Genomic DNA, 72,089 nt, shown 5'->3' on the forward strand with positions numbered 1-72,089 from the left:
CAAACCAAGTCTTACTCAACTTTGAATTGTCCAAGGCACCTTCCTTCCCTGTGCTTCCTTCCTCAGTAGCTGTTTTCTAACTTCAATGTGCAGTTTTAAAATATTGAGCATCACAGACAAGCAGGCTAATTTCCAGTGGCCCGAGAGTCGAGTTCCTTCACCTTATCAGAACCTCGCAGAAAAGTTCTTAGATACAGATATGCGAAGGTTAAGCACTTTTATCTTAGAGTGGGTGGATGTTTTACGTGCAAAATTAGACTATGACATGAGATTTTTACAAAGCCTTTCATTTCTGCTTAGCTCTGTTGCCTGACTGCACAATCCGAAATTAGAATTTGCTGCCTTTGTGTGCATCCCAGGCTGTCATTTTCATGACAATTATTCACTGTTTCATTTTTTTTTAAGATCCATCCACTCTACATTACTGGAGTTGGTTCTATTTCCATTTCTATCCGTCTGAGCAACACCATTTGGAAATAACCACAAATTTGAATACTCAGGTAGATAAGAAAACACTCGCCTATATTTTACCTCTTCTCATTAAATGAATACCGTGTGGGTAGCATATAGAGTAACAGGAAACTATGAAGCCATAATCGGATGCACTTTTGTGGATAATTCAGATCACTATTTCTCCCTACCTTACCTCAGTTCCTCATAAAATAGCACTTGGCCTACTGCAATTGTTTCCTTTCTCCTGACATTCCATGGTTACGCTACTCTACTATGTCATACACACTGTCACCATAAAACCATCTACAATGCAGGTCTGATGTATCTTCCAAGTCACCTGGGAGTGCCATGAGATCAGGTAGCATCTCGGAGTGTGTTCACCATTATAGCCTGAGGACCTAGCACCAGGCCTGGTGCAAAGTAGGTATCTAACTAACCTATGCTAAGTAAAGAGTGGACTGTATAAGTAAATACAACTCTTCTATCCATTGAAACCCCTCAGTAAATTCCATTTATGTTTAAATCTTATTCAGATATCATCTTAATTTTTGGGTCTTCCCAGATGCCAAATAGTTTCATTGCCACATATATATCATTTCATATTATTTATTAATTCACTGATGGATGGGTGGATGTATGGATGGATGAATAGATGGATGCATGGATGGATGAACAGATAGATGGACTGCTGTGGCTGCTTTTGCTCTGTGAATATAAACTCACTGAGAACAGACCATCATTGCCTTGGCCACAGTGAACACAATGCCTAGCTCATGGTAGGTGCTCAATAACATTTACCAAATAAAACTACCTCAAAGTTTCTACATATTTATTTTGTGTGTGAGAGAGTGGGAGGGTCAGATGCAGAGAGACAGGGAGAGAGAGAATCCCAAGGATGCTCCACGTCCGGCACAGAGCCCAATGCGGGACTCGATCTCATGAACTATGAGATCGTGACCGGAGCCAAAATCAAGAGTCGGACACCCAACCAACTGAGCCACACAGACGTCCCTACATATTGAAAGTATTAACTCAGTGTATTCAGGGGCTAAAATATTTTTTAAATTGCTTCAACTCTCTATTTTACTCTGTATGAATATATGTAGCTTAGCAATCACAAGTATCCTTGTTTCTCAAACTCAAATCCCTATCATGGTGAAAGAGTCACCTTTATGTCACCAACAGACAGCACCCCCTTTGCAAAATTCTTCACCAATACCATCTCCTTAAAATCCTTCCAGCAAACCTAGAAAGTGGTAGTAATTATGCCCATTTCACAGATGGAGAAATGGACCCTAAGAGAGGTTTCAATGTCTGTGCAGGTTGACACAGGTAACTAGATGAGGAGCAGAGGCAAGATTATATTCCAATTGGTCTGGTGCAGTCCCCAGTCTTTACCATAATAAGGCTATCGTGTTCTGATAAATGAAGGAATGCATGGGGACAATGGTGATCTTCGAGATGAAACACACACACCAAAAAAATATGCATCAGTAGTATTTTTCTATTACAAATAGAAGGACTGCCACATCTCTGTGGCATGAGTATGGCCAGCTCCCCTCACATCTGGAACAACCTGCTTCCTTCCTGCCTGCACTGATGCTGGTGACATTCCCATTTAAGAAGCTGGCCCCTGCACTGCTCCATTCCATACTCCTTCCAGAAGGGAAAGGGCCGTGCCTTAGGACCCGCTGTAATTGGAAAGCTAGATGGCTTATTGTTTGAGAGCCGGGTGTCCAGAGTCAGATTGCTGAGATAAAAGTCCATCTCTGTTACCTTGACCGAGCCATGTATTTGACACTCTGGATCTATGGTTTCCTTATCGGTCAAACAGAACGGCAACCGTATCTAAGTCAAAAGATTATTATGAAGACTACATGTATTCAGACACGGGAGTGCATAGCAGAGTGCCAAGAATTACTTTTTTTTTAGGACATAAGACCTCACTGGTACCATCTATCTGTGTAGAGTTCTACTTCATTTTTCTCTGAAGCCATTTGCATGAATTGATAACATTTGTCAACAATATCCATTTGGAATCTTCTTGGCTACAGATGAAAGAAGATGGAATCAGACAATTACCTGTGAGAGAGAGGGCCTCTGTTGACAGATCCTCAAATTTATCACTCATCGCAGGCCATGTGTGCCCTGGCAACCATCTCCCTCCCCAGTGCTGCGCACCCGGAATTAAAGCAATGAACATGATAAACGGAAGCTGAGTGTGTTTGTATAATGACGAAAAGATCCAAATGAGCCTTTGTCTCTTATTAAAAGCAGCAGATTTTGCCCCAGAGTATTAAAAGTTTTAATCCAACATTCTGTTTGCCTGCAGGCAAGGCATTCTGTTAGGTAAAATAAAAACACAACATCTCAAGTTCGGCTCAGAATGTGATAAATCAAGATTTTAAACAAAAAATGACAAATGTTCTTTTTCATAAAAGTAATTTTGAAGCCCAACTCTGTAATTGGCTTCAGATATCTTATTTCCTCATGTACACTTCCTAAGAAACTTGAGGGTGTTTGTCTCATTACTAATTAGCTCTAAATGCAAAGCTCAGTTTTCCTTTAATAAAATACAGACTTGTCTGTCTTGGGTGAATGGGACTACGTGAGCTTGATGATTTCGTATTTACAAAAAACCACCGTGGAGAAAATTCAACTTGTTTATTCTCAATTAAAATTAATAGGATGAATCTTCAAATCTTTTTCCCAAAATTCTTTCGTGAAAATTCAAAATCTCCCACATGGCCGGTCCGTTGAGACGGCTGAGATAAAGCACAGAGATATAACCACTGGCATTGAAATGCCAACTGATAACCCCCCAAACGCCCCCATTTCCCTCTGGAATACATCATACATTCACCTTTGATTACAGACATTTCTGAAGCCTCTGGGATTGATAAAACACAGTAAAGAAGCCCTCCTGGTAATTACCTGATGGAAGGACCTGGGAAAATATCCAGCCTCCCCATTATTAATCACTTAGAACTCCCTCCCACTTCCCCTGTACCGAGGTAGCCATGCTCCCTATCATAAACAGCATCTTCAAACCCAGTAGTAGGGACAGTTGCCCTCACTCCTGGACACTTTGTTTGAGGGTCATTTCCACAATGAAATGAAGAGACTAATACAAAGCCTGGATCATTAAAGCAAATAATATGTGGGCATCAGAAGACAGGATCTTTTCCAGTTTAACATCAGCCTATGTATGGCTGTGGATAGGAATCTTCCTGTCCTAGGTGACAATATCGTGGGACTATTGAGGAACCATGAAACTTCCAGTCTTTGTACACTGTGTGCCTTCAAAACTCACCAGAGTTTTGCCAATTTAAATTGGATATCTGAATCCTTAACACATCAGTAACTTTTGGGGACTGGACTGATGAAAACTCACAGGGAAACAATTTTTCCCCTCTAAGGCTTTTCCCAGGCTTATTATAATTTTCACTTCATTCTAAGCCATGCAGGTGCATTGTAAAAAGTAATCACGTTGTAAAAAAGAAAATAACTACTGTTATTTCTTTTAGTTCTTTGTTCCTTCTTTTTTTCCTTCCTTCCTTCCATTCTCCCTTCTCTCTTTAATAATTTGTCTCTGCATCCCAGGATCAGAGTTCAAAAACTATGACCCTGGGCAAGTTACATGCCTCTATTGCAGACAGTACCTATCTCAGCATTATTGTGCAGACTTCATAAGTTACCAAGACTAAATTTTAGAAATAATGCCCAGCAAATAGGAAGGACTTGGTGTTACTATATACTAACAATTTTATATAATTCAATCACACCATCTGTGGTACTGTTATTTAACTGGCTCCGAACAGGATATCATTAATACTTTCCAACTTGAATTAATATACACCTACAACATGTCAAATGTGTGAATGGTACTCCATCACTCACACACACACACACACACACACCCCTCCACTCATTTAATTCCCTGTTTTTACATATTTAGTTGATCTCAACTTTTCAAAATGTAGAGCTTTCTAATTATTCTCTAACAAGATATCATAAGAGATCTGACTGATTCAGGTTTTCTTCTACATCTCAGTCCGTCTCTCCTTTTCTCCTGTATCAAACAGTTTGTATTAATGGAGACTAATGGACTCAGAAATAAAAATGATGGCACTTTAAAGGTTGACCAGGTGACCAAAGCTTAGAGTGAGACTAGGTCCTTGAGAAATTACAATACATTTAAAGTTAAATTATATTGCATGAGTTCTCCCTCATGCTGGCATGCAGTCTTGGTCAAATCACTAAAGATCTGTTTCCCAATCTATTCAACAAAGACAATACAGACATAAATGAAATGAAAAGTCATGTAAACAAGCACTTTATAAACTATTAAATGGGGGGCATATATGAGCTACTGCTATTGTATGAACATACAATGTATTGTTTTATGTTTTGCAAAGTTCAGGTAGAAGATTAGTTTTTATCTTAATATTTGGGATGTTCTTCTTTAAAATATTCTTTATAAGGAAAAGGATGTTTGCCACGTATATAACGAAGTACATATTTTAAATATACTAGGAGTTTCTATAAACAATAATAGAGACACCAACAATCTGATAGAAAAGTTAGGCAAAGGATATGATCAAGCATTCATAGGCAATGAGGTTCAAACAGCTTCTAAACATGAAAAGCAACTCTACCTTTTCAGTAAAAGGAATCAAAATGAAGCTTCCCCAAACTATGACTTTTCATTGATAAACCTGACCTAAAACTTTAAACCCTGATAATATATTAGGTGTAGGTATCCAGAGTATGAGAAAGGGGATTTTCATACATCGATGACAGATGTATAAAATGGGTACAATTTCTTTGGGGAACCATAGCTATTAAAGTTTTAATATAAATGTAACTTTTGAACCAGTGTTTCAAGTTCTGGGCTTTATCACGGAGAAAATATGGTTATAAGAGGAAAATATTATAACAGCCTCATGGCCCACCAGTAGATGTTTGGTTCAATAAGACATGGAACATTCTTTCTTGTAGTATCACCCAGCCATTACACAAATGAGATCACACCAGGAAAATGAAAACCAAAACCACAGTGAAAAACAACTACGTGTTCACCAGAATTGCTAGAATGTAAAAAGACCGATAATACCAAATGCTGGCAATGATGTGGGACAACTAGAACTCTTTAAGTATTACTGGTGAGAGTACGTTCTTTACTCTATATGGAATGCACTCCACACCATTTTTGAAGACTGCTTGGCTATATCTATCACAGCAAGACATAATGTCTAGTCCACTCCTAGGTATAAACCCAAGGGAAAGTAGTGCCTGTGTCTACCAAAAGATATGTACAAGAATGTTTCTGACAGCTGTATTCATAATACCACAAAACCAGAAGCCCAGACAACCATACATAGAATGGACAGACTGTGGTATATTCTTACAACAGAACACCACACGGAAATAAGGCACCTTGATGCAACAAGACGAGGGACAAAAGGAGAGTAAATGATGCCAGGGACGATCAGGTATATGGTGATGGTTCAGTTTATCTGAGTTTCAAAACCAGGCTCATGTATGAAGGCAGTGGAAGTCAGAATAGTAGCTGCCTCTCATTACACCATGTCATTAATTGCAAAGGTTCTAATTCAATTTTCCAAAATCAACTCCTAAAATCATACTAGTGTTTGTGCAAAAGAAGACGGATCAGTTCTTGGCTACTTCAGCACAGCATTGTGGGAATGCCTGGTAGATGTGTAAGTGTTGACTTTTACATCTGCCTCCCTGGTAAAATTTCAACATTGTGAATCTCCTGCTGTCATTAGTAGCAGCATTTGGTTCATGTCTTAATGAACCAAACATCTACTGGTGGGCCATGAGGCAGTGTCTCTAATCCATGTGAAGCAGGACTGGAAAATAAGTTTTAAAGGAAGTAATCTGAGCACACAAAACAGAAGCCTATTGGAGTAGTCTCTTTCCCTGAGATTGAAGAAAGAAACTCAGTGACCCAAGGAAAATCTAAATCCGTAAGAATAAAGTGGAAGGGTAAAAATCTACCTTCTCAGAGTTGGAAAAAACAGGCTAAGCGTTTAGAACTAAAAGTACATCAGAAGGATTTGTGGATCTCACTAAAAATACCTATTCCTGTGTTTCACTCCAGAAAACCTGGAATAAAATATCCTGGGTGAATCCACGATGTATGTACATGTGCATGTGTGAGTTTGTCCATTTGAACGCAAGTTGTCACCATTTCAATTCCCACCTGGAGAAATATTCCAGTGGTTCCAACGTGGTCAGTGGAACACTGATGTTCTTGGCTTGAGCACCACTGGTTTAGATTTTTCCCTCTGTTTATATGCACCTGCATCGTCATACCAGGAAACAACCAGTGTGAGGAGAAGTGAAAACATGTTTTGATTCCTGGATATTTCTTAAAATGCTGAAAAGCAAACTGCGTTCTCTCAGAAGATACAAGAGGTAGTGGGGAAGCTAGGAAATATCAGAGCCCTAGAGCCCAAGACTTTGGCTTGAAACTGGACCCAGTCAACCAATAGCTACGTGTTCATGACTCTGTTTGCCCATCTGGAAAATGGAAACAATGTTGAAGATACAGAAATAATGTTGGTTCATAAAGTATCTAGCATCTGATAAGTGCTCGAAAAGTCAGGTAGTATTATTACACGTTTACACAGTGTACCCACATGTGCTAGGCATTTTTGTCCAAATAATTCAAGAGGGGACTAGGATTTCAGTTGGTTTCAGGTGGGAATTTTCACGTCAAAAATGGTACATTATATCTCTTGTAATTTCCTGTACATAGCCTTCAAATCTCCATTTTACTCTGCTTGCCTTTTACTGGAAAATGAGTTCTAAAGGGAAGCCTCGTAATAGATTGAGCTATATTCCTCATGAGTGATTGAGCCCATGACTTTGTCCCCAGTGCCAGCACAGCCTAGCACAAAGAAAAGGCTCAATAAATATTGTTGAAAGTACAAATAAACAAAATGATCCATCAAGACATTACAAGTATCTTCAGTTAATAGGATATATAAGCCGCTTTATTTTCCCTTAGAAGTGTGAAGAAAAAAAACAAAGCAACTTTTTTTCAAGGACAGTTAGGAAGGTCAGGTTATTAGTATGTAAGGTTAGAGAAGAACATAGTAGAGTGTCTTAGGTCACATCTAATTACACAGTCGAGTTTATGAACACTGTCACGTTGTGCGTCCTCTCTCAAAAGAATGATGACATAAAGTACAGCCAATTTGAAGCTCTTTGTCATAAGATTTATCCGTTGCAAACCCGAAGATAAAAAACCTTCAGTAAAAGCATCTAATAAATATTCCATAAACAGAACTCTCGTCGCTGAATTAAATATTTAATAGTGTCTATTGTCTGGAAAAAATACCTTGGAAGGCAATAAAATTAAGCAAATGGATACAATTTCAGGTCAGTTAATCAGCAAGATGAACTGAGTTGCACAAAGCCACACTCTCCAAGTTAGGAAGGATGTGAGGATGAAGTCACATGTGACATTTAGCTTATGTCACAGGCTCCGATTCCCTCACAAACATACCTGTAGGAAGAGGAAGGGAAACCCCTGAGGTAAGTGACAAAGAGAAGATTCATGTTTCAGTTTGTGGCATTCTCTACAAATCTCTTATTATCCAGAGACCCTCAAAGCAAACATCTCAGGAGAGTGAGAAATCTACTTCCTAAGATGCAATGGAGTCTCGTGCCATCATCACCAACACTTGTATTTCCTTTGACCCCAGGGCAGGATGACTCTGGTCAGACCACAAGCACTGTTGCCTTTGGAAACACATCCAAGATGGCCGCCACAGTGACCATGCTCACATTCTGGTCCATTCTGTCAACAGCCAACGCGGATTACAAATAAGGTCTTCAGACCTCAGTGACAAAGTAGACAGACAAGATGTCTCTACTCTTGTAGACACTACATCCTAGTGAGGGAAAAATAAACAATGTAATGTCAGACATGAAAAGTGCTCTGAGTCAAATGCACCAGGGCAATATAGTAGGGAAAGGGGAGGGTAGGAGAGCAGGAAATTCAGAAGCTAATTGAGATCAGGTTTTCTGGAGCTCCTCCTTTCCCTGAGGAGCCCTACGGAGGTGATTGCTACGCTAGGAATTGAATGACAAGAAGAGCCAGGAAGCTGAGGGAAGATCTGGGAGAAGGGTGTTGACACACACAGAGTACAGAAGGAATCAGCTCCTTGGGCTGGAGCAGGCTTGTCATGCAATTCCAGGGATCAGCAAACTTTCTCTGCAGAGGCAAAAAGTAAACATTTTGGCTTTGCGTGCAACGCACCTTTGGTGCAACAAGTCAACTCTGCCATTGCAGTTCAAAAGCAACCATAGGCAATACGTAAATGAAGGGGCTTGGCTGTGTGCCATTAAAACTCTATTTATAAAAACTGGCAGCTGGCCCTATTTGGCCCTCCGACGGTAATTTGCCAACCTCCATTCTGCTCCGAATGATGACATGTTATTCATACTTCTCTCCTAAAAGTTCCAATCATAAGTGTCCACTTGTCTAACAATTTACTAGGCTCCAAATCCCCACTTTTCCAAACTCCACTGAAATATTCATTTTAACTCAGTCTCATTATTAATGCTTCCCTTTTTGCACTGACACCAGAAACTAAGATTTTATGCCGTACATTAATAGTAAAAACCACTTTTATTTATATGCAAAATGCCACCATCCATGGATAATTAATATAGCAATAATTTAAAGCCACTATACTGCATTATGCATTATAAAACAGGAATAAAGTAATCTATAGTGATGTTACAGCTCAGGAGAAAAAAACAACTACATGGCTACAGTTTCCTAAATGATATTTTTGCCTTTTATAGGCAATTCACTGATTCACATTTTAATTGTCCTATAAATCAGTCTATTTCCTTTCTTAGCTCCCCCTCACATATTTTCCCTTTAGGAGATAGGTGTGGTCACCAGAGAAAAGTACAAATGGATGCTTGGAGATCAGCAAAAGCAGACACACACACACACACACACACACACACACACACACACTAGTTATAACATTCTTCAATATATTGGCAGTCTGTCTGAAAGATAAAGTATTTACTCACTGAAATTTATCTACTCTATGTCTCCACCTGGATTTTAGAAATTTTACATCGTTGTTACCATCACCTTTCTTAGGACAGAACTGTCAAACTGAGCACTGTCATGATTATTATCTATTTGTTTTGCCATCTTAGACTGTAAGCACCTTGTGAGCAGAGAAGTTTGTCTGATTTGTTTCGGTATCAGTCACAGGGCACCTGGGCACAGAACACACCTTGCTCACAGCTCAAGAAATATCTGGTCAATTTAATTGTTTGCAATGAAGGAAACAGAGAGCTTAGGCACTGGAGAATAAAATCTAGATAGAGAAGGCGAAGAGACTCTGCTGGTAGATGTGCAACAGACATTTTTAACCCTCTGCTGAGCCATCCATGGATGGTATTCAGGAGAGGTCTCTGGGCAAAAGACTCCCGAGCCGGACGCATCTTGGATCTTTGGAACATTTCCCCGTGTATTAATTGTTAAATTCAAACTGCAAGACCAGTGCCCTGACATACACTAATTCATTCAGATTCCAAAGTAACCACTGAGGTAAATATTCTCATTAAATAAACAATATTATTACTACTAATTTCACTGCTGCTACAATCACTATCACTACGACTCTCAATTTAAGTAATTTGTGTAAGATCATAGCTATTTAGTGGAGACGGAAATTTATTCTATTCCCAATCAAATAGAGCAGCATATTGACTTGTCAAATTGCTACTAAAGTTAGAGCCACCCTGAACACGATGACATTTATGATGGCAAAACTCTTTCCATTTCTTATCATTAATTATTTAATTCTGTCCCCTACTCGATCTATCTCCCGGCGGGGGGGGGGGGGGGGGGGGGGGAGGGGGGGGGAATACCGAGTTTTCCATGGAATATTCTTTGCTTAACTTATTGAAAAATAATATGTGAACTAGTTAAAGATATAAAGTTAATGAAATAAGTATGTAAAGTTTTACCCAGGTTCCCTTATTATGGTTGGACTGGCACATTTCTAAAGGAACTGGCAACATTTTGTACAGTTGCAGAATCCTGTTGTCCCCCACCAATGCCCATTCCCCTTCTTCCATTTTAGAGGAACCTCTAATTTTTTAGCTGGGCATATGACAATCCATCATTTAAAACACACACATTTTTTATGTTTTTGTTTTCGTTTTTGTTTTGGTAGATAACTTTGACCATGTGAGCAAGCTATTGATAAATGAGATGTATCCCTGAGCGACCTTCAGGGAATTTTTCCTAAATGATAGCTGATATTCATCCTTTGTCCCTTCTCTTTTCTGCTCTTTTTCTGGGTGAAATGTAGATACAATGGAAAAAGCTCTAATCTCAGTTTTGTACCTAAAAATGATGAGCTTCCCCCTAAAAATGACGAAGGCCTGGACTTGCCCCCCTCAGGATTCAGGTAAGCAGAAGTATGACACCAGCCTTTAAATGACTACCTTTTGACTCATCTGTGAGAGTCGAAAACTTCTGTTTTGTTTAGTCCACTATTATTCTGGGTCTCCCACTCATGGACAAAACGCATCCTAAATAATACAAATCCTCTACAGGTTTTAACTGATCGTTATTCCAACTGCAGATTTTTGGGGATTTTTTTTGTTTTTTTTTTTAATTTTTTTTTTAACGTTTATTTATTTTTGAGACAGAATATTTTGAGACAGAGCATGAACGGGGGAGGGTCAGAGAGAGGGAGACACAGAATCCGAAGCAGGCTCCAGGCTCTGAGCTGTCAGCACAGAGCCCGACTCGGGGCTTGAACTCCCGGACAAAGAGATCATGACCTGAGCCGAAGTCGGCCGCTTAACCGACTGAGCCACCCAGGCGCCCCATCCAACTGCAGATTTTTGTATGTGAGATGGTGTTTAAGAAAGATAAAAAAAATTATGTCATGATGTCCTACCCACATCAAATATATTCAACTGATATGTCTGTACAAACACTGCTACGGGACGTAAAAGTTTTAAAACAATAGCTATACAGCCTCGTGGTGAATTATTGAAGGTGTACAAATTTAATTAGAACTTGAAAAATTAATTGAGTCCTCTAAATTAATTTCCCTCTGATACTAGCTACAATTTATAATTACGATCATAGAAATTCAAGGATATTTGAGGAGACAACGCCACAAAAAATTAAAACATTCAAGTTATTATAAATTATATTATTCTTATTTACTAAGTTTCCAAGTAAAATAAATGAAATAATCCCAAACATCACTTTTTTTAAAATCTCTTTTAAGTTCGTTTATTTTGAGAGACAGAAAGAGAGAGAGAGAGCCTGAGTGGGGTCGGGGCAGAGAGAGAGGGAGAGACAATTCCAAGCAGGCTCCGAGCTGACACAGCACAGAGCCTGATGCAAGGCTTGAATTCACAAACTGTGAGATCATCACCTAAGCCAAAATCAAGAGTCAGATTAACTAACCTAGCCACCCAGGCGCCCCTCTCCAGACTTCAAATTAAAGCTCTCGGGGGGTTAAACATAATGACAAATCAGAGAGTTATTTGTGAGTTGAAAGGGTATCCTTCGGAGGATTCCCTAAATTCTCCTCAATTCCTCTGTGAGCCACTGGTCGGTCTTGACCTGGAGTTTGCTTTTGCCTTAAGGCATGAGGGTTCTCAGGGGCTCAGAGGACCAGGTGAGAGAGCGAGCAGGACTCCATGGATGCTCCCCAGCTCCTCAGAGAACCACAGCCATATGGCCACCACCACCTTTTCACCCTTCATGCCCTATCACTTTTCATTGCACCCCAGCCTCTATGATCTCCTGCCTCAAACTCTCCAGGTTTATTCATGCTTCACGGCCTTGGTATTTGTGGTATCCTTTGCCTGGAATGCTCTTTCCCCAGATCTTTGCCTGACGAGTTCCTTCATATCATTTAGGACTCAACTCAAATGGTGATCCCCCAACCACGCCTCCCTGGACTTTCCTAAATTAGTGCTATTTCTTGACCTCCATTGCTCTTTGGGCCATTTTGCCCTGTTTTGTTTTTGTTTTTTTGTTATAGTGCACCTAACCTGCAGTATTTTTTTTTTTCTTAAAACCTGTTTATGGCTCATCTGCATTCTCCCATTTGCCCATGTCTGCCTGATTCATGTAATATTCTCAGGCAGGATACTTGGCATAAGTAAGTCCTCAATTATTATTTGTAGAATGAATAATCCTACTATCATTTCACCTATAAACGTCATCTATATAATCTTTACGTGAATTATAAAGCACAGGTAGACTAAATACAGCTCACCTTTTTATCTCAGGGATCCTGCTAAGGCTGTCTTGAGGTACCACTGTGATCGCTAACTTGGCTCTGTCTTTCTACACAACTTTACTATTTAATTGTGGTCTTTCTTCTGCATCCCAGGGACTTATCTATATTCTTGCATAATGTTTCTGTTGCTGGCAACCGGAGAACCTTCAGTGATCCATCACTGACAGAAAGCTGAGGGTTTCTGAGCCAAGCAAGCGAGTGTCTGAGCCACTCCTCTGAGTCAAGTCTCCAGAAAGAATCTGGGACTGTCTTCATTTCGAAAGGCCACAGCTGAAATTTGGGCAGCTACAAATTGTAATGATTCATTTGCAGACTAAAGAGCAGTATAGTCCCATGGCAACTTCCAAGATCTCTGACTCTAATACTGAAACTACAAACAAAACAATGTAAAAGGTGCCACGTGCACTCATTAATATTGAAATGGAGCTTCATCTTGCATGCTTGTCTAATTTATTTGGCCTGAAAGCTTTTAACTTTTAAACTGAATCCAAGTGTGAACGCTTGCAATTTAGTGCCTCTTTTAAAACTTATCTGTTCAGAATGCATGAATATTCCGCCAGCGGAAGGGATAATAGAAAAGTAAATTAATTATATTTTAACTTTCCAATCTCATTTTCACTTTGCAGGAACTGTGCAGGATAACTATTAACCTTTCATTTTAAATGAAAAATTTAAAGAATTACCATGAGGTAATTTCAAACTACAACAAAAAGCGACCACATATCATGGATCCCTTCTTGCCAAAAATATCATCCTGGAAATGTAGACGGACTTAGCATCATCCAGAGATACTTTTAATAGCCTCTTTCAATTTTGTTCACAAGTATTTGAGCAAGGGTGCTCATAAAATACGCAGTGATCAAAGGAGAGGAGTACCAAAAGTAAAGCTTGGTTGAATCAACTTTCAGTTTTTTCCAGTTAATGTTGAACAGAATTACAGTAATACTGTCTGATCTCAGAATCCCTTCACAAGAAGATAGATATAGATTTACTTCTTGTTTTTAAAAAGTATGTAACAGAAAGTTTATTTGTAAGACAACTGTTTGGAATTTATTTTTTTATTGAAGTGTAGCTGCCACACAATATTATATTCGTTTCAGGTACACAACATAGTGGTTCAGCATTTAGAGACATTGTGATCACTTGATGAGCCCAGCTACCACCTGTCACCACACAAAGTTGTTACAAGAGTATTAACTATATTCCCTATACTGTACATTGTATCCTCTGTCTTATCTATCTTATAACTGAAAGTTTAAACCTTTCAATCCCCTTCCCCTATGTTCCCATCCTCCACTCCCTTTCCCTCTAGCAACCATCAGATCATTCTCTGTATCTATGAATCTGTTTCTGGTTTGGTTTTGTTGGTTCATTGGTTCTTGTATTTAGATCCCTCATGTAACTGAAAAATTATGGGATTTGCCTTCCTCTCACTTATTTCACTTACTATTACACCCTCTCGGTTCATCCATGCTGTCACAAATGATATCATTCTTCTAATGGCTTATTAATAGTACATATATATGACGATATTGATATATATATCACCTCCTTTTTATCTGTTCACCTATTGATGGGCATGTAAGTTGCTTCCATATCTTGGTTATTGTAAATAATGCTGCAATGAACATGGGGCATATATATCATTTCAAAGTAACGTATTCATTGCCTTCACATAAATACCCACGAGTGGCATTGCTGGACTGTAGTTCTATTTTTAATTTTTTGAGAAGCCTCCATACTGTTTTTCCACAGGAGATGCACCATTCCCTGAGGGTCCCCTTTTCTCCAAATCCTCACCAACACTTGTTATTTCTTGTCTTTTTGAGAATAGCCACTCTGACGGATGTGAACTGGTATCTCATTGCGGTTTTCATTTGCATTTCTCTGATGACTAGTGATGCTGAGCAATTTTTCAGTGTCTGTTAGCCACCTGCTTCTTCTATTTAAAGCTACTTGCTACTTTTTGACTCCAAAGAACTAAAGATTTTTGGACCCAGTTCAGTTTCAAACCTACAAATTTGAATACCTCCGATTTATGCACCGCAAGGATCAGATCATGCCATTTTCCAGCTTAAAACCCTTCAAAGATTCCTTTTGTCTGGGGGATAAAGCTTATAATCTTCACCAAGTCTGATAAAATAGCATTCTCTTTCTGGCTGTCTACTCACTGCTTCCCAATCTTCACTCCAGGCATAGTCAAGTCATGGACATTCCCCATGCTGTCCTATGGACACCTGGCTGTTTTGCTCTATTTCCCTTTCATGCTACATTGGTAGAGAGTCAGGCCTCCTCTTCCACTTGCATTGTTGACTTTCCTTTCGCCTTAGGTCCCAGAATGGATTCACAGAGCGTGTCTTGATTTAAAATCTGGGTGTTTCGTTGATCACAGAATTTTTCGTATACATTTTTGTTTCTTTAAATGTTGCATTAAAATAATATTTCTCATGGTAATTGTATTTTTTGGAGCATCCTTACATTTTGGTCCCAAAGAGAATGAGGCACTCTTGACCTGCCTGCCCCGCACACACCTCAGATGTTTCCCCTACACCCAGCCCAAAATAGAATCACGAGTCTCCCTCACTCTCCAGGAGTGTCTGGGGACTTAGGAGCCACTGCCCTCTAGGAAAGGAGAACTGAGTTTTTAGTCAATGGTAAGATAATTCAGACCTATATAGCATTTGCCATAAGCACATTTCTAAGTATATTAACACAGTTTTGCCTCGAAACAACTCAGTAAGGTATATCCTCAACAGTGAAGCCTGGAGAAACACAGAAAATAAGTGGTTAGCTCAATATCACACAGCTTTTAGATTTGAACTTGGAGATTCTGGCATCAGAATTCATACTCATCCCAATACTGTCTCAATAACCCCAGCTTCTTTTTCAATAGACAATTAAACTCTCACAGAAAAGAAAAAGGACAAAGGTTGGGAGGTATGGCAATAAAAACTGGGGAGAGAAAGCATCAAAAGACTTGGGTAGATGAGACCCGATTTAAAGGTCTGGGATTGAAGTCCAAGATCTTCTCCCAAGGGAGGGGAGTGGGGTCAGAAAGCACTACTCGAGAAGGGGTAAGTTACATCCAAAGGCTGTGCTAGAACGCTCATGAGCTCCATTAGAGCAAGAACCACCCATCACAGGCACTCAGACATGGCCCAGTTCATGCTGGTATTGGCTTAGATTGGAGACACATGGCCAGCACCAGATTCACCCTGTCTTCAGTCAATATCAACATGACCACCCCATGGGTACTCCCCTGCCAATAGCTCAGTATTCCTAAGAGTCCAAAATGGAGGGCGCCTGGGTGACTCAGCCAGTTAAGAGTAAGAATTCGCGGGCGCCTGGGTGGCTCAGTCGGTTGAGCGTCCGACTTCGGCTCAGGTCATGATCTCACAGCTTGTGGGTTCGAGCCCCGCGTCGGGCTCTGTGCTGACTGCTCAGAGCCTGGAGCCTGTTTCAGATTCTGTGTCTCCCTCTCTCTCTGACCCTTCCCCGTTCATGCTCTGTCTCTCTCTGTCTCAAAAATAAATAAACGTTAAAAAAAAAAATTAAAAAAAAAAAAAAAAGAGTAAGAATTCGCTCAGGTCATGATCTCAGGGTTCGTGGGTCCAAGCCCCATGAAGGGCTCTGTGCTAACGGCTCGGAGCCTGGAGCCCGCTTCGGATTCTGTGTCTCCCTCTCTCTCTGCCCCTCCCCTGCTCATGCACTCTCTCTCTCTTTCTCAAAAATAAATAAACATTTTAAAAAATTCAAAATGGAGCTTGGCCTGGACATCTGTGGGTTAGTGGTGATAGGTAATCCCACCCCGACATTTAGAAGGTACATTTAGAAGGTACAATCATAAGATCCCAGAGCTGCGATATAGGTTACTAGCCCCTATTCATACTGAATAGTTTAAGTCTTCTAAAGCACCATTCTTCTTCATCCCAGGACTTACCACAGGGGTTCCCAAAGCCTAAAACAGTCTTACCTCTCTGTTTCTCCCCCATCTCACCCTGCTACTCCCAAAGAATTTCTATCAGTATGATGGCTCTTGGGGCACCTGGGTTAAGTGTCCAACTTCAGCTCAGGTCATGATCTCACACTCTGTGGGTTCAGGCCCCACACACATCAGGCTCTGTGCTGACAGCTCAGAACCTGGAGCCTGCTTCTGATTCTGTGTCTCCCTCTCTCTCTTCTCCTCCCATGCTTGTGTTCTCTCAAAAAATAAATAAACATTTAAAAAAAAATTTTTTTTTTTTTAATGATGGCTCGGATGTCATTTTCTCCAGAAAGACCTATCTATCTATCCCTAAATGTCTGGCTGGCTCCTGGGATAGAAGAGAGGCCAGCAAACTATATCGGAGGTCAGGAGACACTTTCAGGCTTTGTAGGTCATAGAGTCCCTGTTGCAATTACTAAATTCTATCGCTGCAGTGCAATAGCAGTTATAGACAATGTGTAAACAAATGGGTGTGACTGAGTTCCAATAAAACTTTATTTATAAAAACAGGTCCTGGCCCAGATTTGACTTGTGGGCCATAATTTGCCAACCCCTACTATAAACTATAGAATACAGAAATTCCTGATCTAAATTATACAACTTCTGCGAATACAAAAACAGTGTCTTTTTTCCCCCCACCATTGTATCCTAGAACCTAACATCATATTAGGTAAAGGAAATTCAGTGGTACTTGTCAAATATACATCAAATTATTTAATGTTAAAGTTAGGTTACTGGTTTCCCTTCTCTTTAGGAGGACCAACAAATTGCAGCCTCTGTTTAAAAATCTACATCGGTGTCTTGAAACATGAAAAACATTTTTTGAAATCTGTATAGTAGCTAAGAATAAACCCTATACACAGACAGATCTGTGTTCATTCTGTGCGTCCTTAGAAAAATAGCTTCTCTGAGTCTTGCTTTGCTCATTTAAAATTGGAATAATATTATCTACCTTTTAAGGTTGTTGTATTAAATGGTATAATTTATATGAAATATTTATTATACGTAAGTAGTCCAACATTTCATATTGCTATCAACGAAAGCAAACCATGCCAAATAAAGAAAAGAAAAGAAAAAAACAGAAAGGAAAAAACGAAAGAAAGATGTCACTTCTTCATTAGCTTGGCTGAATCCATCTGAGTTTCCACACTGAGCTGTGTAAATACTGACAGACCTGCTCTCAATATCGAAATAATTCCGTAGGAGAGTTTGCATCTCAAATCACCAACATACAACCCTCCACCCTCTGCAGAGAAAATCTACCCTCACTTTGTGGTTAAGCATAAACAGAGGACGCTCCTTCCAGGAAGCTTGAAGAAAACTTTTTTCATCGCAAACACACTTCATCTTTAAAGCCTGAGACAATGTTATGAACACCGCTGAGAAAACCCAGTGAATAGTGAGAAAAGCCACCACTGAGAAGGCAGAAGCGATGTGAAGTTAAACTCTTTACATTCAAAATTTGTAGGAAGGGCTTTTCATGGAATTGACACTTGGAGTAAAGGAATAGTTTTTATTTTTATGTTTTTGTGTAAAACAATCATCCGAATCTCCCCTAGTAGCCGGTTTCCATCAGTCTCTGCAGCAGTGGTCAGAAAAACACTTTACACTGGATTACAAAACTGAAAAGGTCAATTCTAGGTAAGATTTTTCGAACATCCTTTCATTTTTTCTGCTTGTTGTTTTTCTTTTATTCATGTATTTAACAAGTATTCAGTACTGGACACAGGGCAATGCATTTTAGGAAATGCTTAATACACATTTCTTGAATTTGCATAGAAAAGAAAAATAAGACATCAGTCTGTTCTCCAGGAGCCTACGTTCTAAGGAGAAAAACCATGAAGGCTCCCATGAAAAACTTAGGTTCCATTTTTTATTCCTAGACAATTGCAATCAAGCTATTTATGAAGAGTAGCAGCATGTTATACATAACACAAAGAAATTTTAGGATCCTAGTATTTTGCATTTAGCTTTATTTTAGTCTTCCCACTGAACTGTATTATCTATTATCTATCCACCTCTCCATTCACCATCCACTCATCTAATTACTTTTACAAGAATACACCCTGCATTTTTGTAATTGTGATCACTGAGTCCCGAGACCATTTTTAAAAAGATAGCAAGTTGGGAAATTAATAATCCTCGTAAAGAGAAAAAATTACATGAGACACAGGCAATAAAACGATTTAGCCTTCTCATCAACCTACCAGGACTTTCAAGATTTCCAAGAAAACTGTTCCCTGCAAAAAAGAATCGTGCAATAATTTCCTAGCCCCAGTTTCCTTTGATTTAAATCTAAACCCAGAAATCTAAACTCTTGGGGAGGAAAGGGAGAGCAGCAGTGGTCTTGCTGAACCGAGGGGCTCGATCCGTAAGCTAAAAGTTGAAGTTTGAGAAATCGATGATGTAGTCCAGCTCTGAACCATGACAGACCCCCAGGCTCTGTGTAAGAAGATACACAAACTCAGAAGTTAAAGTGGAAATAGGAAAAAAAATCCCATCTTTAATTTCTAGAACTCAAACAGACTCCTGGACCCTAAAGAAAAATAGAATGTTCTCCCTCTGAAGGAAAACTGTTCACAACACTTTGTGGTCTTTTGTCTCAGAGGGATAAGCTGAGCTCCAACCTGAAACACACTTAAAATTAACTCACCCTCGTCTGAGAGCAGCTTGACCATCAAACATACTACTTCCTTTGTTTGTTGTAGTGATCAGGCATTTTTTAGTTCCCATTTACTGAACTCAGATTCCTCGGTGTCAAGCATAGAATGAAGCACTCTACATTTTTTACCTCGTTAATTCCCCAAGTCATTCTTCATTTCTACTTGGATTTTACAGGTGCAGAATGTGAGGTTCAGAGAAGGTATATAATTTACCTAAGATCAGACAACCACTAAAGGCAACAATCAAGGAATTTAAGCCTATGTCTGCCTTTATTCTTTTTTTTAAATATGAAATTTATTGTCAAATTGGTTTCCATACAACACCCAGTGCTCATCCCAACAGGTGCCCGCCTCAATACCCATCAGCCACCCACCCCTCCCTCCCACCCCCCATCAACCCTCAGTTTGTTCTCAGTCTTTAAGTCTCTTATGTTTTGGCTCCCTCTCTTTTTTTTTTCCTTCCCCTCCCTCATGATCTTCTGTTCAGTTTCTCAGGATCCACATAAGAGTGAAAACATATGGTATCTGCCTTTCTCTATGTGACTTATTTCACTTAGCATAACACTCTCCAGTTCCATCCACGTTGCTACAAAAGGCCAGATTTCATTCTTTCTCATTGCCAAGTAGTACTCCATTGTGTACATAAACCACAATTTCTTTATCCATTCATCAGTTGATGGACGTTTAGGCTCTTTCCATACTTTGGCTATTGTTGAGAGTGCTGCTACAAACATTGGGGTACAAGTGCCCCTATGCATCAGCACTCCTGTATCCCTCGGGTAAATTCCTAGCAGTGCTACTGCTGGGTCATAGGGTAGATCTATTTTTAATTTTTTGAGGCACCTCCACACTGTTTTCCAGAGCGGCTGCACCAATTTGCATTCCCACCAACAGTGCAAGAGGGTTCCCGTTTCTCCACATCCTCTCCAGCATCTATGGTCTCCTGATTTGTTCATTTTAGCCACTCTGACTGGCGTGAGGTGGTATCTGAGTGTGGTTTTGATCTATGTCTGCCTTTTAAATCAGGGCTTTGGAAACATTCCCACACTCCACAGAACTGAGAATTCATCAGAAACCCAAATGTGACCTGTGATAGGGAGCCATCAGAGCCCTCCACCCTCTTGCCTGCTATAGTCAGAGTAGCCCACATGTGAATTGTTTCATTCATTGGATGAGTGTGCAAGAGCCCTTTAAGAAAAAGGTCCTGAGGGGCGCCTGTGTGGCTCAGTCGGTTGGGCGTCTGACTTCGGCTCAGGTCATGATCTCGCAGTTCGTGGGTTCAAGCCCCGCGTTGGGCTCTGTGCTGATGGCTCAGAGCCTGGAGCCTGCTTCCGATTCTGTGTCTCCCTCTCTCTCTGGCCCTCCCCCGTTCATGGTCTCTCTCTGTCTCAAAAATAAATAAATGTTAAAAAAAGAAAATTAAAAAAAAAAAAAAAGAAAAGAAAAAGGTCCTGAAATATGTTCGGAATCCATGGATCCATGCTTCTCACTTTCTTGATGTAAAAACTGAGAGCCAGGCAAGAAACAGGATAGTGTCATGAGTGATTTACCTGAGGGTCGCGTTAATAACAACATCCAGTGAATACTTAACTCTGTAATAGCATTATCCTAAGGAATTTCAATAGGTTAACTTATTCCTCATAAAACCCTATGAGATATTAATTTTTCTAGAGTAGAAGACTAGAGTCATTCTCATTTCCATTTTACAGTTGAAGAAATGGAAGTTCGGACATATTAAATAGCTTGACTAAGATCACACAGCCAGGGAGAAACGGAGTTGAGTTTCCAACTAGGGAAGTCTGGCTTCAGATTTTAAGCCCTTAGCTACAACACAGTGCTACGACTGAAACCCAGACTTAGGATTTCCATACCAGTGTTTCCCTTTTCCTTTTTTCTGTTACAACACAGTGCTTCCATTTGCTTATTAAAGTTGGGTCTAAAATTGGGCCGATGGATAGAAGATGCCAGTAAAAGTCAGGTAATCATTTTAACACCCCGTCCCACGCAGAAACATCTCGGGCCCTCCTTCTTGGGCCACGTGAGTAGCTTTCAGATCTTGTGAATGCATCTAGTCATTTTGTAATTTAAAGTTACACAAGGCAGAAGACCACCAGAGAATCAATCATTCATGAGTTCAGCCTGTGGCTCTTTGTACACTTGAATGGCACCTCGTTGCCCATAATTTTTCTAAGTCCTCTTTAAAAAAAAAAAATGTAGCTAGCAATTCATCAGTTAAAGCTTTCTCGCCATGATTCCCTATGAGGCCTGTTATTCAAAGATTATTTGTACCTAGCAGTGCATGTTTAACAGTTGGTAGTTTGAAAAGCAACTATTTGACATGCACAGACTGGATCAAATGAATGCCAGGAAACTCCCCAATCACATAATTTATGTACAGTATTTAGAAGTGAAAAGTTTCAGATCAGCAGGCATGTTCCACCTGACAAGAACCTAGAAAGGGCTTTACTTTAGCAGAAAATCCACAGGGTATTTTATACAAAAGTTTACTCTGCCTTTCATTTTTCTCAAACATTCTAGCCTGTTTGCTAATGAGAAAAGGTTTCGATGCGTCTTACCTTTTAGCCTTTCTGAATAATGTAGACAAATTGAATTTAGAGATCTAAGGGACCCAAATAAAGTCAGTATTTACCCCCCAAATGAAAGAAACAAGAAATACTATATGAAAAATACTCACCAACTGATCATGAATCAGTGTGAGATCACTAACTTTTCATCAAACATGCAAATGGTGCCATCACTCAAAGTCTTTACTAGACGTTTGAATTTAACGTGGATATTGCACAATTCCCAAGAAATTGGCCGGGTGAATGAACTCAGTGAGATAAGTAGAAATTTGACTCTCACGACTCGACCTTGTATTGGCAAATCGTTCTGTTGAGTTAAAAAGAGTCTTTCCTGGTAAAATACTTGACCCATCCAGTTTATAGGATGCTTTTCCATTCCTTTAATATTTATGGGAAACCATTTCTAATGGTTAAAATCTAAATTTAGCTAGATCTTTACCCCCCAAAAAGCCTTACATTACATATTTTGAAAGAAAATAAGACTGAGTTTTTTCTTTTGATTTTTCCAAGCATTTACCACACAATTTTCCAGAGTTACTATCCCTCCCTCTCTAGTATGCTTCTAATATGAAGGAATGATTTTTATGAACGCTGCCTTTTGTTCATTATTTGCAGGATATCTCTCTGTCACCCCAGTAGACTTGAGCTTCAGAATCCTGTTAATGTGATATTTCTGATTTCTGCATCTACAGACACGGGGAAATGTGATTAAATCCCGGAACGTATAGCATGTCAGCTTTACGATGTTTCAAGTTAAATTCATTTCATGCTAATCAAGGATAAAATTTCCTACTTTGATCTACGCCAGTGTATTAGAACACATAGTGCACAACAATCCTGCTTGTGGAAAGAAGTAAGGAAGCCAAACACAAGTCCCTTATGAAAATAAACTTTGTGGTGAGCTTTTGCAAGTGAGAATTTGTAAATTCCTTATGTGTTTTGAGGACAGGGAGATCCTTCACAGTTCAGAGCCACCCACTAACCCCTGCATCCCTAACACATATATTATCTAGTTTAAAATGTGGCAAATAACTCTCCAAAGACAGGAGAAATAGTGAGGAAATCAAATCTAGGTACATTTGACATAATGTCAGTTTCCTGATAGTAGATTAACTTACGTGGACAGTAACTGCAGATAATTCTGTGTCAGACATGAAAAATGAAATATCCAAATGATAACTGGAACTCTACATTTTGTAGGTTTTTCAGTTTTTTATTATAGTAAAATACACAAATGTAAAATTTACCAATTTAACCATTCTTAAGTTTACAAACTCAGTGGCATTCAATACATTCCCAACGCTGTGCAAACATCACCAGTATGTGGTTCCTCCAGAATTTTCTCATCTTCCCAAATAAAACTCTGTTCCCATTAAGTAGTAACTCCCTACTCTCCCTGCAGCCTCACCGCCCCTGACAACCACATTCTTCTTCATGTCTCTATGAATATCTAAATATCTGGTACAAGTAAAATCTTTCCCTGTGTGTCCTTTTGTTTCCAACTTCTTTCACTTCATATAATACTTTCAGGATTCATCCATGTTGTAGCACACATCAGAATTTCATGCCTTTATAAGACTGAATAACATCCCATTGTATGTATATGCCACAGTTAATTTATCCATTCAGCTGCCCATGGAGATTTGGATTCTTTCCACCTTTTTGCTATTGTGAATAGTGGTGCTATGAACATTGATGGATAAATCTGGACCACGACTTTCTTTTTTTTTTTCATGTTTTTAATGTTTATTTATTTTTGAGAGACAGAGACAGAGACAGAGGGTGAGCGGGGAAGGGTCAGAGAGAGAGGGAGACGTAAAATCTGAAGCAGGCTCCAGGCTCTGAGCTATCAGCACAGAGCCCAACACAGAGCTCAAACTCACAGACTGCAAGATCATGACCTGAGCCAAAGTTGGACGCTTAACCAACTGAGCCACCCAGGCGCCCCTGAATCACTATGTTTTTAATGCGTAGGAATATTTAGCATTTGATCTTATCAGAAGAATTTAACTGTCTATTTGGGAAGTATTAAACTTTATGATTCTCTTACCCTTCCAATTACTACTAAACAAAACAATAAATTGCAGAATTACAGTATGGGACAAGAATGTGTATGTAGGGCTTGACACAAGTCAGGCACAGCCTTAGGGACTTTGTATGCGGTTTCTCATTTAATGCTCCCCAAACCCTATTAAGAGGTACGATTCTTATACCCATTTTACATGCGAGAAAACAATCAGTAGATGTTAGGAATGTAGCTCAAGAGAAAAGAACTAGTGGCTGACCTGGGATTGGAATGCAATTTCCTGACTCCTTGAGGTTGCTCTCGTAACTTGCATGCTTTGCTGCCACATCAGCTGCTAAAACACAAATTGCTCTGGATGCAACTTCCTATCTATGAGAGAGTAGATTAGAGATGACAAAGAAATCTGTGGAGAAGAAGGCAAGCTTATGAATTCCTTGCAGAGCTCAGGGAAAATTTAAAATAGAATAAAATATAAAGAGAAAGATCAAAAAACATGGGAACGGACACAACAAATTCTTCCTCTCTCTCTGCCTCTGCTTCTTCTCCTCCCCTCCTGGTTCTCCCCTCCTCCCTTCTCCCCTCCCACACCCCCCACAAACATGCCTGCAATGGCAAGAGACAGTAATAAAGAATATGCAGGGGCACATGGGTGGCTCAGTCGGTGAAGCGTCCGGACTTCAGCTCAGGTCATGATCTCGCCAATCCGTGAGTTCGGGCCCCGCGTCAGACTCTGTGCCGACATCTCAGAGCCTGGAGCCTGTTTTGGATTCTGTGTCTCCCTCTCTCTCTGCCCCTCCCTCCCCTGCTTGTGCTCTGCCTCTGAAAAATGAATAAACCTTAAAAAAAAATTTATAAAAAGAATATGCAGAAGATGACATTTCAAAACAGGAGGAAGAGAAACAACTTCCTAGAAATGAAGGAAATCTGTGTTTGTAATGCATAACTGTTTCCTCTCCTGCTTCCCATGTACATTTCAAAGAAAATGAAGAAAGAAAACGTGATGAGGACCAAGAGATGCTACGTATACTAGGAAAGACATGTTTAAAACTCCCAGCTGACTTGGGCCTATGTTTTCTGGCCTCATACTTATGACAGAGCCATCCCAAAGTTCAAGGGATGCCGGGATATATGGTTCTTTCTTTTGTTCAAGATGGACCCATTTCCTTCCCAAAGAAAATTAGCATCTAGAAGGGGAAAAAGGGAAAATAGATACTGGGTAGGCAAGTAACAGTGATGAACACAGGTAGGAAACAATATTTTTGTGAAATTTTGATACAAAATCGTCATCAAAATAGATAAAGAAGAATTTTAGAATACAGGAGAAATGATCAAAAATAAATAGCCAAAAGCTCTAAGTGACAGATAAGAAAGCAGATAAAACATCAACAAGACCTTAATAATTTAAATAATATAATTAATAATGTCATTTTAAGAGTTACAACTGCAGTCTACAAAGAATGCAGTTTTAAATGTTTAAAGTAATATATAGGGCCACAAAGAAAATCTCAAGATACTTTTTGTAAATAAGCATACCAACTATCATTGATACCTGATCAAAACACAATAAAATTATACATTTTAAAAGAAGGTTAAATAGTAATTCATTGGAGAAAGGATAATCTTTCAACAATGGTGCTGAAACAATTATGTGTCTATCTACATACAAAAAAAAATAAAGATATTAACCTGAAACCTTATATAAAAATTGACCCAAAATGGATCATTGACCAACATGTAAAATATAAAACCACACTAAAGCTGGAAGAAAACACAGGGGAAAATCTACATGATCTTGGATTAGATGATGTTTTTAAGTACAACACCAAAAGCATGAACCATGAAAAAAAATGTGATAAATTAAACTTCTAAGCTAGGAAAGATATGACTAAGAAAAAGAAAAGAGAAGCCACAGGCTGGGAGAAAACACTTTCAAGACATATAGATAAAATAAAAGACAGATATCCAAAGTGTGCAAAGAAATCTTAAAACTCAATCATAAAAAAAAAAATTTTTAAATGTGCAAAAGACCTGATCAGACATCTCAATAAGGAACATGGTAAGTATATAAATAATAGCTGGGTAGATAGAGGGCAAGATAGCTAAACAGATAGACAGAAAGTAGATGGAAAATAGGATATGGAAAGATATTCAACATCATTGGTCACTAGGGAAATGCAAATTCAAGTAACAAGATACCATCACATGCTTATTAGAATGGGTCGGGGGGGGGGGGGGGACCTGACAACCTCAGTTGCTGTTAAGGATAAGGAATGATTAGAAGTCTCATTCACTATTGGTCAAAATGCAAAATGGCACATCCACTTTGGAAGGCAGTTTGGCAGTTTCTTACCATGCTAAACAATCTTATCATATGATGTACCAGTGATGTTCCCAAAGGATTTGAAAACAAACGTCCACCCAAAAGCATGCACATGAGTGCAGATAGCAGCTTTCTCCATAACTGCAGAGAACTAGAAGAAACAAGGTGTCCTTCAGTAAGTGGATGGGTAAATGTGGTATATCCAAACAATGGGATACTACTGAGCGATAAAGAAAAATGGGCTACCGAACCTTGCAAAAACAGGGATGAACCTTATGTATATATATTTCTGTATGAAAGAGGCCAGTCTGAAAAGACCATATACTGTATACTTCCATTTATGTGATATTTTAGAAGAGGCAAAACTATAGTCACAGTAAAAATATCAGTGGCTTCCAGGAATTGGAACCAAGAGGAGCGTTGAATAGGGGAATCACAGGGGGATATTTGAGGGCAGTGAAACTATTCCCTTTAACACTGAAACGGTGGCCACTTTACACATCTTTTAAGCCCATAGAACTTTGTATACAAAGAGTGAAACTTAATGTATGCAGTTAAAACAAAAAGTCACTTAGGAGATCAAAGGTTAGAGGACCGAATGCATAATGTGAAAAATGAAGCTAACTACTACAAACGTGTGTTATTGAAGTGAGGAGAGGCAAGGGTGCAAACCAAAGTAACTCTGTAAATGAGTGAGGTCTGTCAGAGCACAGGCAAAAAAGCCACTGTATCTAAGCACTGCATTCTAGTTGATAAAGCCGTTTCCCACGCGACTAGGCTAGCGATGCTGACACCTCTGTACATGTAACGTGCAGCTGAACAATTAAGTGACTGAATGGTGGGTGACGGAGGCCTGGTTTCTCACTGTTGGAGCGGATACAGAGGAGCAAAAAGAAGGGGCTAAAATGATGCTTGCAGTAACAGACAAGAACTGGAGACATCACTATGAACTCATGTTTAGCTTAATCCAGATACGTTTATAAATATTTTTTTATATATGTTTTTAAATTAACTAAGCAAGGAGGCCATTGGACTGCTGTGGCTCTAATGTCATGGTGGCCTGTGTAAGGGAACCAGAATCCAAGCCTATAAATGTCTCGAGATTCCAGGATTGAAACGCTAAGGACAACCAATCACCAACAGCCACCTAGGCTTTAATCTATAGCCAACCAACAGCTGCCTTACTTTGCTTCTGCCTTTTCTCTACAAAGTCTCTCCCCAGCTCCTATTGGTGAAGGGCTCCCAATCACTTCCACTTTGGTGCTGCCTGATGCAAATGGATTCTTGCTCAAATAAGCTCTTAAAATGCTTCATGTGCCTCAGTTTCTCTTTTAACAACGTATGTGCACCTGAGTTAGTATGTTCACATGTGCTTCCTTACTAAGTCTGCTGAGAGGGCCCATACGTGAGGGTTCCTCAGTAGCAATGAGTACCCCAAGCACTGATACCTTGTTTTGTAATACTATTCTCTGATAAAAGGGACCAGAGTTACTTGGAGAAATGGCCGATTCTAGAACTGGGGCACTGAACATACAAGGCGGAGCCTGGATCATCTCTCAGAACCGGAAAGTGACGAAATGCTAACAGACACACAAGTAAGGGAAAACACAACAATGGCGACGTCAAAGGGACACAAGAGAAAACTGGAAGGGATCCCAACAACTAAAGCTGGAAATTCAAGGGGGGGAAATAAAGTAGTATTGGATTATGACCCATAATATTAGAAAAATATCTGTAAGTCCACGCTGATATAAATAAATGATTGAATAAATACACGGGGGATACTAGACAAATCTCCTGGATAGGAGAATTCCAAATAATTCATGTAGATCCACTGTCCTTAATGAGGTGGAGCATGACTCACCACTATTTAAGTATGGCCTGTGCGTAGTAATTTCCTTTCAAAGAGCATAGTACAAAGTGGGGGGGGGGGGTAACTTTAACAGGGAGAAATTGACAAAAACTACTTCCAACCAGGTGGTCAAGGTCAACACCAACAGTCTGTAAATCGTACGCACAGTCTATACCCTTGATATGATGTGATGAGAATGGTACTTTATCTCTGTAATCTCTCTCCCAGTAACTCATCAGCCCAGTCTAACTGTAAAAATGGAAAAGAAAAAAAAAATCAAATTTCAATTGAGAGCTATTCTTCAACGTATCTGATAAATACTCCTCAAAATTTTCAGTCATTAATAACAAGGAAAGCATGAGAAACTATTGAGCTAAGAGAAAACTAAAAAAAAAAAAAATGACTTAATCTAATGTGGGATCTTAGAACAGAAAAGGTACAGGAAGGAAAAATAAGGAAATCTGCACAATACTAGAGATTTTAATTCAACCTATATCAATATTGGTTCATTAATTATGACAAATATGCCGTACTAATGTAAATAACAGGAAAACTGGGCATGGGGTATGTAGGAACTTTGGTATCTTCCCAACTTTGCTGTAAATCTACAACTATGCCAAAATATAAAATTTATTTTTAATTTTTTTACTGTTTATTTTTCAGAGAAAGAGAGAGAGAGAGAGATCGAGCGCAGGGGAGGGACAGAGAGAAAGAGACACAGAATCTGAAGCAGGCTCCAGGCTCCGAACTGTCAGCACAGAGCCCGGCGTGGGGCTGGAACTCACAAACCGCAAGATCATGACCTGAGCCAAAGTCGGACACTTAACCAGTTGAGCCACCCAGACACCCCTGAAGTTTATTTTTTAAACATGTAAAAGATTAAATCTAAAAAACCAACAATGTTTTTATCTAATAAATACTTGTGTTAAGGAGGAAATCAAAGCCACAGTTGTAGCCAACTTTTTATAATTCCAATAAAAATAAAGCACATGAAAATTGATGGCATTAGACCAAAATGGAATAGAGATAAAAGCCACAGCACAACATGCTGTTATTAATAACTAACAATGAATATAGATCAACTGATAATCCAACTTGAGAAATCAGAAAGACGACAATCAAACCAAGAAAAACAGGAAAAATACATAAATATCACACGGAAATAAATTAACCGCAAAAAAAGTGGGTTTAATGAATCAGTTGAAAAGCAGGTTAAAAATTTAACCAGCGTAACCAAGTTCTGACAAATTGTGTTTAAAAGAAAACACAATTTATCATATTTCAAGTTAGAAAGTACATATAAACATACACATACATTTGCACATAGATGTATATATACATACTTCTCTTGTATGGAAACAAGGCTGAAAAGAAATGCCTCCAATTATTCATAAGAATTATCTTTGGATGGAAAAAGTTTACAGACATTTTTTAATCTCTTTTTTATGTTTTCTATATATCTCAATGTTCTCCAAGGGCTATGTTTGTCTTTCATAAACAAAAGCAGCACACATTTTATGTTAAGAAGAAAAAAATAGTATGAGTCTATGGGACCACAGAATATTGGCCATCAAGCGATTCCACGGTAATAATCCAAGGAACTGTTGCCTGGGAGATATTTAAAGGCAGGATATAGAAAGAGCCTCCACGGTGCTGAGTTTCTGTGAAATCATTTTCATGTTCGCGTCCCTAACAGAGATAGATTTTTTTACCCCACGACCGCAGTAATGCAATTCCTTCTCTCCTCCCAGCACACAGTATAAAACCAAGTGGTGCTCACGCCACATAGTAGGCACTAATGAATGAACAAGGCATCCCTCCCACAGGTTCGTGTTAGAGAGACAGGGCAGCAGCAAGAGACAGCTGTTCCAGGAGATAAGAAAGTGAAGCAAAATCTCCCATGACCCTGTCTCCATCAAGGGCACAGGAAAAGAGTAAACCTCATTCCCCAAGAGCCTTGGTGAAAAAAAATGGGCAATGCAGCACAGACAAGCGTTGGGCAAAACCAACGTGGGACACACAGAAGTAAATCAACACAGGTCCTGAGTTATGCCTTGGCTACATCCTTTAAAACAATGGTCTCAGGGGTGCCTGGGTGGCTCAGTCAGCTGAGCATTCGACTTCGGCTCGTCACGATCTCACGGTTTAATGGTTCGAGCCCCACGTTAGGTTTTGTGCTGACAGCTCAGAGCCTGCTTGGGATTCTCTCTCTCTCTCAAAAATAAAAAAATATAAAACTCCAAGGGTCTCGATGGTGGACTGCACAGAATCCAGAGCAGGAACTGCACACGTGTCAAGGTGAGGTGGCAAAAGAAATGAGAGCTCTTCCCACAAAGTTCACCGTCAAGAGTGCAGGCTCCTGTACAGGCTGCACGTGAACGACCCCGCCTCCATCACTGATCAGTCCTGCAACTTCAGGCAAAGCACTTCGTGTTTCCTGTCTCAATTTCCTCATATGTGAAAGTGGATGATAACAGTTCTGACTTCACAGGTTTTTTGTTACTATAGAGTTCATTAATCCTGCAAGCACATTTAGGAAAATGTTGGCAACCACACTAAGCACTCAAATAGTAGCAATCACTGCTCTGTTTATACTTAGACTTTTAGCATATTCTTTAAATTCGTTTTACACATCTCCCAATGTACATAATGTATTAGGTCAGTAATGCACACATATGATTAATAAATGAATAAACATTTGCTGAGGTGCATATACTCATTTTATATGCGATGTGCATTCGAAATGGTGTGGAGGCTGAAAACTGGAAAATTAGAGAATTTGTTTCATGAGACCCTTTACAAAGAGAATCAGGGAACTTAATTCTACCTGCTGTACTATTTTTACTATCTCTGTTACTTCTTTTTTTAAAAAAGTAAATTTATTGTTATTAATAATTTTATTATTATAAAATTAATAATTATTAAATTTATTTAATTTCAAGTTAGCATACAGTGTAGTACTGGATTCAGGAGTAGAACCCAGTGGTTCATCACTTACATACAACACCCAGTGCTCATCCCAACAAGTGCCCTCCTTCGTGCCCACCCCCCATTTGGCCCATCCCCTCCACCGACCTCCCCTCCAGCACCCCTCAGTTTGTTCTCTGTATTGAACAGTCTCTTGTGGTTTGCCTCCCTCTCTTTTTTTTATCTTATTTTTCCTTCCCTTCCCCTAGGTTCATCTGTTTTATTTCTTAAATTCTATATACAAGTGAAATCCTATGGTATTTGTCTTTCTATGACGGACTTATTTCGCTTAGCATAATACACTCTAGTTCCATCCATGTTGTTGCAAATGGCAAGATTTCGTTATTTTTGATTGCCGAGTAATATTCCATTGTGTGTATACATATATGTATATGTATACATATGTATATGTATATGTATATACATACACGTGTATATATATCATCCTCTTTATCCATTCATCAGTCGATGGACATCTGAGCTCTTTGCGTAATTTATCTACTGTTGATAGCACTGCATGTGCTCCTTCATATCAGCATTTTTGTATCCTTTGGATAAATACCTAACAGCGCAATTGCTCAGTCATAGGGTAGTTCTATTTTTAATTTTTTGAAGAACCTTCATATGGAATGGGAGAAGATATTTGCAAATGACATATTGGATAAAGGGCTAGTATCCAAAATCTATAAAGAACTTAACCAAACTCAACATCCAAAAAAACAAATAAGTGAAGAAATGGGCAGAAGACATGAATAGACACTTTTCCAAAGAAGACACCCAGATGGCAAACAGACCCATGAAAAGATGCTCAACATCACTCACAATCAGGGAAATACAAATCAAAACCACCATGAGATCCCACCTCACACCTGTCAGAGTGCCTACAAGTAACAACTCAGGAAACAACAGATGTTGGTGAGGATGCGGAGAAGGGGAAACACTTTTGCACTGTTGGTGGGAATGCAAATTGGTGCAGCCACTCTGGAAAACAGTCTGGAGGTTCCTCTGTGACTTCTAAAATGAATCAGCACGTGTAAGTTGTCAAAAGTTTAAATATTAAGTGTGGACTTATGTTCAACCAGTTCACAAGTGATTTTATGAAATCTTACTTTTTTTTTTTTTTTTACTTTTTTTAACATTTATTTATTATTGAGAGACAGAGCATGAACAGGGGACGGGCAGAGAGAGAGGGAGACACAGAATCCGAAGCAGGGTCCAGGCTCTGAGCGGTCAGCACAGAGCCCGATGCGGGGCTCGAACTCACAAGCTGCAAGATCATGACGTGAGCCGAAGTCAGACGCTTAACAGGCTGAGCCACCCAGGCGCCCCGAAAGCTTACTTTTAAAACTCCTCCAGAGGCAGAAGAGACAAATCTTCCTTATAGAAGGATTCCAAACATGTGCAGATACCCCCTCCTCCAGGGGATTAAACTTAATTCAACTACCACCACTGCTGGTGTAGTGGATTCCGTGACTCACTCCCAAAGAACAGAGTATGGAAATGGACAATGTAACATGGAAATGTTACACCTGAAAACCCTAGCAGGTACCATCCTAACCAAATGACCACGGTCATCAGCACCATGGACAATTCATGCTGATCTCATGTAACCCCTTCCATATGATGTCACAAGGACACATTGCTTCTATGGAGCTCATTTCAAAACATCGTAACTCTGGTCTAACACGGAGAAATGTCGGAGAAATCCACAAAGAGAGAAAGCCTTCAAAATACCTGGCCAGTACTGCTTAAAACTGTCAAGGTCATGAAAAACAAGGAAAATCTGAAAAATTGCGCAGACCAGGAAAGAATATAGACATATGATAGATACATGCGGTGTGGGATCCTGGACTAAATCCTGGAACAGATAAAGCGGAAAAGGAGGTGACAAGCCAAATAAAGACTAAAACTAGTTGATAACAATACCAAACTTTACCTCTCTGCTTTAAAATTTTTACAATAGCTAAATAAGATATTACCATTAGGGGAAGCTGGCAAAGGGTATTCAGAGACTCTCCATACTCACTTTGCAATTTTTCTGCAAATCTAAAGTTATTCCCAAATAAAACTTTATGTAAAAAAAAAATAAATGTCTTCAGATGTGATAAGAAGCCCTCTAGGTGTGGATACTCTGTTGCCATGTCTAAATCAGGTCTTGACTATATGCCAACATCATGATACATTATTAAACATCCTATACCTAGACTGGGCAAAACTAGTTAATTAACATTAAAGTAGCTTACATATGCCTGAATTCACTTCAGGTACAAGTACAACCTGATTTGAATAAATTATTTTTTCAGAAAATCTCGAGTGTTGAATCCAATCAGCCAATTAAGATACTTTAAAATAATCAGGGGCTTTTGGCATAAACAACCATTTCAATTGAACTTTCAACTTGTTTCAGCATTTCATTATGATTTTCCATAGTTTTTATGTTCCTCTGGTTTTACTATACAATTGGCTCTGAATTTTAAACTGTGTGTTAACTGAATGGTGAGCCATCCCAAAGTAAATGAGGAAGGACCCTATGTCCAGCGGTGCAAATTCTCAACAGAAAGAGCACAGTCCCACGAGCCAGGGGGAACTTTGGTCACACTAGAAGTGTCATTTGAATATTGTCTATGAATGGCTATATTTAAAGGATACACTGTGATACCCGAGACTCTTTAAAGAAAAACGGCGACATTTTCAACTAGAATATTTGAGACGGTGGAGAGGCTATAAATACTTCTGTGTGATTCAAACTACCTGCCTAGTTTAAAAGAGCCACATTCTATTAAAAAGTATTTGTAAGCAGCAGGCTGATACTTCTCCTTACTCTGTGCAACTCTCCTAATCAACTGTATTTCGATGTAGCTTCTTTATCTGCCGGCAGGTATATGCAGGACATTAAAACAATGTTACACCTCTAATGCAATCTTTTTACAGTCAACTTAGCTGAAAGCATTTAGAGTTAAGTTAGAGGAACCCGAAACCTCTGTTGATTTATTTAAGGTCTTGTGATGCCCTTACTCCCTTTCTCAGAGCACGCTTTTGTATTCGATGGCTGTCCTCATCCTAAAACATCGTGGTGGGTCTACAGGGAATGAATTCTACTCTATTGTAACTGATGGGAGAAAGGTCACATTATTTTTATTTTCCTAAGTGGAATTCAGTCTGACTCCAAGTGTCTCCCGTTTAGATGGGGATGCGGTTTGATGGGAGCGGTCCTGGGAGCTCACCTTCATTCTCTGTTGTTACTGGGGCTCCGTCATAAAAAAAGAAGCCATGTGACTATTCCTGGTGAGAGACAGGCCATCTTCAGTCCAGATTCAAACTCAGGGAAGACCTTTGATTTTCACTGACCCCAGTTACTGCTTTTTATTCTCATCTGTCCAACCCCTGTGATCTGTGGTAGCATGGAGCTCTGGTGCATTAGAGCTAAGCACTGGTATAAGAGACTTTATCGAAATCAGAAAGTACCACCCAGCCATTGCCATGAAGGCCATTGTCCTCAGGGTGCTGAGCAGGATGGGGGTCTGGGCAGCAGTGTGTCAGAGCAGGATTGAACAGGCTTGCAAAAGCTGATGGTTAGCTGATGGAAATTTTGCAAGCTGGTTGTTAAACACAAACATTATTTAAAAGTAAATGACATAGGGTCACCTGGGTGGCTCAGTCGGTTAAGCAGCTCATGATCACGCGGTTCAGGTCACGATCATGCAGTTCAGGTCATGATCTTGTGGTTCGTGGGTTCGAGCCCCACATCGGGCTCTGTGCTGACAGCTTGGACCCTGGAGCCTGCTTTGGATTCTGTGTCTCCCTCTCTCTCTCTACCCCTCTCCTGCTCATTCTCTCTCTCTCTCTCTCTCTCTCAAAAATAAATAAAAATATTTAAAAAAATTTTTAAGCAAATAACATAAAGTTACAATTAAATAAAGTATGGTACAAAGATGGCAAATATATAAAGATGACCATTTGCTAGTATTTTACTTCGTTTTACTACAATTTATACTGACTTTACTTATGTCTATTTTACCCATATGATGAAAATTCTATATGACACTGAGCTACTTCCCATGTGTTCCTGATTCCCCATTCAGTGCCCTCATATCAGAGGCTTGAAGTCAGAGATGAGAAAATTTATACCACGGAAATTAGCAAATGCTGCAAATCATGTCTTGACTTACTGTCTTGTGGATTTCTAGACTTAAGAAAGTGATGGACAGAAAACATGTTGACAATGTACATTAAACTTAATGCCCATAGCCATTATATTGTGAAGAACAAAACACACAAGCGTGCGCACGCACACACATACACAGCACAAAAACTGAGGCGTTACCCTTCCAGTTTTCAAAACTATTATCCAGTTCAGCAAAGAAGTTTCTTACGTCATTGATGCGTAAGTGAAGTTACAACATTATGCATTCAAATTTTCACTTCCACCCTACAAAAAAAAATAATCCGTCAACATTCATACTGTAACTACACTTCTAGATCAATTACAACCATAAGTTGACCAGAGATATGAGTTCAGCAAAAACTAAGGAAAATATTCTGTGAGAACCAATTGCCTGTACGGAATTTACAATAAAGAATATAGTATAGTTTCTTATATCATATGTGCTGCAAAAATATGCTTTATGTTTATAATGATCTCATTTATTTGCATACTTGCATACAAGGTTTGTCAAGGAGCCACTGGTTAAACATTTACTAGCATACCACTGGGCACGGATACGTTAACACAAAAGAACAATCAACTCCCTCCTACCCTCTTCTGACCCCAGTCACATGGACTTTTTCCAAGACACTTTAATTCCAGCATTCTACTACCCACCTCTCCCCACACACCAAAATCAAACAATCAGACAAACTTCCTCTACCCTAGGTCCCTCTTAAGGACCATTCTGCATAATTTCCCCTCAGTAGAACTTTCGACACAACGCCCTAGTCTTCCTTCTTACGGGTGAACGTGGAGAAACTGTCAGCTTGCTTTGATTTTAGTTTTTGAGTTTTCTTATTTTGGTTTTGATTTGCCCATCTTAACTAACCCTGTAGTATAGGACATTGAAGAGTTCTCTAATCTTAAAATTCTAACCTTCCAGTACAGTCAACTCGTTCAACAGATTTTAAAAGACATAGTTAACTGACCTCTCCCACCCTCTCTCTACCCTCCCCTTCTCTCATTGACCCACAGGCTTATTGGTATCCTAACTAAACTGCTGAAATGGGAATGCACACTCCCTGGCTGCCCAAACAGTGCAGGTGAGACCTCTCCGCCATAATGAGTGGGGAAATATGATGGCTGGTCAGTTGAGCCCAAATACCGTATCAATATAGTGTGAGAGCTAAGACAACACCTATTACAAATTATAAATCTGTGCTTTTGAAAAATGTTACTGGACACCCTGTTTCAAAAGGGCAGATGAAACCATCAATGAAGTTGGCATTGAAGTCATTCCCTTCACAGGTATATTTTAAGTATAATCAAAGCCACCAACCCTTTACAGATGTGGTAAAATACCTGAACAAATTGCAACGTAATGACTGAGGGAGCCCTCCAAGAGTGCTGACGTAACCACAGACCACACCCAAGAATGCTTCTGGAATGTGAGTCGGTTAGCATATACCAGTATGAAAATTCTACACGAGGCCAACAAATCAGTTCCTGGGAAAATTTCAATCAAACCTGTATCTTGGCAGTCCTGTATGTGAAATCAACCAAATTAACCCATTGATTTTTTTTTTTTTTTTTTTTTTTGCATTGTTGAACCAGCCACTATGACTTAGAATTCCAGTTTGTATAGCATGTGGACATTCATGTTGACATTTGTAAGGGGGACTTTTCTGAAGATGGGCATGTAATGGTAACACCAAAACCATGTGTTTCGTTTCTTGATTAAGAGGGTATTTTAAATCACCCATATAGATAGCTTAAAAAACAAAAAATGAAACTTAGTGAATTGTGTTGGCAACAGAATTATAACTCTAGCTGTCTGTTTCTTAGAAGCAAATGAAAACTTTAAACAACAGGCCCATGGGAATCAAATATCACTGGGTGTTTAGCTTCGTTTTATCTTTTGATGATGAATCAAGAAAGCAGAGGTAGGCGGGGTTACAAGAGCGTGTGTGTGCACATTTGTGTGTTTTTCCTATCACATGAGCAATTGCATTTTCTCCATGCGACTGCAAGCCTCATTAACTCTGATTTTCTCATTCATCTCAAATTGCTATATTTATTATAATGGCTTCACCCAGCTGAGGTATTCTCCTTATGGGGAAAAATTCCCTGATCTTTGTCAATGCCATGTGGCAAAGTAGAAGATGAAAGCTGTAAAATCCAATCCCTGAGTCAGGGCCCGTCATCAGCTGGCTCAGCCACATAAACAAAGCTGATTGGGACAACACTAGTCATGCACCCAAACTGTTTATTTAGACAGGATCAGAACAGACGCATTTCCTATTCAGAATATTTCCACAAGTGTGCTTCTCCAAAGTCTCTATTTAGCAACAAAAGAATCACCCGGGTTAGGCTAGAGAATATTTCTCATCACCAAACCTTATCACTGTATGTTAGCAGTATACCACAGCTGAGCAGTGAGTTCCGTCTTCTGCCACGGCTGAATTAATTTTTTTTTATATTTAAATTTGATTTTTCATTACACAGAGCCGGGCTTCACAATAGAGAATGTGCCCTCTCTAACACGGGCCTCCCGATTCCTTTCAAATAGCTTAAACACCAGTACCTTCAGAGAGACTGTTTCAAGTTTAATAGCCTTGGAAAATTACCAGAATGAACAAGACCAGACATTAATTTCTCCGTTAAAGTGTTGAATTTTGGAACCAACCTTTAGCCTATAAATATTTACATACTTGTTTCATGAAACACATAAAAAATACAAGGCTGAAACAAAAATCTAACTCCCCTGCTCCATTCTGTTATATATCCTGAATACAGATGCCTACACAGAAAACAGGTCTGTCAGGAAGTCTCTAAAAGGCAAGGTGAAAATTACACTATTTTAAAAGATCTTCTATCATAAGAGACCTGAACATTATATATAAATGGGGCAGGGGGGGCTGCAGTCATCTTGTCAAACCCCATTTGCATGGTTGCTTCTAGATCTCAAAGCAGTGATGCTACCAGCTGTCAATCAACAGGTATTTATCGAGTCCCTGATGTGCTCTTAAAAGCTGCACGGTTCTATGGAAAATTCCGGAACAATAAAAATACAGCATTTACTCACGGTGAGTTGGCCGGTTGGTTATGAGAGAGAAGACATATAAAATCATCAGTAAATAAAACTGCATTTTCAGGTTATCAGAGCCATAGCTCATTACCCTGGTTGCTATGGCTCATGGGGGTCCTGAAATAACACAGAATATATGGAGGCGGCAAGAACCCGGGGAGATTCTATCAACAATTTGGCATCAACCAAATCATGCGATTAGGTAGCACCTCCTGCCTGGTTCAAACCTGAGTCAACAGAGCAATTCGCTGGAATTGTCCAGGCCTCAATACGTCAATATTTGATCCCGTCTTCCCCCAGCCCAACTTCTTTCCACGACAAGAGAAGGGGCCACAGCCATCTCCTCCAGGACCTCATTCCTTTCTCATCTCGTAAGTCCACAACGCATCCTGAGATTCTACATTTTCTAAACTTTGCATAGAATTAGGACTGAAGTCTTAGAGCAGGGATTAGAAGGCACGGGGAGAAATTTGAAACCTATTAGTTGAAGTGACAGATATGACAGAAGATAAAACAGGGAAGTCATTACCAATCATATGGCCATCAGAAGCTATGGAAGGGAGATGGCAAGATAATAAGGAAAGACGCAGACTCCAAAGTGCTCTGCCCTTCACTCCAAATCTCTCTGAAGCTAGGACCCTTTTAAGACTGATATTAAGCTTTGGTGACATTAGCACCCCCTGCAGCTTTAAAGCGTTAAAATCCCACAACCATGCTAAATATTCCAGAGCAGATACAGGAGGGAGGACTATGGGTAACGAGGAGAGGTGGGTGAGATGGAGAAAGAAACCAACATGCACGCGGAGTAATTTCTCTAGATAGAAAGCCGTGGGCCAGCCACAGTCAGTACTCGACCTACCTCATCCAATCCGGGACGTGGGGTACCAGTGTCTTCCCGTTAGCAGATGACAGAGCAACTCCCAGCGCCGAAGTCACAAGGCGCGCGTCTGAGTCACGTGCCAAAGCGCAGCCAGTGAGGACTCCCAATCTGGTTGCTATCAGACACAAGACGAAGGAAGTTAAGTCCAGTCCTGGGAAATGAGAGACAAGAGGGGGGCGCTGGAAGGCTGGGGGCGGGGGTGCAGACCGCCAGCCTCTGAAGCTGGGCAGCCCCCTCAAGCCTCCACGGGCACCTGTCCCTGCAAGAAAAACCCAGGCGCCCTCGTGTGTGTCTTGTCAGATAACACGCACTCAGAGGCGGGCCGGAGGAGACCGGGTTTTTGCACGGTTTTGGTTTTGTTTTTGGATGCACGGCTGGGTTCACTGCCTTCTGAAGGGGGCCTGGCAGAGGCTTTCTCAAGGCCCAGTGGCCTCCAAAAAAGTTCCTCTTTTCTCTTTGGGTCTGTTCGTCTCCCTCTCTGTGTCCTTGTCCAGTTCGTGTTCTTTCTGCTCTACTGGGAGCACTCCCCTTTCTCCTTCCTTCTCCCACCTCCCCCCATCCTTCCTTCTTCTTCTCTTTGTCTTTCCTTGACCACCCCCACCACCATTTCTGTCTGGTTTTTTTTTTCCTGTTGCCCTATTCTACCTGTGTGTGTGTGTGTGTGTGTGTGTGAGTCTGTCTGCCAGCTTCCTTTTTCCCTCTTTTTTTAAATGTCTATTTATTTTGATAGAGAGAGAGAGAGAGAGAGAGAGAGCATGAGCAGGGGGAGGGGCAGGAAGAGAGGGAAAGAGAGAAAATCTCAAGCAGGCTTCACGCCATCAGCACAGAGCCGGATGCAGGGCTTGATCCCATGAACCCTGAGATCACAACCTGAGCTGAAAGCAAGAGGTGGATGCTTAACCAACTGAGCCGCCCAGGCACCCCTCTTCCTCCCTCTGTTGAAGTAAGCCAGAATTCTCTCCTTCCTGGCATTGTCAGATACAGGAGATAAGTACAGAAGAAGGAGGCCCAAGTGTCCGAAGTGATTTACCATTCACCTAGAACCAAGGATACATCCCTGGAAGAAAAGCAGAATTTGTCACCCCAAAATATGCCTCTCTGGCATAAGGATTATTTTAGGCTGATTGGTTTTAAGAAACTTAAGACATCAGAGAAGCTCTGGAAAAGCAAACAGAAGTTACCGTTTGTAAGAGAGATTTACATGAATAAGGGAAATCTCCCTTTGTGAGGGTGTCTCCCAGCTCAATACCCAGAAGGACAGGATGACGCTAAATCCCTAGAAACTCTTAACTGATGAAGGAGACAACTTAAATCTGTGTAACAGCCATACCCTTGTTGACTGTGCTTTTCCTGGTCACCTCCCGTATCTGGCCTGTACCCCACCCCCAAACATCGTTGTTTGTCTTTAGCAGGAGAAGGTATTTGAGGTGGTGAGTTGGGTCTCTTTGGGGAGCCTATTTTCCCAGGTCTCTCCCATGTATACAGGGGGCATTCATGTTATTAAACTTCTGTTTGTCTTTCTCCTGTTAATCTTTTTTTAAGTTTATTTATTCAGAGAAAGAGAGACAAAGCATGAGTGGGGGAGAGGCAGGGGGGAAAGAGAATCCCAAACAGGCTCCAAGATGTCAGCGCAGAGCCCAATGTGGGGCTCGATCCCATGAATGGTGACATATGACCTGAGCCAAAATCAAGGGTCAGAAGCTTAACTGAGTCATAGAGGAAAAAGTATTTTTCCTCCCCTACCCCCTACTGTGGCTACTGCCTTGAGCCATCCTCTCATCCCCAATATCACAGAGGGGAAAAAAGAATAATTCCAAAGAAAAATGCCAACATGGATATCATCAGAATATAAATGAAGTTTATATGTCGACCACGTCCCAGATAAAAGGAGTAATTAATACAACAAAGCACAAATCTCAACCAAGGTTCCACCTCTTTCCTGTGTGTGCTGTGAGAACCTTCACTTGAACTTTAACAAAACAAAAACAAAAAAAATAAAATTGTACAAGTCTTATTTTAAACTTTTCAGGCCAAACACCCCAAGCAAATACACGCGTCTGCAATTCATTAAGAGGAAACAATTTGGAGAGACAGGCTCCTTTTACATAATGTGTTTAATTACACACGCAAGTTTTATTTGTTTGTGCCATGATAAAAATCTTTTTTTTTCAAAGAAACAAATTAAAAAGGAACCATCATTTGCATTTTATCTGATTTCTGATTTTTAATCTACTGTTATCTAAGAGCTAATATTTCCATTTCTCGTATTTAATTCAAACAGACAGGCAGAGCCCTTGCTACAAAGCATCCTTAAAGATGAAGAAACATCCCTGAAAATATCAGATCAATTATGAGAAGAATAGTCTGATTAGATGTCATTTGAATTGCATTACTATTCACCAAAGGGTATTTTGGGCACGTATTTGCAGGAGGGTAAGAAACGGAGTGGCTAAAGATTAGACACCATTTGAAAACCAGCTCTTTATGGTCTGTGGAGCTGAGGGAGAGAACTTCTTCCCCCTCTGGGAACATGGTCTCAGATGTTACCCTGTTTGCATGAGTATAATCTAAACAGAAATCGGGGCTTCAGACTAGAGATGAGATAGATGCAAAACGAGTCCTATACTATCAACATGACAACCAATTTCTTAAAAAAAAAAAGTCAACACTTTTTTAGATTATAGTCACTATATGTTTCTAACGAGGGTACCAATGAACAGTCCTTATGAAAAAGTTCTACCTGTAGCCCAAGTCTTTGAAAAACTCAAACAAAACCAAACAGGCTTCTTTGCAGTTGTTTGAAGTCTGCAACATGGACTGTGGGCAGTTTTACACGGAAGTACATCTCCAGAGTATTCTGCACCTGCTGGAGAATTTAACGGGGGCCTCTTCTCCTCCCTCACTTCCTTCCCTACTTACTCACCCTTCCTCTCTTCCACAAAAGCCTACCGAGCTCCAAATAGGAAAACAGGAGGAGTATATTGTTTACATATTTTCAATTTTTCTGTGTATTAGGATGTTTTGATGTGTTTGTTTGTCTTCCAGCTTTTGACACGTGGGGGAAAAAAAAGAACCTTTCCAGCTGGAGAGCGACTGTCCTCCCAGAGCCAGACAATTCTTAGAGATAGCAAGGGGCCAGCCTGGAGCATGCCTTTGATATGTAAACCAATCCAGAACCAGACCTCCTCTGTGTGGCTTGAACACCCAAGGAGGCAGTACTGTTCTGCCTTAATCATCCAGGGCCAGGTGCCAGGCAACTGGGGACCAGCGTCGTAGCCCAAAGCTCCACTGAAACATCCAAACCAGCCAGTCCTAAACTGTTGACTTTTCCCTGCTTTGGCTTTGCTGCAGAAATCCCAAGATGAGCACCAGCCTTGGCTTTCTCCTCCCTCTTGTCTTCTGAAACCTGACCCACACCTGCTGTTTCCCCTGTGGCCTGTATGGCATGCGGTAACCCCTTCTCTGGGACCTGTGAGTATAATAAACTTTGTCTTCCCGAGCCTCTCCCGTGTCTCCTCTTGTGGCTGCACCTAAGAGACTGTCATGGAAAAAGCAGCCATGAATAAAGCCCAAGTTTTGGGGACAGGACAACCACCCCACGGGCACAGAGAGTAAACCTACTTGGTAATGAAATTGTCAAAGAAAGAAGAGTAGGAAGAGACAAAATTGTGGAGAGAGAGGCAGGGAGATTCAACGGAGATGAAATGACGTGAGCTCCAGAAGAGAAGCAGGTCTGGATTTCTTCAAGTCTTGGTTGACAGAGATGCTCTCCATGACCAACTCTACTTAGGCTCTTCTGAGCTTTTTCCAATGCGGCCTGACTTTCAGGCTTTCATGTTCCTCTGTGCATTTTCCAATTTCAGCAAGAATCGTGTGAAGTCAGTTTATCCAGAACCCCCCATCCTTCCTAATCAGGGTGTCGTCCTCGCCGTCCCCCAGGGGATGCACGGTCACCCCAGCCTGCAGTCAGCAGGAATCCTGTCAGCTCAGATTATCCACAATCCCCTTTTACCCCAAACGTTGCTCTTAGTGACTTCCATCCTCGGACCCCAACAATGATGCGGGGCTCAAACCAAACCGTGAGATCATGACCTGAGCCGAAGTCAGACGCTCAACTGACTGAGGCACTCAGGTGCCCCTTAAATGGTAAACACATTTTAAGTTGTGTTTATAGTACCTGAGTCCTAATTAGTAAAGCATGTTGCTTTTAGCAGATTTTTAAAAAAGAAATTTTAATATTTATTTTTGAGAGAGAGAGAGAGAGAGAGAGAGGGAGCAGGGGAGGGGCAGAGAGAAAGCGGAACAGAGGCTCTGTGCTGACAGCAGAAAGTGACGCAGGGCTTGAACTCGCAAACAGTGAGATCATGACCTGAGCTGAAGTCAGACGTTTAGCCGGCTGAGCCACCCAGGTGTCCCAGCTTTTAGCAGATTTTACTATGAGTATTTCATCATTTATTAAGGGAAGATCTACTGTATGCTAATGTGTTTTTGGTCTTTTCGACAAAGAATGACAATGAGATGGGGACACAGACAAACACTAGCCGTGCTCAGCGCTCTGAAGTAAAAAGGTAAGAAAAAAATTCCAGTAACTCTGATCCACTGGGTGATCTCCTCAGTGGAGCACACTCATCAACACCAGGCAGAGTGATTCCTTAAACTCACATTTTATTTCCATCCATGTAAGGACTTGCCAAGTCTCGTCCCCGTGAATCTACACAACCATACTCTGAGGAAGGATTTATGCCCACTTCATGGATAAAGAAACAAAGGCTTCAGAAGGCTCAAGGTCACATCGTTACTGAGAGTCCGTCTTAGGAGCTGAACTCAGAACCCCACCATACTTGTCTGAAATTAGCTAGCATACGTTGTAGAAGCGAGAGGGCATTTTGTGAGGACTCCCACTGTGCTTAGAAGATAATGTCACTTTGTAACTGAGCATCTATTTTCTTTTCTCTTACTGCTTTACTATGTTAGCTGCAGGCTCTCCTGAAAATGTTGGAATTTGTGATTCCAACCTCCACTACCATTCCAGCATATACTCACCACCTATCAGGTGAAAAATTTCAAAATTTGTAAAAGCCTAGAGTCATGGGGAGGGGGCATGCTGGTTGAACAATGAGTTCTGAAGACCAAAAGTAGAATTATCCTTGGTTTTTCTCTTTCCCTAACTCCGTATCCAATGAATACCACCGCTCTACATCATGGTATGAAAATAGCAATGATCTAAACCAAATTAAAACCCAGGCGGCTGCACTTCTTCAGGCCTTTGTCACAGTCAAATTCCTGTGGAACCAAAGAATTCATGCCCTTCCTTACAGCAGATTGCAGGGGCAGCCGACTTCCATTTGGCTTTGACTTTGAGAAAACCTTTGGGAGCAGACACACTTCATTTCCCTAAGCAGGCACAGAAAGGTAGCTTAGCAAACTAAAGACTGGATTTAATGGATTAAGCACCTGGCTTAAGGAGATTTCAATCTGACTTAATGATATTGCCAGTCCCAGGAGTCCCTGGTTCAAATCCTGACTAAAGCTTTTATTCTTCATCAGAAAGTGCCATAAATTTGCTATATTCTGGAGACGAGGAGCCAACCTCCTAGAAACTTTTTTCCATGTCTATTCTTCACAAGATAAACTGAATTCTCTAATGGTAAACGCCACTTCTCCACAGAGGATCTTGTTCAGTCTACCCATGCCAGATGCTAACTGAAAGTCCATCCTGTCCCCAAGGGACAATTCCAGTACAACTGGACTAGGAGTTCTGTCTTTCCCAGCCTGACACGGGGCTCGAACCCACAAACTGCAAGATCATGACCTGAGCTGAAGTTGGAGGCTTACCTGACTGAGCCATCCAGGCACCCATTTAACGCCATTCTTAAAAACCTGCCACCACCTCCATTTCCCTACCTTCCCTCCCTGTTGCATTGTCTTCCTTGGTCTTACTACCATCTAGCATGTGACGTATTTTACATGTTTCCCCAGCTAGAATTAAAACTCAGTGAAGATCAGGACTGCAACGTTTAGCTCGCAGCTATCTAACCAGAGCCCAGAACAAGGGCTGGCATGTAGAGAAAGTTCAATATATTCTTGCAGAATCAATGGATGAATCTCAGTGAATCGTTTCTTCTTTTGAGGTGCACGTCTTCTCTCTCACATCTATTCCATCCCTGACTCTCCACCTGGTCTGTGGTCCTCCATGGCCCCAAGGGCATGCCAATGCCTCTTGGCAATCCTCTTCCCTCCCGCTTCCTGATTACTCAGTCTCTCTTGGTTCAAATTCTCAAGCAGGGGAATCTGATTGGCCACTGACCATCCAATGGGTTGGCTAGCTTTGGGTCATGTGTCTATTTCCTATATGTCTAAACTTATGGCACAGATGCCATGGCTATATATATCAGTTCGAAGGGAACTGCAGGACTCTCACCACTCTTTACATGTACACAGAGTTTCGTTGACTAGTCCACCAGCCAGCCAGAGTTTCCCCCAGTGAGTGGCCTTCTATCAACAACACCTATTGTTTTACCCACTTGTTTAGATTTTCTCATCATGTTCATTCATACATTTACTATATAAATAATGATTGAGGGTCAACTATCTGCTAAACCCCCTGTGAGCTGCTGGGAATGTGGTAGCATCTACCCTTATGAAGCTCACTGCCTAGTGAAAGACAAGTATCCTTCCCTTTGTATCCCAGAGATAAATCAGTGAGCTATGCAAACACCTAAGTTAATTTAAACTTGGCTGAGGGGCACGGGCCCTGGGGAATTTGAGATAGAGGTCTTACCCAGAGAAAATGAAATCTAATTGGAGACCTGAATAATACACACACACACACACACACACACACACACACACACACATACAGGAGTTAGCTAGGCAAAGAAGAATTGGACAGGGGAGACGTTTCAGACAATGAGAACAGCAGGGCCAAAGTCCAGAGGTGAAATGTGCACTGTGCCTTTTGGAGAACTAAAAGAATTTCACTTTGGCTGCCATGAAGACAGTATGGAATAAAGTGTTGAAGAAGTACAGAGATGTCAGATGTCAGCAAGACTTAGGAACCAACTTAAGAAACCTGGATTGTGTTGTGAGGGAAATGAAGAGCTACGAGGGCTTTGTTCAGGTTAGGAACACCACCTCACCTCTGAATTCACCACCAACTCTGAGTTCTGATCTGTTCTTAGTGCCAGAGAATGCTTGGTGTCCTCCAGTGAAATCAAACACTTTCTGAGGTCTTCGTTCTCCCAGGATTCCAAGCCCTAACACTTTAGCTGAAGGAGCACAGGCTTGACTTATGGGCAAAAATGAATCTGATTTCTACTTTGAGCATGAACTTAGAAACATTACCCTACCTCTTTCTGAGCTTCATTTTCTTCCTTGGTAAAATGAGGATAAATAAACTTTCCTCTATAGGTTGCCATGGTAATTAAATTAGGAAACATATGTCTAGAACAGTACGTGGCACATAGGAGATCCTCAATCCGTGGCAATTAACAGCCAGCCTACGTAATTTCTGATGGCTGTTACTGTTGTTTTCACAAACTAAGAGAACCAAAATAACTCTTAAAATCATCGGTTTAGTTCTGGGAGCAGAAAGAAATAAATGAGGTTGAAGTTTCTCAGCAACAATAAGTGTATAAAATCAACAATCAATAACATACAATCAATAATCGATTAACCCACTTGGCCTTAGTCCAAAATACAAAATCAAAAAGTAAATGGTGAATACATGTTCTTCATTAAACAATCCTGGAGTCATTTTTCAATATAACTCAAAGGAATCAAAAATAATCTTCCCAATTATTGTGTTTAGTTTTCTCTCAATTGTCTGTCATTTCATACAAAAGCCTTCCTTTGTCTTGAATAATTATCTCAATGCTTGCTAATATGAATGGACAGAAAAATGAGGTTGGGCGATAACGGCTAGCCAATGTTCAGCAGCAGTTCAATAGTACTCAAATTTTGTTAAATGAACCCAGGTTCTTCCAATGATTTTTTGCAATCAGTTAGCTTATTCCTTCCTGTGTCTCTACTTAAGCATAATTCCCTACTGCTTCATTAACAACTGCAGCTGTATTATTACTACCCGAGTACATTACCTTAATGGAATAATCTATGGAAAACTGGACACTTTCTGGTTGGCCTGGGAAAGTTAGGTACCTCTGAAATTCACTCATTCATTTGTTCGTTCATGACACAAACACTTTAAAAGCAAGAGTGTCTAACCTTGGTGCTTCCAAAAGTAGACCCTATAATAACAAGGATTTGAAAAATCCACCTACTTGCAGGTAGATTATTTGGGAGGAGATCCCAGGAAGTACAGTGAGAACGTGGAGGAAATAAAGGGTGCAAATCAGGGAAAGGGAAAAAAAATCAATACAACACGAGGCAATGAGCAAGTTCCAGCTGTAGGCATTCGGGCTGAACTTCCGGGAGACCCTCTGAGAAATCACGTAAAACACACCTTAGAATCTGCTAGCCCCACTGGGGCCTGGGAGGCTATGCCATCTATTCACTATTTTCCATCACCCGCTGGTCGGGAGTGGAGCATGTTCCTGGTCCCGCAAACTCCCAGGGTACTGGAGAAAACAGAGAGATAGGGAGAGTTGCAGGTACCAGGAGTTAAGATCGAAGCTGTCTGTGGTAGCCTACAGTGAATTCAGGTGGGCAGCTGGGGGGTAGGGCATCTGCAGCAAAGAAGTGATTCTTCCAACGAGTGAATTAATTCATATATACACATAAGGGCTTTACACAATGCGTGACACAGAGTAAGCGCTACACAATCTTGGTTCCCGTTACCTTGCTAGTGTGCTAGTCCCTATTCTAGGCACTTAGGATGTAGAGAAGAATGTGGCCTTTTTCCTACCTTCAGATAAGCACGTCGCTATACTCACTCCCAAAAGCAAAGACTGCCTCTCAGAGAACAGAGCCCACATATTTGTATTTCATTGTCATTTTAGAACCATACTGCTATAATTGAGGATTCCTTGGCTGTCCAGTTAATTTCTGATCTTTATCATATTCTTGTTGCACAACAGAGACCAAGTTCAAACGAAGAAAAAGGACCAGAAGTTGCATATTATTCCTTCTCGTGCATCAAGAACAAAATGAAGAAAAACCTTCTGAACATTCAGACCCCCGTGCTCCCCACGTGCAGGGTTTCAGAATACAAAAGTTATATCTTTAGGCCTCAGACGTGAGTGAATCTGAATTCCTTAAAATAGGCTCTAAATCAGGGCACCTGGGAGGCTCAGTCGGTTGAGTGTCCGACTTCGGCTCAGGTCATGATCTCACGGTTCGTGGGTTCGAGCCCCGCGTTGGGCTCTGGGCCGACAGCTCGAAGCCTGGAGCCTGCTTGGGATTCTGTGTCTCCCTCTCGCTCTCTCTACCCCTCCCCCCACTCATGCTGTGTCTCTCTCTGCCTCTCAAAAATAAAGAAACATAATAAAAAAATTTTTTTTAATATGCTCTAAATCTCTCCTATAGGAACACATTTCTGTAATTCCACTGTGCATTATCTTCAGACTCATAACCCCGGAAATATGATGGGGAAGAGAAAAGCAAAACAAACACACAAAACATTCACTTCTATCTGACACCTGCTGTCTATTCAGGGGGTTTGAATCTGACCAGAATTAATGTGGCAGATGGAGCCAATTGAATAGTGACTGGCACCTTCCTGAATTATTTCAGGTTATTCTGTATCTCCGTCCACATATCAGGAAGAATAAAATCACATGCGCGCGCGCACACACACACACACACACACACACACACACACACACAGTAATCATTTATGAGAAAAGACAAGTTAGGGAAGTCGTGACTGCAGATCGCGCAGACTCAAAATCCTTAGTCGTATTTGACTCTAGTTTCTTGTTAAAACGTAAGTGGCAAGTCTCTATAAAGTCCCCAGTATAACTGCCCATGTGTCTTAGCCTTCAATGGCCTTCCTAGTCAGTTTTTCCAAGAAATTTGAAGCAACCCCTTCTAGTCTCAGAGACATACTTAAGGGCCCTCTCTTATCAAGAAAACCATGTCTGTGTATCAGGAGTAAGCCATGCATCACAGGCATTATTCAAACACATCAATAAGGGCCTAAAAAATGGAGAAGCTAGGTTTCTTCATCCTCTGGAAGATCTTTCAATAGACATCACATTTTTTATTTTCAGACAGTTGTCAGGTTTTCTTGATTTCTAAGACTTTGCCTGGGCGGCTCAGTCGGTTAAGCATCTGACTTCAGCTCAGGTCATGATCTCAAGGGTCGTGGGTTCGAGCCCCAGGTTGGGCTTTGTGCTGACAGCTCAGAGCCTGGAGCCTGCTTAGTATTCTGTGTCTCCCTCTCTCTTTGCTCCTCCCCCGCTCACTCTCTGTCTCTCAAAAATAAATAAATGTTAAAAAAAAAAAAGACTTTGCTGATCTCGAGGTATCTGAAGGAGCACCCTGTAAAATTTCTGATTATAATCAAAGCACATTTTTTGAATAATCAATCTCTGGTGAAATTGGCTGTTAATAAACACCCATTAACTTTTTTGAAATAGCTGAAAAGGATGAAGTGGCCAATGAGTGAAAAAATGGAAGCTTCTAAGATTATAGGACTTGTTAATGTCCTAAATGGTTCAAGTGCTTTCCTTGAAATAAGGCTAATGTTAAGTTTTCGCAGGAAGTCCTGGACGCATGAGTTAAATCTCAATTTTTATGCTAGGAATGTTCTGGTTTAAAATTAAAGAAAATGCTCTCCATATACCTTTGCCAATCTGAAACAGGGACACGTCCTTTAGAGTTTATGATGAGCCAACTTCACAGTTTTCTTCACAAGTGTTTCATGTTTCTTTGTTTTACATTAAAAAAACACCAAACCTAAACACAAACTAGCCCCAGTGCTTTTCCATTAACATTAGAATTGCTTGTCATTTATCTATTCCAGACAGACATTCTCAGAGAATATCCACCTCTCCCTCCGCTCCCCACTCTAGCTAGCCCTTGGCAAGATCCAATTCAAGTAGGAGAAAAAGAGGCCTCATGTTTGGGAGAAGTGGGCCTTCTTGGTTCAACAATTACTGTCATTTGGACTAACTTTCCTTAACAAGGCCATTGTAATACAGCTTACTGGGATCTCTTTTTATTTTTTATTTTAAGATTTTATTTTTATTTTTTTTTTTTCAACGTTTTTTTTTATTTATTTTTGGGACAGAGAGAGACAGAGCATGAACGGGGGAGGGGCAGAGAGAGAGGGAGACACAGAATCGGAAACAGGCTCCAGACTCTGAGCCATCAGCCCAGAGCCTGACGCGGGGCTCGAACTCACGGACCGCGAGATCGTGACCTGGCTGAAGTCGGACGCTCAACCGACTGCGCCATCCAGGCGCCCCAAGATTTTATTTTTAAGTAATCTCTATACCCAACATGGGGCTTGAACTCACAATCCCGAGATCAAGAGTCCCATGCTCTTCTAACCGAGCCAGCCAGGTGCCCTGAGATCTCTCTTTACATTTGAGCAACCAAAAGAGTATACATTAGCTACCTCCATGCCATGATCCTTCATCTTGTATAACTACTTTACAGCACTTATCTCTGCAAATTATATAGCCACAGTTGAGACAGAGGATATATGCCGAGATATAAGATGTCTCTGATTCCAGCCCTACGCTGCATATACCACGAAGATATGAACAGTATTTTCTCACTTCCCAATATCCGGAAAAGCGGATATTGAACAGGTATTGCAATGAGTGCTAGTTGAAAGATTATACACTTAGGGGGTAAAAAAAAAGATGTGCTTGGCTTCTAAATCATAACCAAGATACCTCCTATATCTGTGACTAAGCTTCTTCTGTAAAATGAAAAGTACTATTTCCTACTATTGAGGTTTTGAAAATTAGAGGAGTTAGTGGATATTAAATGCTGAGAAAAGTATTTGGCAACAGTACTTGAAGTCTTGAAGTAAGACTTCAAGACCTGTGGTATCAATGTGATTATTACTATTAGTAGTTTCTTCTAAGCATCCATCCCCTAGTTCCAGTAAGTTCCTCCCCACCCCTCTAAATATACATGATCTGTTCCTGGTGAGGTTGGGTCAATGTGACCCAAGTTATCCTAATTTAAGTGAAGCCAACAGAGAGTAAAGCAGAAATTAAGATGGCTAATAATACTCAGGGAAAGAAAGAAAAAGAAAGAAAGAAAGAAAGAAAGAAAGAAAGAAAGAAAGAAAGAAAGAAAGAAGTTAAGAAAGAAGGAAGGAAGGAAAGGAAACAGAAAAGAAAGGGAGGGAGAAAGGAAGGAAGAAAAAAGGAAGAAAGGAAGAAAGGGAGAGAGGAGAGAGGGAGGAAGGAAGGAAAGGAGGAAGGAAGGAGGAAAGGAGAGAGAAGAGGAAGGGAGAAGGAGTAGAGGAGGGAGGGAGGGGAGAGGAGAGGAGACAAAGGACATCATCCATGCCCTTGAATCTATCATCTATCATCTGGATTTACTTGTACCAATACATTTCTTAAACTTCTTGTTTTTGTGTTTATGGGAACCAATAAAAATAAATACAACCATCGATTCTTTGTCTGCCAAAAGAAGAAGTTAGAAGTATCTCCACTGAAATTCTACTATCCTGCGTTTATACGGCAGTACCCTCATCCTTCACTCAGTAACCCAGTAAAGTCTATTTGGATGGTCACGCGACTAGCTTGTTCGCTAGGTCACAACTGTTTGCCCGCCCTTACCCAAGGGTGGCTGGGGTCGTAGGCGATTTTCCTACAGCGAGACTGACACTGACCTGGGAAGTTTTTTTCAAATGCCGTCTTCTTCCCAAGGAGAAAGGGAAAAATTGGATAAAGTGCCTTTGTTTCCATTGAAAAAGAAGTAAGCTTTACAGCAAATGCAGCAGGAAGGCAAGAGGTCAGGAAGAAAATGCAGAAGTCCTAATATGCCACAATGTTTCAGAATGGGAAGGCTTTTTCATGGGTTCACAGTGGGTTTTCAAAACAATGGAGGAAAAGTAGACATTTGTGAACTGGAGGTACAGCGAGCTGTCAAGCAATTTCTTTTTTAATTTTCTGAACGTAGAAAAAGAGCCTATCAGCTCTGTGGTAGCCAGAGGATGGCAGTTAAATCGCCTGAGTTTCTAAACCTGACACAATTGCTTAGAAGTGAAGAGGAAGTGAGAGGGAAGCACTTTAAGCTTGAACTCCAGTCTCCTTACCTGGACTCAGGAGGGTAGGACAAGGTGACATCGGAGATCCATCCTGGCTCTTAAATTCCCTGATTCTAGGAGATCCTCGAGGAACCCAAGCATTTGCAGAACCTCGCCATGAAGAGGAAATCTGGTCAGGTGGGAGCTGTAAGAAGGGAAAAAGCCATCATTTCCCACGTTCACACTAGCAACAAGATACGACATGTAATCATGGATTGGGAAACTGGAACCGTCAAAGACAGACAGCTGAGAAGTTTCAGTGAGGAGTGATTTAAAGACCTTTCTAGAAAAATGCCCCCTAAGAGAGCTTCAAAGCCTGGAGACTGAAAATTACAATATTCCTTGGGAGAGTGTCGTATTTTCTTAAGCGTCTTAAAGAGTTTTTTTTTCCCTTCTCATTTTTTAGAGACGCATATTAGCAAAAGACAATGTTCGTGTAAGAGGCTTAGAAAGAAACAAAGGTAAAACAGTTTTCTCTTGTGCTCCCATCTCTTCTGGCCTCAGGTTTGGTTTGGGTTTATTTTCTCCTCTGTGAAACTAAGATAAAGGTTGAGAAGGGTGTAGAGAAAAGGGACGAGGTGCTGGAAAAGTTCCTCTTTCAATTAGAATCTTTATCAAGAACTCTGGCCACATTGAACGTGGTAATGTTCTTTGACGCTAATGGAGCAGACACAGCAGGGGGCACATTTCAAGTTAATGATTCCCAGGCTTGCCCCGCCATTCCCAGTCTTAGAGATTCAAACATCCAGCCTCAGTATTTGCTCTTTTGCGGGTGCTGATGTTAATCCGCAAACAGTTTTTAAATTTTATTCACTCCATATTTTGCAAGAGGCCCTCCCCAGGGTGCACATGGTTGGGGAAGTTATTTATTGAGCAAGCCCCATGGAAACAGGGACTTGGAAATGTGATTTCTATTGACTGGAAAAGCCAAGAATGTCAATATTCATTATCCTGGCTTAGCAGGAAGCTATTTTTTCTCAATCACCCCAACGATCCACCTTAACAAATGCACAACATCACAAGAGAAATTTAAGTAGAGTAATTAACATATTTAATCGATTAAGTCCAGAGAAATTAAATGGAAGGTCCTTTTTCTGTCTTAGCATAAATCAATTGCCCTGGAGAGGTAGATGAAATGATTTTGAGTAGTTACCAAACCTCTCTTGTCAAGGACTCTAAAGAGCACTGGAAGAAATTAAACCAGCCCATTTCTAAGTTAGTAAGTGCTCTTTTATTTAAGCCGAAAAACAAATACAGCTTTGTCTTCCCTCTGTGTCTTGAATGAATGTTTCCATGAACTTCGGCATATAATTTGCGCAATCCAACTCTGTTTTACTTAACAACAGTTACTTGGATACTTCTCATCATTTCAGAACCTGGCACCTCAGGAAAGGTAGGATTCCTAGGCACCCCGTGGGATCCCATGAAGATTCACTGCAACCGAAATCAAGTTCGTCATCTGCAAAACCTCCTAAAAGTGATTCCAATGCTGTAGTGGGAGGTGATTAGGTTGCAATAAGAATATTAACCATTTGTCCCTTCTACCTGAACATGATCTTATCATTTTGAGGGTGGAGAAAACATTTTGCAGTATCTTTAAATCTGACACCCAGAGTTATTTTTTAGAAGTGCCAGTAGCTTCGCTGATTGAAATATCAGCTCTCAATAGATCCTTTCAATGTGGGAAACAAAGGCAGAAGAAGAAAAATTAAATTCCTTTACAACTTACAGCCCATTGACAAATCCTTGCTGCAGGCACAGTGACACCCTTCTGGGAGCGCCAGGATGACAGTTTGGTAAGGGCAAAGGGCAATCTTATCCCAATCCCCCAGGATCCTATAAGTCTACTTTAACATATAAAAATTCCTTTGGAGACTTTTTTTATCTCTACCCCCAAGATACATGTTGGCAATCACAGTCGCAGCTTCTGGCCCACTGATACACATCTGAAGGGTCTCATGACTGAGTTTTTACTAAACAGCAATAAATGACCTTTTCCTAACAGCAGCTAGCCCCTCAAAATCCTAGAAACCGAGCTTCCAAAATACCTTAACACGATCCCTGACCCCCTCCCAACTTGAAGATATACAGTCACTCTTTACAACCCCAGTGCAGTTCTTTCTGCCCACAGGTCCTGTCCCATGCTTTAATAAAACCACCTTTTTGCACTGAAGATGTCCCAAGAAGCATTCCTTCTTGGCTGTTGGCTCTGAACCCCAACACTCCAAACTGTGAGACTTAACGGAGATGATTCATTTTCAGAAATAGCATAGAAACGCTGTGCTGTCTAGTTAACAGTAGGTTGACAAGCTGTTGGAAATATATATATGAACTCCCCCATAATGGGGTCCCAAACCCTTGGAAATTCACTTCCGCGTTCTTCTTTCCTTTCTCCCTTTCAGGGGCTTTCTTTCACAGGCTTTGTGATGAGCATGAGCCAAAGAACAAAGCGGGGAGGGACTGAAAGTCTCTGCATCAAATCAGGAAATGAACATGTGTTCCAGTCAGACTACTTTTTGCCTTCCACAGGCATAGGCGACCTCCAGGTAAGACGGTAACCTCTGTAGTGTTCAGCCAATGAGGAACCAGGGAAGGAACTTACCTCTGTAGTGCTCAGCCAATGAGGAACCAGGGGAGAGACTTACATGCTAGGAGATAAATTGTCTGCTGTAACTGCCCCGAGTGTGCCTGTCCATCAGACACCCGCAGTTGCAAGAACATTGATTAAAGCCTCCCTTCTCTGCGCTCCAAGTCTCCACATCCCTTTGACGGGGTCAGTGGGCTCGTTTCTCACAAAACCACATCACTTCCACTTCAAATATGCACCCAGGACCTATATCATAGGATGGACATGCCTGGACCCTTTACTCCTATATAGGCTTTTATTTTTCAGCTAAGAGTACAAGTAACCCCCCATATATACATCATTTCTAATAAAGGGAAGAATACTTATACACAAAAGGTAGGTAGTATCTAGTGGCCAAATGTAAGTAGCAAATTGTCCTTGAATAGCTGACAGTCTGGAATGAATCGATAAAATAATGGTTACTAGCAGCTAAAAACCCTTAACTATTTATAAATTTTTTTTTAACATTTATTCATTTTTTGAGAGACAGAGAGAGAGCACAAGCAGGGGAGGGGCAGAGAGAGGGGGAGACACAGAATCCGAAGCAGGCTCCAGGCTCTAAGCTGTCAGCATAGAGCCTAACGCAGGATTCAAACCCACGAGCTATGAGATCATGACCTGAGCCGAAGTCGGAAGCTCAACCGACTGAGCCACCCAGGCGCCCCAATCCTTAACTATTTATAGATAACAGTTTCCATCTTTTTTGATGACTATAACTAAGTCATGGTTTGCCATCACAATACTAACCAGTACTAGTAATAACAGCTGCAAGACAAGCATAAGTTGAATATTTAAATTCATAAGGTACTTTCCTACATCATCTCATTTGATTTTTTTTTCAACATTTATTCATTTTTCTTGACAGAGAGAGACAGAGCACAAGCAAGGGAGGGGCAGAGAGAGAGGGGGACACAAAATCTGAAACAGGCTCCAGGCTCCTGCTGTCACCAGAAAGCCCAACGTGGGGCTCAAACTCACAAACCGCAAGATCATGACCTGAGCCGAAGTCGGCCCCTTAACCGACTAAGCCACCCAGCACCCTTCATTTGACCTTTACAATGACCCTTAGAAGCTATTACTGTTTCTGTAGTTTTACAAATGCAGAAATTGAGATTCAGAAGGCCTGGGGGAACTGCCTAAAGATGTTCATATAAACCTGTGTTTTCTGATCCCCAAGTTCACGTCCTGTCTTCAAGATCACGTGGCCACTCAAACTGAGACTGAGTCACAGTCACTTGCTAGAAGCACAGGGCAGGAGTTACATACCACACAGGATGCCCATCAAAGCAGGGCTTGGGAGTCTCGAAGATCAGGGTTGAGGCTTCGTTCTGCCATTGACTGGCTGAGAGGCCTTGAGAAGTACTTAACTGCTCTGCGCCTCCATCATGAAAATGGCCTTGTCAGATTAAATAAGATAATTCATGCGACGATCTTGGACTAGCAATCGGCCAATAACTGGTAACTGCTCCAAAACAGTCATATATCATTCATTAGAGGCACGCAGTCTTATAGTTATTACCATCACTCATAGATACGGTGATAAAAGAAGGATGAGGTCAATTTTAGGGAAAAAACTTGAACGGAAGGCAAAGAAGTGTGCGCATTAATTCACCTTCAAGGTCCATCCCTTGGTCCATCCCCGTTCAATCCCATTAGTGATTCTGCGAAACCACCCTTCCTTGACCACAGCCAGTGGAGCTGGTTGGCCTGTCCCCTAATACACCACAGTTCCTCTTTCTTCTCTTATCACCTTCTATATGTTCTATTAAGTCTCCTGCTAATCCTCCTTTACACTAAGACTTTCCATAGGTAGGGATTCTCCCAAATTCTAGCACAGTGTCTGGCATAGAATGGACACTCAGCTAAGGAATATCTGTCAAATTGAATTCATGAGAGACAGCTGCATGGTGCCTACTGCAATGGCCATTCATGGGGATGACCTAATAATGGCTTTAGCATTAGGAAGATTTTCAACCAAGTACTTTACAGGGTGGTTGATAGGAGAGGAGGGTCCAGAGGAGCACCAAGCATAGACTGGAAGAAGGATGCTACAACTGGCAAAGGGATAATGGAACTCAAAGCTAGCACTGCGGGCAATGGATTTAACAGGCCAAAAGTGAAGACAGACTTGAGGAGCGTGGGCTTGGAGAATGAGGAAGAGGCAGATTATGTCATGAGGACTGGGGTAACAAGGATACCGGTGATGTTATCATCACCACTAGGGGTCAAGACAAGTTTGCAATGCGTAATTGATTATTGCAATTTTAACGCCATTATTTCTTTAATGATATTAATAATTCTATACCTTTTTTTTTTTTTTGCAGAATCACTATGCAAATTCACATCGGCTTAAACGTAGCCAATAATATCAGAAAGGCAAATGCTTATCTTGTCTAAAAACATACTGTGTACAGGAAGCTGGTTTTCAACCTCTTAGATTATCTTCAAAATCCACACGTATTCTCACTCACTGTGTCCTGAAAGTTGAAATGTTATTTAAAGCCTTCAACAGTTTCTCCATTAAAAATTACACTCCTCAGGGGCACCTGGGGGGGGCTCAGTTGGTTGAGCGTCTGACTTCAGCTCGGGTCATGATCTCACGGTCCGTGAGTTCAGGCCCCACGTCGGGCTCTGGTGCTGACAGCTCAGAGCCTGGAGGCTGCTTCGGATTCTGTGTCTCCCTCTCTCTCTCTGCCCGTAATCCATTCGCATTCTGTCTCTGTCTCTCTCAAAGATAAATAAACATTTAAAAAAATTTAAAAAAAAATTACACTCCTCTTGAACTAAGCTCCAGAGAGGTAACACAAGAGTGGGAGGATTCTTTCCGTACTATCTAACGAAACAGTAAAACTATTACCTAGACGTTTTAGATTTCACTTTCTGACTCAGTTCTCCACCCCTCAGGTTTTATTGCTCGAAACAATAAAGAATTGATTGAAGGGCTTTATTTGGAAATACGAGTATATAAGTTTTTACTATAGCTTAAGGGAGATGAAAGACCTTTAAAACACTGTCTATCTGTGATCAACTACACAGAAAAAAAAACTAAGTTTAACATCGCCCAAAACTAACACCCTTGAAAAAAGAGAAGTATTCCCACCCAGCCTACAGAGGGCTTATTAAAAATGTCATGAATAACTTATCAAGCTATTAGACAAAGTCATTCACAGTTAAATGGTTGAAGATAGACCTGTCATTAAACAACAGGGAAATCATCCACTGCATACTCAGTGTGTGGAGTGAAAAGGAAAACATTTGTAGTCACACTGAAAAAAAACGGGAGGCATTGGAAAATGTTATCCAGAGATGTAGAAAACTGACCAGTCTCTTTTATCCGCATCCATGAGCCACTCGGCAGGGAAAGAGGGTTTTCACTGCATTTCCTTTCTGCTCTCAACCAAAGCAGCACATGTCACAGCTACTTAATAACATGCTTCCTCAAAGTTTCTGAGTAATGAGATTGTCTGGGCAAGGAAAATAGAACATCATGCTCTCGCAAGGGCAACTGATCAGATGAAGGGAAACTGACCAGATGAAGCCACCGTGAGTCCTGCCTGCCCTGCCCACAGCAGGTCCCAGCCAAAGGGAGGCGGGACCTTCATAAGGGAACACTGGCCTCCGTGAAAACAGTCCCGACACTTACAATATAGAATACTCAGGAAAATGTCACGTGACCTCTACCCCCTTGACTGGGAGACGCCCAAGAAACTTCAGTCTTAGGGGAGCCAGAAGCTACAGGGCAGAATTGGTCGAAGGTGCCTCCATGTACTCTTCTCTCAGTCTTGCTCAGGAGAAAAGGCACCGTCCTCCAAACAGCACTGGGAGTCCCTTTTGATCCCTGAACAATGACTTAGATATTCAATTCATGACTGCAAGGTTTGGGCTTGAAAGAGAATAATAAGCACATATCCATACATGACTACAGAGATAGAAACAAATATACTGCATATATGAACATCTATACACATATACACATATGTATAGGTGCACACAAACATGCACACACAGATGTACACACATGGGTACACACATATACTATATATACATATATGCAACTGCATATACATACGTATAGATGTATATAGAGAGAGTTATAGAAACACATATATATGCATATTTGCATCTGTAGATAAGCATGCATATACATACAAATAAATACATATACACACATGCATGGATTTACATATATACTGCCTGCATACAAATGTACACATACATACTTAAATACACAAAGCAGCTATGTGTACTCATGCATTTACATACATACATGTTTTGTGTGTATATCATGTATATGCAAATGTATAGTATGTAAGCAATACAAAGCTCATAATAACCAGTATGTTTGATAAAACCCACAAAGGAGAACAGTTTCTCTTCTCCTGGAAGCACAAATCTATATACCCCTGTATTAAGCAGGTACTATCCTGGCTGGAGCAATGAATGAAATTGAAAATTGGAAAACTGTCATGGAAACCATGATTGTGTATGGTACCCAAATACTTTAAATTTGTTTAAGTTTATTTATATATATTGAGAGAGAGAAGGCACAGGTGGGGCAGAAAGAGAGAGAGGGAGAGAATCCCAGGCAGGCTCCACACTGTCAGTAAAGAACCCGATGCAGGGCTCTAACCCATGATCCGTGAAATCATGACCTGAGCCAATATCATGAGGCAGACACTTAACCGACTGAGCCACCAGGAGCTTGGGTACCCAAATATTTTAAAGAAAATGAGAAGTAGAGATTTATGAGTTGCAAAATGATTTGAGCAACAAACCTTATTTTTTTAACAGGGACCCCTTTGCAAGTCAATGAAAGTATGGGCCTTTTGTCTAAAATCTAAAATAAAATAAAATAAAAATGATACACACATAAGTATGTATATGAAGTCAGTCAGTCCCAGATCCCCCAAAGTTAAGAAAACTTTCCCTAAGGATTTTGTAAGTAGATTCTTCTAACCTCAAATTCCATCCCCCCAAAAGCACAAATTCATCAGGAAAATCTTGATCAAAGTACAAACCCTCCCCTCATTTGCATGATTCCAAGTCTCTGAATGTTATTTGTTATAACTCTCTAGGACTAAAATATATTAAATATACTCAGAAATAAACACGTGAGCAATTTTTTTTAAAAAAATATCAGGAACCAGAGACCATGGTAAAATTTCTAACTCGAATTTGTAACATTTCTTATGGACTTGAAAAAGAGAAGAGTTAAATGTTACATAAGAAAAGCTTACATAGGATCTGTATGGTAGGAGGCATTTTATAACCTCAATATTAAATTACAGCCACAGAACACACGTTTAGACTCATCTACGTGGTCAAACCTTACATGGTGGAAAGGGCGCTAGGCAAATATTAGCATTTGCAAATGCAATTCCTTTCTTAGATCAGTAAAACACATCTCTTTCCTTTTTGAAATTTGGATCTGATTGCACTTCAAAGCCTTTCTCTGGGAGACCTCTAACTTGAAAGAAAAAATCAAACCATTCAAGGCAGAGGAGAAAAAGATTTTGTGCTGAGATTTGAAAAGAGCCACGAGGCAGAACTGCACTTATGCAGAGAGAAAGAACCACAGGGTACCCAATTCTGATGTTAGCGCTCACATCATCCAGGGTTTGCCCGTTTTAGAGGGCTACAACAGCAATCTCTAACCTTCAGAGCAACCGGCACTAACCTTGTCTGGCTACCCAGTAAACTACGTAAGTAACAGGAACAGCAAAGAAACAGTCTTGGACTTGAGGACGGAGGTACATATAGACAGGGGGAGATGATTTTGTCCTAGTGACTGAGGGTAGATTCTCCGGCGCCAGCTGGATAGGTGGCCAGCTCTGGAATTTGTTAGCTGGAAGTTACCATATCACTCAATACCCCATTCTCCTCTACTCCTGCCAGACAGGTATCTAGAAAGCAAATGGCATCCGCTACCCAGATGTAGTGCAATGCAATTAAGAATTTATCTTTCTCTGACAATTATAAGAGCAATCTTCAGAGGAAACCATCTCAACTTATAAGGATCCTACTTTATCTTAGAATTCCATTTTAACTAATGGTTTCTAAATTACTTGAGTGGAAAATTAAGAATGCAAAACTTCACTTAAGGATGCATTAGGAACAAAGTGCTTTTGCAGTAAAACTTTCATTAAGGAAGCTATGTACACATGCATTTAAAAATACACATCTATTTCTTCAGAATACAGGTAAAGAGATAAAGTAATCTGTTTGAATTATGATGTCTGGGACCATGCTGTGCTTAGACTTCGAAAATGGATAAATTTAGGATTTTTAAAAATCAGAGTTATCCAACAGTGAGTTCTGAATGCAACCATTTTCTCTCCCACCTTCCCATTTAAGGTCTAAATGACTTCTGTTTCAAAACATTTTGATTTGGTGGGGGTGAGGGTGGGGAGAGGAGGGAGATACTACTTTGTCAAAAACAGCATTGGAGAATTACTAAACAAAAGGCAAAATTTTTTAAATACCAAATGCCTTCTAGACCAGCACTGCTTAAACTTGAATGTCTGATGTACCTATGGATCACCTGAAGATCTTGTTAAGATGTGGATTCTGATTCAGTAGGTTTCGGGAGTGGCTCAAAAATCTTCATTTGTAACCAGTTCCCTGGGGACATCAATACTAACCAAGCTCCCAGGGCCACACTTGCAGGGTCAATGAACCAGAACAGTATCTCTCAGCCTGCCTTCTGTCACCTAACACATAAAGAACATGTCTAAGTGCACAGGAAGTACTTTCTGGAGGAGGGCCGGGGGCTCTCCAAATTCCCAGGAGGTGTGGTAAAATTTTACCCCGGTGCACTCAAGAAAACATAGTAGACAAGACTTGTGACAATTATGTAGTTATAAGAAAATTTTCAGTTGGTGCTGATTTGAGACAGAAGTAAATCATTTGCAAAACTTACTACTTTATTACCATCAAACTGGTTAGCCTCCTGACTATTACTGTTCCTTGGGAAAATTAAGAACCCTGATTAAATAAGTAAATACATTCCTGCCACCATTTATCCTTGAGCAACTCCACAACATTGCTCACAGGAGAAGCACTTCATTGATAAATCAGTCTTTGAAAATGGGGGCAAATACCAGGCGACGATTAATTTAAGTCTCGTATAAATGTTAGAGATTCTTTTCCATTTCTAGGACACTTAATAAGCATGGCCTGCCTTTTCTGACTGGAAGACATGTAGTCCTTTCCCACCTTGGTTTCAGCTCTTCTGGAGGATGCCAGCTTCATTGAGGAAGGGGAACCATCCAAGAACACACAACTCACAACAAATTGTGTTTATACCACTCAGACCACTTTAAAAATGATCCATCCTAAATGTTCTCCAAAATTGGTGAAAATTTCTCCATTTATATGGAAACAGACACAGACATTTAATTTCACATATTTCTCAACTCAACCCCCCCATTATTATTCAACGATTGTTGTGATGCTGTGCTGAGCACCCCCATTCTAAATTAGAGAATAAGATACATCCCATCACAATTGAGTTTACAGGATTAAGCTCGACAATGTCGGTCCCATATTAATATGCCTGTGTTTGGCACACAGTAGGCACACACAGAAAACTTTAATGGTGACATAAATCCAGAGACCCAGTAAACAGTACTGCCTTAGAAAGTCCCAGCATGCTGAAACACATTCTCATCCCCGTGACAGGTACATGTCAGCTGTAACTCATTGAATTAATCGGGTTTTTCACTTAGATTCATCATTCTTAATGCAAAAGGCTGGAAGCGGGAAATTAAAACAGCCTCCTCCAGATCCTTTGTTCCAACAGTCCATAACTAACAAAATGACAACAATTCACTTAAGATCTATTTATCTACATCACAACACCACTTACCACGGCGCGTGTCAGTGGGCACATTCCGTTCCTTATTTAAAATCCATCACTGGATCACCTTATATTTAAATTTAAAATAAGACAGAGTATAATTTGAGAAAATGAGGATGCCCTAACAAATCTTCCTGCTGGTTCCCAAACTGGCCCCTGTACCCAGAGGTACAGGAGAAAGAGGAAGACAGAGGCAGGTCACTGTGGATGGACAGGTGGACATTTTTAGCCAGCTAAGGAACTTGACGCCTGAGGCTTGTCATGGGGATCCCAATGGAGGCGATCTCCCCACCACCTGCCAGAATCTTACAGTTTCTAGAGAGGCGTCAATGGGGTTTAGTCAAATCTACGGTCCGGTCCGGAGCAGTGCTCACTATTGCTCTCTCAAGGCTGAGAACTTAAAAATGGCTCCAGGGCTAGGAAGCAGGAAAGGGTGGGCTTAGCGCACAACCCCAGGACAGGGGAGGGGCCAGCTTTCAGATCAGCCAGCAGGTGAGGAGTTCCCCTCTATGACCTCCTCTAACACTCCCTTCATCCGGCACCAGGATACAGTGCTAAAAAATGTTACAGCAAAGGGTCTTCTGGGGTATAATCAACTGAGAGTCCCAGAGTTTCCATGAGGTCACCCAAGGGCCATTAAAGGGTTGGAAACCATGTTGGAGAAAAGTAAAAGAAGTGAGATAGATAGATAGATAGATAGATAGATAGATGGATAAAATCCAGAAAGGGCAATTTTTAGAAGAACAAGGCAATTTTAGATAGAGGAAGCTAGGCTATGATATTTGATCACGCTGAGCATTTTTTGTTCTGAGTCCATGTGAAGCCAAAATGGCTAGTCAGTTGCAAGTGTCAGCTATAACAATAACAAAACAGGAGCAGTCATGACCTTCTCTTCAGCCTCTTGTTCCCACTAGTCCTGTGGACACAGTGTGGGCACTGTATGTGCTACCCATTCAAACAAGCATACACATAAAATGAAAACAGGTGAAGGCACTTGACACGAGAACGACCCTGAAACACCTCTCCTTCTGTCTAGTGCTTTCCATTTCCATTTTGACACACTCTCAAATAGTTTCTCCCGCTGCTTTCCTTCTTCTAGAACGAAGGAGAATTCTGACCTATGCTTCTCCCTGAAGAATCCAGGTGGCTCTCAAGGGAAAACCATCACAGCTTTCTCAACTCCATTTTCTGAAAGGATCAACACTCAATCTAGGTCAGCAATGACACAAGGAGGGGAAAAAGTGTTTATTTGCTACTTTGTCAGCTTGGCCTCTTGTCCTTGAAGAAATAAAAGCCCACTCTGGAGAAACACTTCAGAAAACCTCTATTCAAGGAACAATCGTGTACTCATTTTCTTCTTCTTTCTTTTTCGAATTTTGTTTGTGCTTTGGTACTTGTCCACATATGTATTACTGTTGTTGTTGTTGTTGTTGTTGTTGTTGTTGTTGTTTTAATATATGTGGAAAACAAAATAATGGAGCAAAGTTTTGAGATCTGGGCCGGACAAGAATTGGGATTAAAGCTTTGAGAAACAGATGCTAATGTTGTGTGAACACTGATCTGTTGAGGAATTTTATTTAATTAAATGGTTGGATTGGTTACAACTCGGGGCTTTTTAAATGTTTAGTAGTCAGATAGTTTTCCCCTTTCTCTAAATGCCTGCGATGGAGAAGAATGGTATGGAGCAGACAAAGGAGAGCCCATATGGCAAGACAAGCAGGTAGTTGGCAGAAGAGGAGGGGGCCATTGGTATACAGCCTTTCCTACCTCCACCTGCCCTCCCTAGGGTGAAGAGCCAACCCACAGAGGAAATTTCTCGGAGCACCTAACATCCCTGGTGTGATGCTGTCTGGGATGAAATTGCCTTTTCTGGATTAGCTCATATTCCACATGCAGTTCAGCCAAGGGAAGAGAGAATCTAAGGGCTGTGGACCCTGGCACAAAGCCATCCATGAACTGGGGCAGCATAAAGGGCTCAGAAAAATATGCGCCTGTGGCTTTCCAGAAAGAAAATCCCTCATCATCAAAAAAGAGGGGGAAAAAAAATCAGAGAAAGTTGACTCTGGCTTTGTTTGAGGAGTGTGGAAGCAATAATTTGGGATGTATTGAAAATGTCCCCATAGGTAATCAGAATCAATAATCATTAGGGGTGCCTGGGTAGCTCAGTCTCTGCTCTCAGCACAGAGCCCGCTTCAGATCCTGTCCCCCTCTCTCTCTGCCCCTCCCTCCCTCTCTCTCTCTCTCAAAAATAATTAAACATTTTTTAAAAGACCATATTTTCCATTAAAAAAAAAAGAATCAATAATCATTCAACAACATGCATGTGTCTTGGTCCATACTTTAAACCAGAGGTTGGGGCGCCCAGGTGGCTCTGTCGGTTGAGCAGCCGACTTCGGCTCAGGTCACGATCTCGCGGGCCGTGAGTTCGAGCCCCACGTCGGGCTCTGTGCTGACTGCTCGGAGCCTGGAGCCTGTTTCAGACTCTGTGTCTCCCTCTCTCTGACCCTCCCCAGTTCATGCTCCTTCTCTCCCTGTCTCAAAAATAAATAAACGTTTAAAAAAATTTTTTTTTAAAAAACCAGAGGTTACATCGTTGCACTATACGCTAACTCACTTGGATGTAAATTAAAAAAGTAAATTAAATACAAAATTAATTTTAAAAAAACAAAAAATATATATGCTATGTTAAATGTTAACATTAATACGGTCTCATACAGACATATTTCTTATGTGCCATCTTGAGACCACTCAGTCAGCTACTGAGGCATCGACCTCAGTGTCCTTCTTTCTCTTAACCCTCCTACATTCACTCAAGTCCACAGCCCACTGATGTTGCCAAATCTGTCTTTTGCTTCTCTATCTCCCGCCGCCTGCGTTCCGCGTATCATCACGCCTTGTCTAGGACGAAAGCACGAGCCTCCTGCCTGCATCCCCCATTCTACCCTTTAGGACGAGCCACTGTGTGGGTTTGATGTGAAGGGGGAGCAGGGGTTGCTACCCCGCAATGCTTTTACTCCCCCAAAATAACGAACCCAGGCACCACGCTTTGTCCTCTCCCTAAAGGACATGTTTTTCAAATTTTGTCAATCACTCACCGTGTGCTAGCATTAGCCTTACCATCTTTTCTAAGATGATCATCGGGGGTTAACCCCCTACTTAAAACCTTTCATTTCAAAGGCTTTGAGACCATTGCTCTTAAGATAAAGGGAATCAAGTCCACACGACTTTTTACGTGGGCTATAGAGCTTTTACTGACGTTGGCCAACCACCTCTTCTTGCACTCACTGACTACATTCCTCTAAAATGTAGTCTAGCTCTAGGCACCCGATTTAGCCCTGTTCCGTGACTCAGCTGTACAGCTCTTTTCCGCAAACTTGCACCTCAAATATGCATTCCTGAATGCATTCGCCAGATGGGCACAACGCTTGTTAAATTCTCGTTAGGGACCCTGTTGTCTGCTATGGACCGTGGTGCACAGGAAACATTCGACTAATAGTCACTGAGTCGTTTGAGTTGGACCTCAAAAGTTACAAATGCATTCCTCTGCTGACGTTCCCGATGCCTCTGAAGTGTTGGGAGTAGAGAGCATGGATGGGAGAAGAGGTAGAATGGATTCTGAAGATTCATGCTCTGACATTTATATTAAGAATCCGTCAGGGAGAGGGAACGAGCAGCGTATTGTGGCATTTACTCCACTGTGACTTTAAATGATATCCTTGTCAAGGAAAAGCATGTGGAGAATTACTTAGAATAAAATTATTAAAAAAAAAAAAACAGATGCAACCATTAGCAAGAAGTTAATTTTGCTTTCAAATACTTGGTTAACTTCGGAGTTCATGCGGATATGTTCATATGTATCTCTCTTTCAGAGTCAGATGGCAAAAGAAATATGAAAGGTGTGGAAATCATAAAGCTCTCTGTGGTAGAATACGATCGTTCTTGTGTGACAGGCTTGTGCCCCCCCCCCCCCCACACACACACAGAGTACACAAAACTTCACTGTAAGTTTATTTTGCTTTTCTAGATCTTCTAAATTAGCGTTCGCATTACCTACCTAGTACACTGTGGGCACACATACGGTTAAAAAAAATCACGTTACACTTGGGGTGTCTGGGTGGCTCAGTCGGTTAAACGTCCAGTTCTCATTTTCGACTCAGGTCATGACCTCGTGGTTCATGAGTTCGAGCCCCACATGAGCTCTGCTCTGACAGCACAGAGCCTGCCTGGGCTTCTCTCTCTCCCTCTCTCTCTGCCCCTCCCCTGCTTGTACCTCCCCCCTCAAAATAAATAAATAAGCATCAAAAATATATTTAAAAATCATGTTCTTCGCATGCATACAATCTTCTGGTGGCTGCCCACTGAATCCAGAGCATGGGTCACCACGTCATTCACCATCACGGTCATTGTCATCTCTCCAGTCCCACCAACCACCACCCTTTACTCTACGACAAGAGGCTCCCTGCAATCCCCAGACCGCCTATGATCTTTTTAACCTCCTTGACATGATGCCTATTTCTTCCTCCACTTCCTCTTTCAGTATGCCTGCCTATTTAAAATGCTTCCTGTCTCTCAAAATGCCACTCCAACATCACTCCTCCTGTAAAACCTCACCACCGTAAACATCTCTTTTATCGGTTTGCCCCAGCCCTCTTCTTCCTTCTTACTTTGGGAAAACCCATTCCCTGTGGCTTAGTTGGATACTGCTCCCACACCCCCACGGACAGAGCCCAGGCTGGAAAATCAGAGACCTCAGTCCCCCCACTTTGCCCTGGTTCACCAGTCTCGGGCAGAAACTAGCAAGAGTTATAAAGGACCCTTTTTTTTTGCAGAGGAACTGGACCAACGGTGTGCAAAATGGAAAGCAAAGAATATAAAACAAGGTGACTCTCAAGGTGACTTGAGAAGCAGGATTTTTGTTTTAAAGAACAAGACAAAGGTACTGCTTCTGGAACCAGAGCTGGAAGTCAAAGAAAAGCCCTCAAGGCTGGTTTTGAAAGGCAACGATGAAGTGAAAGATCTGGAGGTCCTTCTGCTGTCTTACACCGTACATAAAAATCAACGAAAAATGGATTAAAGACCTGAAACAGTAAAACTCCTAGAAGAAAACACAGGCAGTGCGCTCCTTGACACGGGTCTTGGCAATGATTTTTTTGGATTTGACAACAAAAGCAGAGGCAATAAAAGCAAAAGTAAACAAGTTGGAAGTACATCAAATTAAAAGGCTTCGACACAGCAAAGAAAACCATCAAGGAAACGAAAAGGTGGCATACAGAATGGGAGAAAATATTAGCTAATCATATATATAATAAGGGGTTAATATCCAAAATATATGAAGAACTTCACAACTCGATACAAAAAAAAATTTTTTTTAATGGGCAGAGGAACTAAATAGACATTTTTCCAAAACAGACATCCAACCGCCAACAGGTGCATGAAAGGTGCTCAGCACCACTAATCATCAGGGGAATGCGAATTAAAAGCACAATGAGATGTCACCTCGTTGAGAATGGCTATCATCAACAAGAAAAGAAATGCATGTTGGCCAGAATGTGGAGAGAAGGGAACCCTCGTGCCCTGTTGGTGGGGCGCCTGGGTGGCTCAGTCGGATAAGCGTCTGACTTCAGCCCACGTCATGATCTCACGGTCCGTGAGTTTGAGCCCCACGTCGGGCTCTGTGCTGACAGCTCAGAACCTGGAGCCTGCTTCGGATTCTGTGTCTCCCTCTCTCTTTGCCCCTCTCCTGCTCATGCTCTGTCTCTCAAAAAGAAATAAATGTTAAAAAACTTTTTTAAAAAAAGGGAATCTAAACTGGTTCAAACACTATGGAAAACAGTATGGAGGTTCCTCAAAAAATTAAAAATAGAATTACCACATGATGCAGCAACCCCACACCTGGTACACATCCAAAGTAAACGAAAATAGGGCATCAAAGAGATAGCTGCATGTCCATATTTATCACAGCATTATTCACAACAACCAAGTTGTGTGGTTTGGACACAACCCAAGTGTCTGTCATCGGATGAATGGATTAAAACAAGAGGTGGCAGGGGCACCTGGCTGGCTCAGTCGGTCGAGTATGCGAGTTCGAACCCCATGCTGAGCACAGATCTACCTCTAAAAAATATAGTATATATACACGATAGATTGTTATTAAATCTATCTATAGATTTAGTTTCTATATTATTAAAATATTATTCAGAAATACAATAAGAAAAAGACATCCTGCCATTTTTGACAACGTGAATGCACCTTGAAGGCATTATGCTAAGTGAAATAAGTCAGACAGAGAAAGGCAAATACTGCACGATACCATTTATATGCACAATCTAAAAAAGCCAAACTCATAGAAACAGAGACTAGAATGATGGTCACCAGAGGCTGGAGCATAGGGGCAAAGGGAACATGCTGGTCAAAGAGAATAAACTTCTAGCTATTAGATGGAAAAGTTCTGGGGATCTAATGTTCGGCATAGTGACTATAGTTAATACAATATAATACTGTCAATACAATAATACAATATATAGTCAATGAAATCATAATATTGTATCATATACTTGAAGGTTTCTAAGAAAGTAGATATTAAATGTTCTCACCACAAAAAGAAATGGTAATTATGTGATGTGATGATGCAGGTGTTAGCTAATTAGCTAATGCTATGGTGTAATATATAAATATATCAGCTCAACACATTGTACATTGTAAGCTTAACAATGTTGTATGTCGATTATATCTCAGTAAAGCTGGAAAAAAATTTTTTTAAAAAACATGCTTTATTTCCCAGCCAAAAAAAAAAGGTCTGAAGGTCTTTGTGCTAAATGACCTGGCACTGGGGATCGACAAAAGTCCAGATGACCCTTGGGGCACCTGGGTGGCTCAGTCGGTTAAGTGTCCAACTTAGGCTCAGGTCATGATTTCACGGTTCATGAGTTCAAGCCGCGTGTCGGGCTCTGTGCTGACAGCTCAGAGCCTGGAGCCTGCTTCCGATTCTGTGTCTCCCTCTCTCACCATCCCTCCCCTGCTCATGAGTGTGCTTTCTCTCTCTCTCTCAAAAAATAAATAAACATAAAAAAAAAAGTACAGTTGACCCTTGACCAACATGAGTTTGAATTGTGCGGGTCCACTTATACGTGGCGTTATTCAATAAACACAGTACAACACTGTAAATGTATGTTCTCCTCTTTATGATTTCCTTAACAATATTTTATTTTGTCTAGTTTAATGTATTATAAGAATATAGCATATCATATATATAGCACACAAAATATGTTGACCAACTGTTGATGTTATATTTAAGGCTTCCAGTCAACTGTAGGCTATTAGCAATTGGGAAGTTATACACAGATTCTTGACTATGAGGGGATCAGCATCCCTAACCCCCACATTGTAATCAAGCAGGCCTTCATACATAATGGCACAGCAGCATAGTGGGAAAGAGACAAGCTATAGAATACACAGACTCTGGAACTTTCCAGCTTCATTACTTTGAGTAAGACGTCTGAATTTTCTGAGCTTTAGTTTGCTCCATATTAAATGGGGATAATAATGTGACAAAAGCAGACTTTTGTAAGGATTATGAATGATAGACACAAACCACTTAGTTCCATGTCTGAGCAAAGTAGTGTCTCCATAAATCCTAGGTTTCGTGACCATAATCTTTAAGGCAGGAAGGGCACATGGGTAATTAAGGCCGGTTAAGCGTCCAGTTCTTGATTTGGGCTCAGGTCATGATCTCAAAGTCCATGGGTTCAAGCCCCGTGGTGGACTCTGAACTGATAGCATGAAGCCTGCTTGGGATTCTCTCTCTCTCTCTCTCTCTCTCTCTCTCTCTCTCTCTCTCTCTTTCTCTTCCCCTCCCCTGTGTTTCAAAATAAATAAGTAAACTTTTTAAAAACTACTTAAAAAACAGGGGCGTCTGATTGCCTCAGTCAGTTAAGTGTCTAACTTCCCCTCAGGTTCGAGCCTCGCATCGGGCTCTGTGCTGACAGCTCGGAGCCTGGAGCCTGCTTCCGATTCTGCGTCTCCCTCTCTCTCTGCCCCTCCCCCGCTCACACTCTGTCTCTCTCTCTCAAAAACAAATAAACATTTAAAAAGGTTTTTTAATTATTAAACAAATAAAAATACAAATGCCAATTCCTGAGCCCACAACCAACTACTGAGCCCACTGAACCAAAAATGGGGCCTCCAAACCTGCATTTAAACACCTTTCCCGGATTCTTCTTAGATAAGAATCATAAACCTGAAAAAGGTCTAAACTATGGCGGGGATCAAAGAAATTAAGACAAAGGCGAAAGGTAAGGGGCGAGGCAGATGGGAGGGACGGGGGCTCCCTACTATGCAGAAGCAACAGCAGCACTAATATCAATATGTTATTTGCCAGATTGTTCTAACTACTTCCCACATAACAATTTTTAATCCTCACAACAGCCCTAGGAAATATGTCCTATCGTCATTCTCACATTTCAGATGCAGAAACTCAAGTTCAGAGAGATCACGTAACACAGCTAAGAACACCCAGCGATTCAAGGGTGAAGTTACAATTCAAACCCAGGCAGGTGATTTCCATCGGACAAGCCCTCAGCCACTGTGGCCCAGGAAGAGACGCCTCAGCATTGTCCCAAATGCTACCGTCAGCCCCACCAAGTATGTCACTATGAACACAAGCCTGGGAACCGCCTCGTGTTTGCTTTCTGTCTCCCCAGTACAAACACAACCACACACCCATGTCTGTCCCAACATGGCCGCACTCCCAGCCCACATGAATCCGCGGTCCGCGAGCCCCACGGGAGCAGGGCCTTGACTCCGTTTTCACCCAGCTATCCCCAGGGTCCATGGAACAGCATGCCATCAATAGGAAGGCACCTAATAAATAGAGCTGAGTAGTGGATACCCCAGGGCAGGCGCAGAATCCAACTTCCGTAGGTTCTTCAAACTACAGGAATAAACATTTGCAACTCCATTGCTCACTCACGGAAGTTCTTTCAAGTTCCGTACATATAAATGTCATCTAACCCATAAACATAGCTTCTCCTGCTTCTGAAGATCTTCAGAGGCTCCCCTTTAAAACATAATCATTGCCGTAAAGCCAGAGTCAGGTTCAGCTGGTGTTTATTGCATGCCT

Source organism: Panthera pardus, unplaced genomic scaffold (assembly GCF_024362965.1).
Source record: "Panthera pardus isolate Hobbes unplaced genomic scaffold, ASM2436296v1 HiC_scaffold_25, whole genome shotgun sequence".
Classification (NCBI taxonomy): Eukaryota; Metazoa; Chordata; class Mammalia; order Carnivora; family Felidae; genus Panthera; species Panthera pardus.